Raw genomic sequence first — 72089 nt, 5'->3', positions numbered from 1 at the left:
CTTACAATATTGACCGACTAGACTTACATAGAAAACAGTGTAGAACAACGCTCAACTACCTACTAACCTTCAATCCTCTGTACTTTCACACATAAAACATCCATATAAACCAATTATCCAATCATTCCCGTGACTTTATGAGCTATATTTCAAGAGTGCGACTAAATCCTTCAATGGTACGTAGTCAAATGTTAGAAAATTCATTTCTAATCAATAATGCAATTAAGAAGTTCGATATCCTTGTTCCAATTATTCCTTTGATTGGATTATTAGCTAAAGCAAACTTTTGTACCGCCTTCCTACCAAGGGCCATGTCCTCGGTGAGCTCAAGTTGCGTCATGTCCTGCCTGATCATCTCTCCCTAATACTTCTTTGGTCATCCTCTACCTCTCTTCATACTCGTCAGAGCCAATTCCGCTCGCACCTCCTAACCGGGGTATCTAGGCTTCTCCTCTGCACGTGCCCGAACCATCTAAGCCTCACTTCCCGCATTTTGTCTTCCATGGGAGCCGCGCCCACCCTTGCTCGAATATCTTCATTCCTAATTTATCCAACCTCGTGTGCCCGCATATCCATCTCAACATTCTCATTTCTGATTGATATTGAGGATTTGGCAATACGATACAATATAATGTTTTGGAGATTCACATTTTGGCAATTAAATCTTGAAAATAATGTGCCATCCAATGTGATTTTCTACTGTTAATTAGTGAAAGCGCGTTTCGTGAATATGATGATTTCATTCTACTATTACGTTGCTGCTTAGAGTGCTAAAATTTTAGATAAGTGAAACAAATAATAATGGTAATGATTGAAAACCATAACGGTTTCAAGCTTCAAATTATTACATCTAGGAACTTCACCCTGAGTCCAGACTTATCTAATAATATCAAAGTCAAATTCATCATAATATCCAACCAAAATAATAAATTATTTTCTTGTGACGGTACATAGTGGAGTTTGCCGTCCAATGTTAGAAAAATCACGGAAAAGGATAATATTATTTTGTTTATAATTATTAAATATCACATCCAATAAGTGAAGAATTTAATAGTTCCTTAGTTCCACTAAAGAACAATATGGACGTCAATTTACCAGCTCCAACTTTTTATGGAAGTGTGAAATTCTTAGTGGACATCAACTTTTTAATGTAACTAATTTAAAAATATGCACTTCTTGTTTACTCGTTTTGATAACAACTACCACCTAGAATAAGTCATTTATGTAGAAAATTCTTTACTCCCATATGATGTTTACACTAAACGAATTGAATGTGTGACTAATTAATATGCATTTTTACCTCATTCACACTTGACCTTAGTAAATTAATAAGACTTAAAAGGGGTTGTTTGGTAGGGTGTATAAGAATAGTATTTGATATGGTGTATTTAATGTCAATATTAGTAAGTAGGATTAGTTATGATGAGATTATTTCTTATTGATTGTTTGATTTTGTGTATTAAAGGTTTCGAAAGGGCAATCCGATCCTTATACTTGCTTATCCATATAGAAATCATGGTAGTACTCAGTAGCGGAGCCAGAATTTTCATTAAGAGAGTCAAAATATAAAGAAATAAACTCTCCAAGAAGTCAAGGGGTGTCATTATATAGTATATATACATATTTTAAAATTACCTAGCTAAACAGTGTAATTTTCTGACGAAGGGGTATCAATTGACACCACTTGGATGCATGTGGCTTCGCCACTGGTAGTACTAATATCATGGTTTGCTATGTATAAAAATAGTACTGGATTATACATATATTAAAAAACATTTACAGTCAAACCTCTCTATAACATATTCGTTTGTTCCGAATATTTTTGAATGTTATAGCGAAGTGTTGTTATAGAGAACATATGTTATAACATAACATGAAATTTGGTTCTGGAAAAGCTTCTTTTATAGTAAAATATTGTTATATAGAGATGTTGTTATAAAAAAGTCTGACTGTATAAAGAATTAATAATACCAAAGCCAATTTGGATATATTATTTTTTCTAATATATTCTACCAAAGTGTAAATACTCGGTCTGCTTAAGTGCTTCCTATGGTATTGTGGTCGTGCCCATTATCTACATGGTGATGTATGTATAAAGTTGAATGATTTTTAAAATTAAGTATATTTATATTATCTTACATTTTTCACTGTTTCAAAATAATGTAGAATAAACAGTTGGTCATTATCAGTACCTAATAATCCCTCATCAAGTGATAAGCACGTAAAATGATGCACTCAAGCAATTAATAACGACCACTAATGAATTTAATCAGTGATAATCCTTCCTATTGACACCATTTTTTTTATAAAAGAAAATTAATTTGCCCCTAAGTGGATTTAATTAGAACTTCTAATTGCGTCCCTCTTGACATTGAACAGTTCTTTCACTCCCTCTTTGTTTTATAGTATTTTATTACATTTTTGAAGAAATTAATGTTAGTTGTCGTTACACAATCGAAAGTGGAACCCCACTGACTTTGGCCATAATGAAAAAGGAATTAGCAAATTATTATGGGAGTTGACTTCGGAATTAGCAAATTATTAAATCTCAAAGTCGTACTGATTATTCAAATCACTAAATTCTGACTAAAAAGAAAACTTCGTGTTTAAAAAGAAAAGAAAAAAAAAATCTATTACTTTGTCCTCAAAGATTTTGTGTTAAGAAAATAGACCTTAAGCCTAAGCCAAACTCAAAAATCAGCTTAGGAGACGAGTTGTCGTCTACGATCATATAATTAGGAGCCAATTACAACTTGTATATACTCAACCAATATAATGTGATACTTAACTGTACCTCTGCATGTCCAAAAAATTTAGAGCGTGGACATTATAAAATGGAAGCTCAACATCAGGTAAATCAAAAAGTAGGGATGAATCTGATTCTTATAGTATATTTTGAAAAATAAACGTTATTGAGTCTAACTCAAACTAAAAAGCGAACTTATGTTGTAAGAATTACCTAAAGAACTATGAGAAATAAAACTTGGAAAGGATTTTAGAGATATCAATTGATGAATAATTTGATAGAATGTATAAAGATTTCGAATAAGCTTTTTGTCTTCAATATTTGCCAAGTGAGAGTTATAGACCACATTATATTTTGGAACTTTTTATAAATATTTTCACCCAAAACTTCAAATAGAGTCCTTAGCTCCAAGGAAAAGGAAAAGGATAAAGGAGAAATTTACATCTTTGTTCTTCTGGTTTAGTGGTTCTCCACCAAGCCACCTCAGTGGCACAAAAAGCATATTTATATAAGGTATACAAACAGACACATAAGAATAAAATAAACTGAATGAACAGTCATGTTCTACTTTAATATTGCCAATACAAACAGACTGGAAGAATAAATAAAAGACAATAAAATTCACAAATAATAAAGGTGGTAGTAAAAGGATAAGTACTCTTTTGTTCGTATATACTCTCCGGTCTATTATAAGTGATCAGTTTGCTTTGGGCATACCTATTAAGGAAATATTAAATTCTAGACGAAAATAGTTAATGTGGCTAAATTACCCTTCATTAAATGTTGCATCATAGTTATAGTACCACTTACTTCTCTTCTCAAATGTGAGGAGTAAATGACTTTTTAGGAATACATACATAAGTGTAATTTTAAAAAAAAAAAATTGAATTTTTTCTTAATTATATAAATGGACACTTATTTTGGACCAAAATAAAAAAGCAAATTGGTCACTTATTGTGGACCAGAGGGAGTAACGTTTTGACATAAATTTGGTTGAAACTTGAAAAAAAAAAGATTTTGAAGTTGTGTTGAAAAATAAGTTTGAAAGTTAAAATTGTGTTTGGACATGTATCTTATTTGAAGAAAAGTTGAAGTTTTGTAAATGGAAGAAAAATATTTACCCGAAAACTGCCCTAAACCTGTTTTTCGAACTTATAATTTTTTTTCAAAACTTATCATATTTCATAAACAAATAATATTTTCAAACAAAAATTTAAACAAATATTGCCAAAATCTATGACTAAACGTGAGCTTAATTACAAGTCTCAATATCGAACTCTGAATAATTAGTCGCTTTTGTTAGGAATTAGAACATTTCACCCCTAATATAAAATTTTTCGGGGTGACTCTAAATTTAATCGGGACTCAATGCAAATAGGATGAAAGAAAAAAAAAATAATAAAATCCTCGTCACTATTACACGTAAACGTGGCAAAAATGCTTTCTAAGTCAAATGTTTACTACTTTCTTGATAATTTCTTCTACTATTATTTTATTGGTGGCTTCTTCAACTTCTATTTATAGCCTTTCAACTTCTTTCTTACCTATTCTATGTACAAGCATAATCCAAAACCTACTTTCAAGTCCTTTCATCTTCTTCTTTATTCCAACCTTTTACTTAATTTTGCTCTAATGGGAAAAATACATCCAGAAAATATATCTTCACCTTTTTCTTCTCCTTCTTCTTGTTCTTCTCCTTATGTTACATCTATAAGAGAAACTTTTACCATATGGATGAAATCACTAGTTTTTCATGGGAATGGTTGTACTGTTTATAATTCCAAAGGTGAACTTGTTTTTAGAGTTGATAATTATCAAGAAAAATGTAGTAGTGAAGTATTTCTTATGGATCTCAATGGACAAGTTCTCTTCTCCATTAAAAAAGAGGTAAATATTGAAAAAAAAAATCAGTTTGAACTTTTTTTTTTTAATTTATATTTCATGTTATGGAAGTTGAAATATGTTCTAATTTGTTTTTTTTATTGCAGAAATTAAGAGTTTTTGGGCGTTGGAATGGATATTTATGTGGTGGATTTAAAGGGAGGCCATGGTTTCAAGTAAGAAAGAATTGCACATTTTCAAGAGGAAATGTTATATGTAATGTGAATTTGGGATATGAAAAATCCATTGAGAGTTGCTACAAGATTCAAAAATTGGACAGAAAATCTTCATTTAAAGTTACAAATAGTGCTGGCGAAGTTGTTGCTGAGGTTGGTCCTTTGAAATCTTGGATTCAAATAACTTGTATAATTTTTTTTTTATTTCGTTTGAGTTTAAGTTATATATACTAACGGTAAAATATTATTATTTTATTGCAGTTAAAACAAAAGCAATCAACAAGAGGATTTGCATATGGAGATGATGTGCTAACTCTAGAAGTGGAACCCCATGTAGATCAGTCGCTAATTGTTGCATTAGTGACAGTTTGCGGATTAATTAGTCGCAAATTATGAAGAAATTAATTATGTGAAGAAATTTAAGAAATATATATGGGGCTCTTCCATATGAACCACCATTCTGATTTTAGAATGTGTTGTGTGTGTTTGTTTTGTATTTATAAATAGGAGATCATCAAATTTGTATAGAATTGATGCTCGGAAATGTAGGACAAAGAGAGGAAATAGTCTTGAGTTACATTTTGTTTTATGTTTCTTGATGTAGAAATCTTGAGATTTTGTAAAGAGTAATTTAAAAGGTACTAATCTGACCTTTTCTTAAGTATTTGCATTTGTTTACCTTTGGAATATTACTGAGTTTTTTGTACTTTACATATATTATCAGGCCACAAGTTATGTGAAAGTCTTCTACTTCTTTGAATTATTTTTCTTAATTTATTTTATTCTACTTCTGTCAAAACTGCTACGATAATTGTTTAGAGCGTAAAATAGTCTAAGAAATTGTCATCTGAAGTTATCGAACCAAATAAAAGCGAACACCAACTCTATTGTGTAGATATGCATTAAGACTTGAGACCAATGTCATATATATATCTCGATGAACAATGTTTTACTGATTAAGCGGGAAATAATTAATGCTCACCCACCTCCCCCAAAAAATAATACTAATATAAATAGGCCGCTTAGCTTTCATCTTTTTTACTTTTTTATTTTTGAGTATAATACTTGCACGCTGAAATCCTTAATTAGTCGTTATTGCTTGATGAGCAACGTCATATCCTAATGTACTTACTTATCATTAATTAAATCTCCAGTCTTTTTAGTGTTCTAACAAAAAGACAGGAATGTGAATTACAGTGGTATGCTACTTCTGATAAATTAACAAATATTGCATACTTCCCATGGTATTTCCTACTTAGTTTTTCCCATAAAATAATACTTTTCTATAGTTAGCAATAATTTAATTTTAAACTTCTCATTTTGTCCTTTATAAGATAATTTATAACCACACAATATATATATATATATATATATATATATATATATATATATATATATATATATATATATATATATATATATATATCACTTATTTTAGATAATTAGATCAAAAATTTCAAAAGTATTTATTATTTTCTTACGATATGTGCCCAATCAAATACCATTATGTTTATTTCCTCGTCCCATTATATGTGAAGGTATTACTGTTCAGGGAATCAAACAATTTTTTCTTTGATTACGATTTTCTCAAATTTCTTTTAAAAAGTATTTAATATCTAAAATTAAGTATTTTAACCCCGTATTCCAAACCCTTCACGAAAATTACGACAGAGGGAGTACATAATTACAAGAAAACAAAATGATAAAAAAAAATTATAGAGAGAGCTCGTTTTCATTAGAGTTTCAACTCGAGTGCGACTCTCATGTCATACTAGAGACAAGAAGAAGACATTGATTAACAAATGCTAGCACACCATGTACTATTTCTGGAAAGACGTCAAATTCATTAGGCATAACACACATGGGCGGATATTCTGCTCAACCAATGCCCCTCAAGGATTTTAGTGAGAGACAAAGCTAGAATTTAAACCTTATGGGTTCGGGATTATAATTCTTTTAAGTTACTTCTAAATGAATATTTTGTACAAATTCATTCAGTTTCTTAATACAAATATAGGATTTGAACAAAAGTTTCTGAGTTCAGCTGAACCCTCAACTAATATTGTGGCTCGGCCCCCTTTTTTAGTATTTATGGTATCAAGTGATTTAAATTAGTTATTTTTAAAGTATATGTATATACATAGATAAGATTTTTGTCGAAGTTTACGAGGTCCGGTAACAGGTTACAGATAGGTTCGCCTTTGATAATAAGCATGTGAAGAGACGACAAGTTTTGGCTGGCAACATTTCCTTGTTCTTTAGGCTTCTTATATTTGTCCCTACAAATTGCCACCATGTTTTAGATATTCATGTGATAATAATTTTGATCCACATACTCACCCACTCCTCATTTAATTTGTTGTTTTTTATTTCCATCATAATCTACTAGCTGGAGTTTTTTCAATTTGTACAAACAAAAAGGTATTATTGCAGTTGAATGTTTCACTTATTATAGTGTGATGTGATGTGAAAATAAAGAGGAAATCAAAATATGGTGTGAATTATTCTAATGATGTTCCAAAAATAGGAAGAAAAATATACCTATAATGTAAAGATCTTTTACATTATTAATAATATGTTACAACAAGTTATTTTACTCTATTTTTCAGGAATATCAGTCATATTATAATAGTAGTACAGTCAAGCCTCTTTATAACAACCTAGTTTGTTCCGATATTGTTTGGTCGCTATAGTAAAGTGTTGTTATAAAGGACATACATTATAACATACTATAAAACTCGGTTGCGAAAAAACTTAGCTTTTATAGTAAATTGATATTATATAGAGATATTGTTATAAAGAGGTCTGACTGTAGTACTTATTATTGGTGGCAGAGGATTTAATTAAGCTATATATACTTGAGTGTATATGAATTTTTACAACAACGGTATACTTTAATATGTTATAATATTACTTATTATTTATGCTAGCTTACCAATCAATTTATTACATTGTGCACTAAAAATATACAGATTTTTTAATATTATTAGTGTAGTGTAACTTATTATAGAAAATTATCACTCTATCGTATTTCCATTATTTTAACAAAGCTTTCTGAAACGAAGGAAGTCACCTAGCTAGCTACAAGTTTCGTATTAGAGCACTCAAAATTGAATTTCATTTTTCCTCGAGAAGATAATATCAGAATTTTTTTGTACACAATCATTGACTGATAACAGGAACTCTCTCGTTTGGTCACTCATTCAAAGACTAACATTAAAAATGTTGATAATAATTGGTAAGACCATTATTGTATATTTGAGGAATTCTTTTACCCTCTCCTTTTTTTTTTTGGGTTCCTTTTATGACCAATCACATGTCTCTCAATCTACACTAGCTTATATTAAAAGATACTGATAATTTAAAAAAATTTATTGTAACTCATTCCAGACCACCAATTTCTTTCAAGAAAACCAAAACTTTGAAAGGAAAATCTAAATAATAAAGATATAATGCATGTGATTGACCCCCTTGAAATTTTGTTTGAGTATTTAGAAATAGAAAATAAACTAATATCTTTTAAAACAATCTCTAGGTGTAGAGGCGGATTCAGGATTTAAATCCTATGGGTTCAACTTTTAAAGTTTTTAGCATTGAACTCATTATATTTTTAAAGTTATGGGTTCATATCTACTATTATTGTAATTTTAATAAATTTTCATATATAAATTTTTACTCCGCATAAAAAATTATGGGTTCAATTAAACCCGTCGACAATGCTCTACATCTGCCCCTGTCTAGGTGATACCACAAAAATTGGAATCGACAACTAACATATCATGTGTTTAATATGTTTCCTTTTTTAAATAAATATAAGGCCCATGTATTTAATATTGGGGTTATATATGGGGACCCCAAATCATAGCTATATTCGAATAGGAAAAAGCATGAAGAAATGGACATTTGACCTTCAAATATTTTTGATAGTGAGTGAAGATACCCTTTTTAACAAAGAGTATCTAATACATGTGAACCAAATTAAAGCGCTACGAATATTACATTTTATTTAGTGGACATAAAGAAAAATGTTCCACTATTGCTATCTGAGTATTTTTTGCAAAAATTATCGACATTTAGTTCATATTTCCGAGAATAAGTTACTCAAAAAAAAAGGAAAAAAAAAAGAGACAGAGATAAGAGGAAATTAGTATAATTTATATTTAATACCCAAAACGTTTAACAATGTAGTGCTATATAAATAAGAATTTTTTTAAGTATGCTGAGGACAAGAATACTGAATACGGCATCATATATTATGTAGCTTTATACGTATATAAGATATGGTTCCAAGTATCAATCATAAAATTATGACTAAGTGGATTGGAAAACTTCCTTTGAAAGATTAGACTCAATTCTTAACAATCACATGTGATAATTCATCTACAAAAATAGAAGGAAATTTGCTTGAGATAATATTTATTTGCCGCGAACTAGTATTACTGCTTTAAAAAATGCTTCTGGCTTTAATTGGATCCAAAATCTAAGGGTTTGTTTGGTAGGAAAATTTTGGGAAAACATTTTCTTCATAAACCTATTTTCCTTTAATTGGAGGAAAATATTTTCCCTATCAAGAGAAAGGAAAAACATTTTCCTTCATAACAAACACACCCTAAGTTTTGACTACAGAAGGTCTAAAAGTATGTAGACACTAATAGCTTATTTTTGCCAAACTTCTGAAAAATTAGAAGTATTGTTTATTGATGTTTTATACTTCAATACCATATAAGAGGGGGGTGATTTGTGTGGTGATCAATTTTTTTACTTAAATTGATTATGGAAAGACCTGGTTCTTCTATGTGTTCCTTATACTACTGTTGCGGAATAATAAATGCAGAAAGTAAAGAACACAAGTATTTTTACGTGGAAAACACCCGACTCAAAAGGTAAAAAAATTACGACCTACTACTCAATAGGATTTTTCCCAACACTTCATTAAATCACTGAGCCAAAACAGCATTTACAAAACTCTTTGTAAACCTAAGGATTATCTCTAATCCCGTTGTAGCAACCAACCTCTAACTGTTGCGACAACTTCAAGTTAACTCTAACTTGAATACTCAAAGTACCTATTACAATTGCTTCTAGATAAAGCTGAAAGGTACAATATGAAAACACCTACTATAATTGAACTAGAAATAAAGAAAAACACATAAAACTCTTTATGGAGCTGGTTCTTCAATCTGGTTCATGTAGCTTCAGGTTTGCACACTTGAATCACACACGAACTGCTTGCAAAATGCCTTCCTATTTTGCTCTCAATTCACGTTTAACTTCTGCGTTTTTGTGCAAAACTTATAATGTGAGAACATCCTGTAATTTATAGAGTTAGTAGATGAAGAAATAGCTAGAATTCTGATACAACTCTTCCTTGGTGGAAGAGTTCTAGTTGATTTCAACTATTAACTCCTTCCCTATCTTGGAAAATGTTCTCTTTGATTAAGGAGTCTTCCTCCTTATCAATTATGCAACCTTTTTTATTAGGAGATACTAAATACACCAATTTAAATTTATCTCCTTCACGTGCATCCTACATGCTCGAATCTACCCGTTTCTATGCACACAAAGAATGGACCTTGTTCATGCCTGAGTTCCTTTGTCGGTCTTCAAAACTAACCTTTACTTAGGCCAACAAATTCTCCCTTTTTGATGATGACAAACTCTGTGCTTTTCATAAGCTTAGGCCATGTTTCAACTCAGCTCAACATCAACACAATGTTAGAAACATTTTTCCTTTTTATCACTTATCATCAAGGACCAGGTACATTAGGTTATAAACATCACTATTCAAAGTGTAAACATCACTTGTTTAAAGCACATCCTTTTTTCCTCTTTTGCCATCATCGAAAAGTTGCATAAAAAATGTGAGATAACCAGATTTTAAAGCTTACTCATGGCCACTGGGGCTACTTCAAATGCAATCATGGACTAATCATTATAGATCAAGCTAAGAATTTTAACCATCAACGAAATATAAACAAACATTTAGAACAAAAACAGTAAATTTCATTGATGATTGATAAGATTCTACCACAAAGCATAAGAAGAAATAAAAATACTGAAAACATGAGCAAAAGAAATAAAAAGTCCCGAATTGGGTCACTGGTTGATCTACACTAGGCTAGGATTTAAGGTTTGGAGGAGGTAGGGGCTGGGTTATTTGCTTGGAGAAGTTTCAGCATGTCTTGAAGAATTCTATCATTCTTCTCCTTTTCCCTTGCAAGTTCAGTTCTAAGAACACCTCTCTCAGATCCTACCTCAACGAATCGTATCTTCAGTCTTGCTATCTCAGCATCCTTTGCCTCACTCTTATGTACTAAGACTATGACTTTGCTATTGATTGGTGCCTGTTTGGACGAACTGGGTTCTTTAGGAGTGATATTGACTTCATAATCGCAAGCAAGCAGAGTACTAACCCAATAATGATCCATGCTTGTACTAACCCCCCACTTTTTCATAGGTACATTGAAATGTGCAAGTACAATTATGAGAATGAAGCCATAGGGAATGGTATGAGGTTTGGTGCCATTGATAACTCTATCAAGAAGCTGGATTATAGCTTTCAATCACTTTTTTTAGCAGGTCTGCGAGGGTTTCCTCTACAGATGAACCAGGTTCATCTCCCCAACCAACCATTGCACCCGCGTCTTTGGTTAAACTCACAGGAGTCGATGAAGAATCAGCCACTCTTGTCCTCTTTCCCCTCACAGTACTCCTAGCACCCTTGATCTCCTTTTTTTCTTTTTCATTTTTACCACCAGCTTCTCCAGATTCTGTAGTTTCAACACTTGTTATAGATCCTATAAATATATTCTCCAAATTTGCAGCAACTTTAGAAATTGTCTCAGGAGAAACTTTAGAATCAGAAGATACTTGTTCAGTTTCGGAAGAACCACTTTCTTCCCCCTGAGTAGCAGACTTAAAAGAATCTAGGTGGTTTAATACGGTCAGGAGTCTTGAACGTAACTGGTTCACTTGTAACGGATAAGTTCAAAAGAACTTTGGTATTTGGTAGGACTCTGCTCATGATCCAAATATAGTTATTTCAAATTATGCAGAGTGTAGAAAACATACCGTGTTATCTTGATGAACCAGGTTCTTCACTGATAATTCTCTTGTGTAAGTCTAAATTTGCCAAAATAGAAAAAATATCATTAGAGATTAATGAGTCAATTTAACACATGGTACAAGAGTATACTATGGAAAGTATGAGACTGAGCAAGATTTAATCTAATTATACATAATTTACAGACTTTCTAACCAAATCTTTTCATTTTTTTTTCCATTTAACCTTGAACTAGTCCTTTTAGGTGATCTTAATCATCCCTAATTCCAATTTGTTCCTCTCAAGGTGATCTCTAATTAAGGCTTTTGTGAAGATGTCAGTAATTTGCTTGTCAGTAGCATAAAACTCCACAGTGATCAAGCCTTTCTCATAGTTGTCCCTCAAAAAATGGTGCCTAACATCTATGTGTTTAGTTATCTTATGATGAACCGGATTCTTTGTCATACTAATAGCACTAGTGTTATAAAAAAATAGGGATGCAACCAACATCAATTCCAAAGTTCAATAATTGCTGTTTGATCAGCAACAATTGAGCACAACATGAAGCAGCAGCAACATATTCTGCTTTAGCAATAGATAAGACCACTGAATTCCATGACACAGGACATGAACCAAGGAAGTGTTCCATACCTGAGGTGCTCTTCCTATCCACAAGGAACCCTGCATAATCAGCATAAACATATCCTACTAGGTTAAAATTACTACATTTTGGATACCAAATGCAAAGGTCAGTGGTGCCTTTCAAGTATATCAATATTCTCTTGACATCAGTCAAGTGGGGTTCCTTTGGATTTGCTTGAAATTGAGCAAAAAGCCTTTTTTTCCTCAAGAATAGAGTGCTATCAATTTTACCTCTCTTGTAGCTATGTTGAAGCAGGAATTTGGATAGTCGTTCATACCATGCTCTAGGAGCCTTCTTGAGTCCATAGAGTGACTTGTCTAGTTTATATACATGATCCGGACACTCCTTGCTTTCAAACCCTGGAGGTTGTTTGACAAAGACTTCTTCCTTTAATTAGCCATATATGAAGGCACTCTTGACGTCCATCTGGTGAAGAGTAAATTCCATTTATGCAGCAAAGGCTATCATGAGTCTTATTGCTTCCAACCTGGCAACTGGAGCAAAGGTCTCATCATAGTTTATGCCCTTCTCTTGGCTGTAACCTTGAACCACTAACCGTGCCTTGTTCCTTGTAACAGTTCTATCTTCATCAAGTTTGTTTCTGAAGACCATTTAGTGTCAATTACTGATCTGTCCTTGGGTCTTGAAACTAGATGCCAAACTTGACTCCTTTCAAACTGATTGAGTTCATCTTGCATTGCATTTACCCAGTCTGAATCCTGGAAAGCCTCAGCAATATTTTTAGGTTCAATAAGAGATATGAAAGCATCAAAAGCACAAAGATTCTTTAATTGAGATCTAGTTTTAATTCCAGAAGTTGGATCTGTTAATTGTGTTCTCAATGGAATGAGAGCTTTGATACTTGTAAGGTTTCACAACCAACTGGTTTTTGTTTGATGTTCCCATGTTTTGTTGCTGAGGAACAGGCTCATGAACAGGTTCCATTTGGGAATTAAATTCAATTCTTCTTTGTTCAGTTCCCCCTTGTTAGGTTACTCTGGATGGAAGAACCTATTCCTTCACCTGTTCCTTATTTTGGTGCAGCTTCAACTTGGGCTGTGACTTTATTTAAACCTTTTACCAGCCCAATAACTTTATCTTCATGTTCCTGTCTCTCATAAAAAATGTTAGTTTCATCAAAAACTACATGTACACTTTCTTCTACACACATAGTTCTTTTGTTATACACTTTATAAGCTTTGCTATATGAAAAATATCCCAAGAATACTCCCTCATCACATTTTTTGATCAAACTTACCTAGGGAGTCCTTTCCATTGTTGTGCACAAAGCACTTACATCCAAATGCTCTAAGATGGGATATATTTGGTTTTCTCCCTTTAAGTAAATCATAGGGAGTCTTCTCTACAAGAGGTCTAGTTATGAACCTATTAATGATGTAACATGCAGTGTTTACAGCTTCTGCCCAGAAGCTATGTGGCAGTTTACTAGAAAGAAGCATAGTCCTAGCCATATCTTCAAGTGTCCTATTCTTTCTTTCAACTACTCCATTTTGTTGTGGAGTCCTAGGGGCAGAAAAATCATGATCTATGCCATGCTCATCACAAAATTCAGCAAACTTAACATTTTCAAATTCAGTTCCATGATCAGACCTAATTGATGCAAGTTGATTACCTAGTTGTTTCTGAGTTTTTCTAACAAAAGAAGTAAACATGTCAAATGCTTCATCCTTAGATGTTAAAAATAATGTCGAAGTAAACCTAGAGTAATCATCAACAAGCACCATCACATATTTTTTTACAACCTCTGCTCAGAGTTCTAATTGGTCCACAAAGATCCATATGGACTAGTTCCATCATTCTGGTGGTACTTACCATTTTCTTGCTTTTGAAAGAGGATCTTACCTGCTTCCCCTTGCACAAGCCTCACAAACTTTGTCTTCCTTGAACTTAATGTTAGGCAGTCCTATCACCAAGTCCTTGGAGACTAGTTTGTTGAGTTGACTTAGACTGGCATGTCCAAGTCTTTTGTACCAAAGGAGGGGATCATTATCCAACACACTTAAACAAGTGATTTCATTTTCTGAAAGTGTGGACAGATCTATAATATAAATATTGTTTACTCTTTTTCCCTGCGAAACAATCTTGTCAGTGGTAAGATTTATTACAAAACATTTGGTAGAGATGAATGCGACCAAGTTACCTCTATCACACAATTGTGATACAATGATTAGGCTGTATATTAGGCCATCTATCAAGTAGACATTCTCAATAGTCTTACCTACCTTTCCAACACCAATGATCTGACTTTTCTTCCCATTTCCAAAGGAGACATTACCTCCTTTGAGGTTCTCAAGTGAAAGGAACTGGTTCTTGCTTTCTGTCATATGCTTTGAGCAGCCACTATCCATGTACCATATTTGGTTGCTCCCCTTTACTTGGACCCGCAAAAGGAAATCAGTGGTTAGTCTTAGGAATCCAAACTAGTTTGGGTCCCTTTCTATAGGCAAATGGGTGAATTTTAGCCCAACATGGCAACATATTTTTCCCTTGAACAAATTCTTTATTTTTTTGACTAGCCTTTTCTTTTGCAATATATTCACTTTTATAGTGACCAGTTTTACTACAATGTGTGCAAAATTTTATTCTCAGGAAGTGTGAGGTACTTGCTTTTGGGATCCCACTTAGGTGCAGGGGTCCCATAACCAAGTCCTCTCTTGTTGCTACTATGGTGTTCGTGTAGCCATAAAAGTGCATCGGAGGACCTATTCCATTTACAGGTTCTATCTAGCTCATGCTTGACCTTGCTCAAATCCTCCTTTAGGACTATTTTCTGTTCATCTCTTTTGTACAACTCATATTTTATTTTTCCTACATCTTCTTCTAAAGTGAGTTGTGTGTGATCAACTTTCTTTTTACCAGTTCCTCATTTTAATTTTAATTTTCAGATCTAAGCTCTAGGACAATGGTGTCAAGTTCATGAACCTGGTTCTTTAACTCAACATTTTTACTTTTACTTTCACTAGCCCTAAGTTCCAGCTTTTTGCACTTAGCTTTTAAAATCATACACTCCTTAGAAAGCTGTTCCTTTTCATTATTTAGATCCTCAGATTCATCAATGAAACCCAGGAGTAACTCAGATAGCCTTTCTTTAGACAAAAGTTTAATCTTGTATTTAAGACGAATTATACTTATCTCAGATTCCTCATCGGATTCTCTAATTGCCATAAGTGCTTGTTCATCTCCATCTTCATCCTCTGAATCCTCATCTGAGCTTTCTCCCCAGGCAGCAACCATAGCCTTTATTGATGCTTTGTTCTTCTTTGGTTGAACCTGTTCCTTCTTCTTGTTCCTTCGTTCAGCTCTTTCCTTCTTCCATTCAATTTCCCATTGAGGGCAGTTTTTGATGTGGTGATAAGTCTTCCCACACTTGTAACACTCCTCATTGGTTTGTTTTTCAGGAACCCTTGGTTTGCTATAACTTTCACTTCTTGAAGGACCCTTTCCTCTCATTAGGTACTTCTTGAAGTCCTTTGTGATCATGACCATTTTATCCTCCTCTAGATCAACACCTTCAGTGATTCTGAGTGACAGGCTCCTTTCCTTCTTGGGTGCATCCATCTTCATGGTTTGCCTTCTAAGTTCATAGGCAGTAAAATTTCCAATTAGCTCATCCAACTTAAGAGTGGCAATATTCTTTGATTCCTAAATAGTAGTGATTTTGCTTTCCTAAGGGACTGGCAGAACCTTTGTCATAATTCTCTCAATTTTGTCTTCTTCAAGAATAACCCTTCCAAGAGACTTAAGTTCATTTGTTAGTGTGATGAACCTTGTATACATCTCTTGGATGGTTTCTCTTTCCTTCATGGTAAAATTCTCATATTGAAAATACAACAGTGTTCCTCTGGACCTCTTCACTTGAGGTGTTCCTTCATGAGCCACTTGCAAAGTGTCCCAGATTTCCGTAGCAGTTGTACAAATTTGAATTCTATTGTACTTGTATGGACCAAGTCCACACACAAGTTATTTCTTTGCCTTAGCATTCTTTTTCCATTTCCTCAAGTCCTCAACATTGCAGTCAGCTCTTGTTTTTGGCACATCTACTTCTTCAGCATTCTTCTTCATGGTAGCCAGGGGACCATCAGTGACAATGTCCTATAGCTGATAGTCTTCTTCGATGATGTGATCTCTCATCCTATTTTTCCACCAAGAGTAGTACTGGCCATTAAAGAATGGAGGCTTATCAGTGGATTGCCCTTCCCAGTTTTCAGGTGGTGCGCTTATCTTGATCTGTTCCTAAGGTGTTAGCCTCTTCAAGGATAACCCACTCTGATACCAATTGATATTTTATACTTCAATACCACACAAAAGGGGGGGGGTGATTTGTGTGGTGACCAATCTTTTGCTTAAACTGATTATGAAAGGACCTGGTTCTTCTATGTGTTCCTTATTCTACTGTTGCGGAATAATAAATGCAGAAAGTAAAGAACACAAGTATTTTACGTGAAAAATACCCGGCTCAAAAGTTGAAAAAACCACGACCTACTACTCAGTAGGATTTTCCCCAACACTTCACTAAATTACTGAGCCAAAACAGCATTTACAAAACTCTTTGTAAACCTAAGGATTACCTCTAATCCCATTGTAGCAACCAGTTTCTAACTGTTGCGACAACTTCAAGTTAACTCTAACTTGAATACTCAAAGTACCTATTACAATTGCTTCTAGATAAAGCTGAAAGGTACAATGTGAAAACACATACTACAATTGAACTAAAAATAAAGAAAAATACATAAAACCCTTTATGGAGTTGGTTCTTCAATCTGGTTCATGTAGCTTCAGGTTTGCACACTTGAATCACACACGAACTGCTTGCAAAAAGCCTTCCTATTTTGCTCTCAATTCACATTTAACTTCTGCGTTTTTGTGCAAAACTTGTAATGTGAGAACATCCTGTAATTTATAGAGTTAGTAGATGAAGAAATAGCTAGAGTTCGGATGCAACTCTTCCTTGATGGAAGAGTTCTAGTTGATTTCAGCTTCTAACTCTTTCCCTATTTTGGATAGTGTTATCTTTGATTAAAGAGACCTTCTCCTTATCAATTATGCAACCTTTTCGATCAGGAGATACTAAATACACCAATTTAAACTTATCTCTTTCGCGTGTATCCCACGTGCTCGAATCTGCCCGTTTCTATGCACACAAGGGATGGACCTAATTCATGCCTGAGTTCCTTTGTCAGTCTTCAAAACTAACCTTTACTTAGCCTAACACTTATATTTTAGGGAAAAGTACTAAAGGTAATTTTTTCAGCTGTGAACGAAGATTATATAGTTAATTGAGTAATAAGACATTTGACATGACATGATAAGGACTATAGTTCTATTATGAATAGTTTTGATTTGGGGAAGTACAAACTGGCAAGTCGGTTAAAATTAATTGTATTCACTAGCCGAAAAATAAAAATATTTATTTTTCATATATATATATATATATATATTTGTGTTTTGATTTTGGATTATTGGACAGGTTCGTATACGTAGTTGTATTATGAATGATTTTGGACTATTGAACAGGTTCGCTTCTTTTAAGCCCAGTAGGTTAGAGGCCCAAGTATGGCCTTACTACATTACAATGGTATATAGAAAGGAGATTAATTTTTTCTTTTGGCTTATAATTTTTTTTTTTATTGAAGTCATCCTTGTCATCTATTGGTCTTATTATACTAAAAATGCAGAAGTAAATTAAAACCTTGTCATATAATCCTTTGACTATTCTTTTACTGAGCCGAGGAGCTACCAAAAACAACCTCTTTATCTTCACAAGATAAGAGTAAAGTCTGCATATGCACTACCCTGTCTAGACTCTACTTGTAAAATTATACTAGATTTGTTGTTGTTGTTGTTGGATAATATAATATTGAAAAGAGTTAATAGCCTAAAATTCGGCTAAACTATACCACCTTTGTTAGTTACCTACCTAAAGTATCGCATGTCCCCAAAAATTTTCTGAACTATATCCCCCTTTATAATAAAGGAATTTTTACCTCCTATAGCAAAGGTTAACACCTTATTTATTTTAAATAAATACCATTTAAAAAAATTATATTCTATAGATACCTTTTAATGTATATAGTAAAATATCTAATTTTAGTTACCTCCTACTCCTAAGCCACTAAATACGCTATTCAGTTACACTATTTTCTTTTTATCTCTACTTTGATACATGCCATTCTCTTCCCCATTCTCTGAAAATACGATGTTCAATCTCAAAATTCCTCTCACCCACATCACCTACCATTAGTCACAAACGGATTTAGAAGAGAAAATACAGCGACAGAGATATGCGTACGAAGAAGAAAATGACGTCGGAGATGGCCGCCGGCGACCGATGAAAGTGGACTGAGCAAGTGAACAATGGGAGGCTTTGAGAAGTACCCTAAGTCAAGCCGTTATGGATTGTTAGATGGAGTTTTGAATAATTGTTTGCGTGAAAAGACTGCGAGTATATGGATGTTTGAGATTCGGCCCAATTTTTAGGGCTTAATAATTAGCCAAATTTTAGGGTTTGTTCTTGAACAAAGACAACAGAGTTTGGGGCTGAGCAACTTGATTTTCTGTTCATATTTTTCATTGTAATTTAATTTATCTCGATGTATTCCATGTATTTCATTGTATTCACTATCTTTTTTTCCATTGTATTTCAATGTATTACGCTGTATTCTATGTATTTTATTGTATTCATTGTCACGCCATATGCCATGAATGTATTCATATATTTTTTTTAATTAATATAATTTATGTATTCAGATGTATTATATAATTTCTCGGAAGATTGCTATGTTTTTGGGTATTTATTGGTTGAGAATCTTTTTAATAACTGGAAATACAAATTTTGTATGTTGTAATTGACTTTGTTGAGTTATATTAGGAGTCTATTATGTTAATTGATTCACTTTTCATTTAAAAACAGAGTAGTCCCCAGTTTTATGCTGTGAATACAGTCGAATACAATAATCTATCCAGCTGTAATCCCATGTTTCACGCCATGAATACAGTCGAATACACTCAAATACAACAACTGATTAGCTGGACTTCCCTGATTCACGCCTATATTTGCTACTGTATTCATGAATACAGTAGCTTAAATACATCTAATACATCTTATAACAACAAAAAACGTATGTACAATCTGTAATATAGCAAATGGTATCTAAAGATAGCTAATTACCACTAAAAGATAGTGTTTTATGAAAATTTCTCAATAATAAAACCCCCTCATCACTTATGTGGCATATTGTGTGTAATAAATCGCCATAGAGCACGTGAATACTGAAAATAACCATTAAAATGACCCACCTCACAATGTCTAGCAGGTAATTAGCCCTTCTTTTTTAAAATTTACTCTTTTTTTATTTTCTCCACTTTTTCTTTATATTTCACCTTCCTTCCTCATTTTTTTTAACTCTCTTCTCCATTTTTTTACATTTCTTCTCCATTTCTTCGTGTGAATCCATATGAAATTCTCTCTCTTTTGTTATTATTGAGTTTATTTCTTATCTTTCTCGTTTTATCTATTCTTCATTTCTTACCTAAGTTTATTTTTAGTTCTCTTTTCTATTTTTACTGTATAATTTTAAAGAATATTAAAATCTTAATTAAATTTAATTTTTAGATTAAGCTAAATAAATATCCACGTAGATTGTCACATGACAGACTTTAAAAATAATTTGGAGTGTGTATTATACTCATTAGTAAGAATGCGACGATGGAGTTTTATTATAAAGGGGATATAGTTCAGAGGGTTTTTGGGAACATGCGATAATTTAAGTAGGTAACTGCCAAATGTCTATAGTTTAGGTGAGTTTTAGGATATTAGCTCTGTTGAAAAGGACCTTATAATTATTGTTCTCTAAATTTCATTAGCTAATAGCAAACATAATAAGTGTAAGAGATTAAGTGATTTCTTACAAATGATGACAAGGTGACAAAGCAACACATGCATAAGTACCATGAATAAATGCATATATGTCTCTTTTCTTAAGACATGAACTTTCAGAAGTCAAAAAACTACGCAGAAATGGTTAAAAGGATGTTGTTTCTCACAAATTTCTGGTGAACAAAAAGCAGCAACTTAATATTTAAAAGTAAAGTAAAAATATCAGGCTGTCTAAATGTTTTTTGAAATGGGGTCAGGCTGTCTAAATGTTAGTTTAATGTTCAGTACAAGAAAAAAGTGTCTCCTAACACAGGGCCAAATATTAATGACAAAACAGACATTTCCCCAGTTATATTGATGCTTTTAAGTGGGCGTTTGGACATAAGAATTGTAAAATTTCGAAAAAAATAAAATTTTCTTCAAGTGAAAATAATATTTGAAAATTAGAGTTATTTTTGGACATGAATATCATTTTGGACTGTTTTAAATTTTTGTGAGTGATCTGAACTCTAAAGTGAAAATTTTGAAAAACAACTTTTTGGAGTTTTTAAAATTTTTGAAAAGTTCCGTAATTCATTTTTAGTTGAAAATTGAAAATTTTATGGCAAACATTGATTTTGGAAACAATACATATATTTTTTTAAAAAGGTAAAAAAAATTGTATGGCCAAACGGACTCTTGATGATTATTACTTTCTTTTTATTCAATTTAGGCCACTCTTTTGAGAACCCAAAAATTACACTAGTTAGGAGAGACGACATATTCTTGAAATCAATGGTTGGTGACCTCTAAATAAATAAGAAACAAAACGTGAAGAGATTTGTTTCAAATTGGACTGTATGTATCTAGAAAGTAGAAATTAATATCAATTCTTTTTCCCTTTTATAACAACACACTGCACTATTTTCCTATAATTTATCTAGTAGTGTCGAAAACTTGGGGAATTTTTTTTAGAAATAGCCTCATTTATAATTGGTAATTGAAAAATAGTCACAGTTTTAAAAGTAATAGAAATTTAGCTATTTTTTCATGTAAAGATAAAATCCGAACAAAAGCACCCTCAAAATTTCAGCTTAATATACTGGAGTTTGAATTTTTTACATATGAGATTCCAACATAATGTGTTGGAATTACATAATATGTTGGAGTTTCAACATAATATGTTAGAAGTTTATACACATGAGCTCTATAATCTAGTATATTATGCTGGAACTTTTCGTGTTTCAGCTAGGGTATTTTTGTCCAAATTTTATCTCTACATAAATTAGTGGCTATTTTTAATGACATGCAAATGCTGGCTATTTTCAATTACTATCCGAAAACTGGTTGTCCCATGCTATTTTCACCTAAAACTTAGACATGATGGTTGCTAGAATCACATGTTCACATGTCATAAATTATACATTTCTTATACATCCTCCGACTATTTTTAGTTCAATTAGTTGAGTGGAAGGCTATTTAATTTAATTAAAAAAAAACATATGTATAAATGCGTGATACCATATTTGGTAACTACGACTATTCATGGGCCTTACTATCAGGTTTATGTGAGGCTAGCGTGTGTCATTTGTATCTATACCCGCTTTTTGTGTCACATTTTAACTTGTGTTTGCTTTGCAAAAAAAATTACAAGCGTACCCGCTATTTCGCATAACTTCAGCACACAGGGCTGAAGTAGCAAAGACAATTACGCAAAACTTCAGCATTCTAGTAGCCGGACCTGAAGTTCAGCTCTAGAGCTAAATTTTTTGTGTTGTAACTGGGAAACTTCAGCTCTAGAGCTGAAGTTTAATATTTTTAAGCTAGCTTCAAATTGATATTTCGTTAGATAGTGACCATTAGAATCTGTCTCATGAGTCTTATTCTGACCATTAGAATCTGCCTCATGAATCTTATTCTCCAAATTACCAGCATCTCGGTTTCGCTTCTGTTGTGCAAGATCAAGAAAACAAGGAGTCAACATAGTTTCATATTTAGACACTTTAGCATAACTAGAGAAGTAATTAATATCAATAATAAGATATCGATTTTCAACTCTATTATCTCTTATCATATCATAGTTAAAAAGATGCAGTTTCATAGCATTTCTTAGTTGATTAGAAACTTCATTTATGAATCCCATAGTAGGCATCTCAGCCGCTTCCATCATTTTTGCAAGACTCTTATCACTCTGTTCTTGATCAGCAAAATAAGATATCATAGAAAACAGTATCAAGCTCTCTGAATTTTTTATTTTTTCATCTAGTTCCCCTTTAGTATTTATGCAGATAAAGAACTGCATTTTCTCTTCACTTTGTTGATACTACTATTCCATTGTTATTTATAAATGTTAAAACACAACCTTGCTTTCTTCTGGTGAGGTACTGAAGGGGAGGAGAAATGGAGCTGAAGTTGTTTAAAAAATGGGTACAAGTTAAAAGTTTTTTAAAAAATGAGTATAAATTAAAGGAATTTTTACCTCCTATAGCAAAGGTTGATACCTAATTTATTTTAAATAAATACCCTTTTAAAAAAATATATTCTATAGATACCTTTTGATTTTTATAGCCAAATATCTATTTATGGTTACCTCCTACTCTTAAGCCATAAAATACTCTTTGTATTATATTTCTCTCTCATTCTTTTAGATTTTTCTCCATCCTCTCTCTCTCTCAATGCCAGTATTTCTCCATGGTTATCTCCTCTCTCTCTCCGCCTCTTTCTCCATGTTTGAATGTCTAAAATGGCGAGTTATCTAGGTTGGTAAGCATCCGTACAAGGAGATTGTATTGGTGGTGATCAATGTTCCAAGCACTTGGGTATAAAGAAGTATGGATCTATGGTATGTTCAATTCTTAGAATATCTTGAAGGATCTGAGACCCCACCTTGATTTCCAATTTGAATGTCAGTTCCAGGTTTGGAACTGTCCATAGGACTGATTCAGTTATCACTACTGCCGGTCCCCATGACTATCTATTCATTTAATTTATGCGAAGAGACCACACACATGGGTATACGTACAAAAAGCTATGCAAAAGCCATGAAAGAAGGGTTTTGATTCGCGTATCGACGGTTTCTTCTGCTCAGGAAGTGACCTCGGCTCCGGCACCATTGCCGGACCAAGACGACGCGTTTTCACTACCGGCTTTCGGTGAACGGCGGATTCGCCAGAAATTAGGGTTTGTTCTTGAACAAAGACGACGGAGTTTGGGGCTGAGCAACTTGATTTTCTGTTAATATATTTCAATGTATTTTCATGTATTTCATTGTATTCATTGTCTTTTTTTTTCATTGTAATCCAATGTATCTCGTTGTATTCCATGTTTTTCATTGTATTCACTGTCTTTTTTTTCATTGTATTTCAATGTATCCCTTTGTATTATATGTATTTCATTGTATCCACTGTCTTTTTTTTTCATTGTATTTCAATGTATCCCTTTGTATTATATGTATTTCATTGTATCCACTGTCTCGCTATATGCCATGGATGTATTCATATGTTTTTTTAATTAATATAATTTATGTATTCAGATGTATTATATAATTTCTCTGAAGATTGCTATATTTTTTGGGTATTTTTCGGTTGAGAATCTTTTTTATAACTGAAAATACAAAATTTGCGTGTTATAATTGAGTTTGTTGAGTTATATTAGGAGTCTATTATGTTAATTGATTCACTTTCCGTTTTAAAAACAGTATAATCCCTTATTTCACACCGTGAATACAATTGAATACAATAATCTGTCCAGCTGTAATCCCATGTTTCGCTCCATGAATATAGTCGAATACACTCGAATACAACAACTGATTAGCTGGACTTCCCTGATTCACGCCTATTTTTGCTACTGTATTCATGAATACAATAGCTTAAATACATTAAATACATCTTATAGCCACACAAAAGGTATCTATAATACGTAATATAACAAATGATATCTATAGATGGTTAATTACTACTAAAAGATAGTGTTTTATGAAAATTTCCCTAAATTAAATGGGGCGACCTGGCACCCTTTGCAATTTTTACGGCTAGCGTCCATGCTTGATTAGGCCCATATCTGGTTAGGCCTGTTATGGGCTTGATTTTATGTCCAAAACTTGGCTCCAGTCCAGTAAGGGATAGATTCCACAAAATGCTCTTATCAATTTCTTTACTCCAATCTTTAATACTAACTAGAGTATGATATGATTAAGAACGAAATAAATAAATATAATCCTATACATTACAATTTTGTCCACATAAAATTTCTCAAGTATCCAAAATAGGAAATAGTCGCATTTACTACTATGAGCTACATGTTTTATATTTATTATGAAATTCACAAAATAACTACAAATATTTAATACTTTGTATATTAACTAGTGAGACCGTAATAGAAATTGATAAACTTTAAATTCTGAATTCGTCATTGACCCATCAATATAACTCTTTTTGATTTGTATGTAAATATGCATCTCAAGACATCAATACAGTATTTTCGGCCAAAGTCAGATCAGTATAAGTGTTATACTTATTCCTTTAGTTTTACTTTCAGCCATGTGGTTGGAGCTTTCTCTTCATGTGCAATAACATTGTAGGAATAAATATGAACATAATCTTGCCTTAATGGAGATTCTCATACTCTTTTATGTAAGCATTGTAAAGATAAAGAAAACACAATAAAGAAAAAAAATATTGGAATAATTTGATATTCTTCGACACTCGTAGATTTTATTTGGATACGTATAAGAGAAAGTTCCCTTTTAATTGAGAGAAAACTGTACAGTATAATCGCTCTAAAAAATAATAGCAAGTAATATATATATATATATTAAACATAATCAATATTTTTTTGTATATTTAGCTAGCGGATATAATTATTTTTTGCTGTAACGCCCTTTATTTTTTCATTCTTTGTAAAATGCTTTCTTTCTCGTTTTTCATTTCCTTCTAAAAAATAATTTTAAAAGGTAATCCCAATCTAGCAGTTATAAAAAAGGATTAGCATCTTTTGAGTTCTTTTTAAGTTTTCTGTTGCTTTCCTTTTGGTTTTATATTGGAATTTGGCACATTGATTCTACGATTAACAAATCACAAACCATGCATATGCAAGAAAAAAAGTGTAAAATAAATCAAATATTCCTATTCACAATAAGCATGCCTCTTCCACTCTTTTGTTGACTAAATATATTTAACAAATTCTCTCTTTTTTTGGGTCAATTAAAGAACTGGATATATAGTATTTATGCAAAATTATATTTAGTGCAAACTGAACCTTTAAAATTCACACCCTACTTAATTAGGGAGACCACCAACATATAAATTTGATAAAAACTCATATTTGAACATATTTGACTTGTCAACTACTATATCAAAGGTGCTTTGGCATCATTGCCTCGTTGAATATTAGGGATCAGATTGTTTATAAGTGATTTTTCTAGAAAATTTAATATATCATATTAACTTTGATTTTCTGGTTAGATATGAGCGTTATTGAGTAAGTGTGTCAACAAGAACGACATATTGTAATATCATAAGTGGAGTTTCGGAAGGTAGAAAAATCCAATAAATCCAGATAGAGCTAGGTTGTTTCTAATAGATTTTCGGCTTAATGAGTAGGTGTTTTAAAATAATCACTAATTTGGTAATTAAATTGAATTTTGTACATATAGAAATATTTTAAAATTTTCTAATTATATATATATAACTTGAGCAAAAGACTGTAACACTCGCTGTCTCTCCAGAGTACATGCTGTCCTTGATCGGAATAGTTTGACTCAATATCAAGATTCTGATATAACGCTTATTAATTAGAACTCCAATGTTAAAAGTATAAGGCATCTAAAAAATTAAATTCTTAGCGGTTTGCATAATTAGCCAAAAAGAAACCACCAACTCAAGTGCAATACAGCAATAGCACTTGTGTATGCTTTAAGTATGAACCGTCAATCCTCATATATATCGTCTAGCTGTTTCATAAATTGACTTCTGCATATATTCCCCTCTTTCTTTTGCTTATTTCATTTTCAACTTTTCATAGGGAACTAAAAGGGTTAATATTAGCACTTGTGATATGACCTAATGATCAATGAAATAGCCGTAAATTTTGGATATATCAGGTTTAATTAAATCATATTTGAGATAAAAAAAATACTTGGTGATTTGTTTCCATCTATTTAACTATGTTGGTTGGATTGGATATAGCAAGTATCCTATGAAATAGTCGAGGTGCACACAAATTGCTTAACTGATTATATTGAATGTAACAAGCAGAGGCGAACCCAAGATTTTAACGCGGCGGAGGCACCAGTATTCTGGTCAACCAGTGCCCCCAGAGACGGATCCTGGATTTAAATCCTATTGGTTCAATTTTAAGGTTTTTAACATTGAACCCATTATATTTTGAAAGTTATGGGTTCATATCTATTATTTTTGCAATTTTAATAAATTTTTACATACAAATTTTTACTTCGCGTCGAAAGTTATGGGTTCAGTTGAACCCGTAAGTTGTACACTACATCCGTCTCTGAGTACCCCCTAAAGGCTTTTTAGTGTCCAGGGTACAAAGTGATTGAAATTAGCCATTTTTAAGGTGTACACATATACATATCTAAAAAATTGTCGAAGTATATGAAGTCCGATGACACTTCAAGATTACACATAGGTCCGTCTTTAGTAGCAAGTATTCGATGAAATAATTCAGATACACGCAAGTCAACCCGAACATCTATCGAAAGAAAAGGTAAATTCATATTTGTACGTTTCTTTAGCATTTAAGCCTTTCTTTATTGTGCATGGTTCTGTTCACTTAGTTGATCCATCTCTTTTTTATTCTTTTTTGCAAGTATATATACCCCTTTTCCAATGTCTTCTTCCTCAAATTAAATATTTCCAACTTCCTCTCTATAAGTCCATTTCAATGGCTAAAATTTACTCTAACAAGTCAAACCTAAGTACTATTTCTTCTTCTTCTTCAATTTCTTCAAACTCTTATATGAGCCCAAGAAGAGAAATATTTACTTTGTGGATGAAATCTCTAGTCTACCATGGAAATGGCTGCACTGTTTATGATTCAAAAGGCCAAATTGTTTACCGAATTGACAACTACAACATAAAACGTAGCAAGGAAGTCCATCTCATGGATTCCAATGGCAGAGTTCTCTTTTCTATTCGAAATAGGGTAAGCATAAGTTGGCCGCTCACGTGCTGGTTTGATTCTTTTTTATGAGCCAAACACGTAAAAGTTCCTTCAAATAATTGAGTGATAGTGAGATTTGAGTTCACGACTTTATCTATTCTAATACCATGTTGAATTATATGATCATTTTATTTAAAAATTTAAACTGCTAGAGAATTATATTATTTATTTAGTTAATTATATCTCTAACAATACTCAAATATTTTCTTGTTTTTTTTTTTCTCCTCAGAAAGTTCCAGTGTTTGGACATTGGGATGGCTATAAATGGAATTATGAAGGAGCGACTAGTAAGGAGATACCATGGTTTCAAGTGAAGAAAATTCACAATGTCCTTAGAGGAGATAATATGAATTACTATAATGTTATATTGGGATGTAATCAAGCTGAAGCAAACTGCTATAACATTATCCTTGGCACAACATCAATTAAGATTGTAACCCAAGCAGGCAGACTTGTTGCAGAGGTTAGTCACTACCCTTAATTTTGAGATAACAACATATAACCATCCGTAAAAATTGGAATAATAATCCGGAAAACAATATATGTTACCTGCTACAATAAGTTACCATATACTGATCGTGTAAAATTCTTTTTGGCTTTGTGTTTATTAGGTAAAACAAAAACAAGCAACTTCAGGAGTACTATTTGGAAGTGATGTATTAACATTGGTTGTGGAACCACATGTTGATCACTCATTGGTTATGGCTCTTGTTACTGTTTGTGGTCTCATCCATCACAAAATTTGATAATAAATTCAACTTATTTGGCACTGAATCGGCGTCACTATTGTTGTAATATCTCCTTCCTCTCTTTTTTTCTTCTTCCTATTTTGTTGGGAATTCCTTGTTTGTTCTTGCAAACATTTGTACCTTTAAGAATGAGTTGTTTGGATGTAATCATGTAATGAATATTGAAGTATGCACAAGTAATGATATGACTAAATAAAAAATTATCGTATGCATGCTCATGGCAAAATCCAAGATCTTATGTTAGTTGGCAGAAGTACCATAACAACCTTTTTGACCAATGTGTACGAAAGTAATATAAATATACATATTCAACTGCATAAGGATTTCTCAAGTTGAGATCCTTCTGCTTGGACAAATATTGTAGACTCTGATGATCTGTGAATACCTCACACGATATGCTGTAAAGATAGTGCCTCCAAATCTTCAGCGCATGAACAATGGCTGCCAACTCTAGGTCATGAATAGGGTCATTCTTCTCATGAACCTTCAACTGTCGCGACGCGTATGCAATCACCCTACCATCTTGCATCAATACTGTATCGAACCAAATACGAGATGCATCACAATACACCGTGTAGGATCCTGAACCTGTGGGAAACACCAACACTGCTGTCGTAGTCAAAACAGTCTTGAGCTTCTGAAATCTCAACTCACACTCATCTGACTATTTGAATGGGGAATCCTTCTCGGTCAATCTAGTCAATGAGACTCCTATAGATGAAAACCCCTCCACGAATCATCGATAATAACCCGCCAAACCTAGGAAATTCCGGATCTCTGCAACTGAACTAGGTCTAGGCCAGTTCTGAACTGCCTCAATCTTCTTAGGATCCATCTTTATGCCCTCTGCCGATACAACATGTCCCAAAAAGGCGACTGAGTCTAACCAAAACTCGCACTTTAAAAACTTGGCATATAACTGGCTATCTCTCAGAGTCTGAAGTACTATTTGAAGATGCTGCTCATGCTCCTCTTGACTACGGGAATAGATCAAGATATCATCAATGAATACAATCACGAAATAATCCAAGTAGGGCTTGAACACCCGGTTCATCAAATCCATAAATGTTGTTGGGGCATTTGCCAACCCAAATGACATCACTAGGAACTCATAATGCCCATACTGAGTCCGAAAAGCCGTCTTAGGACATAAGATGCTCTAATCTTCAATTGATGGTGGCCAGACCTCAAATCAATCTTCGAAAATACTTTGGCACCCTAAAGCTGATCAAATAAGTCATCAATCCTCGACAACGGATATTTGTTCTTGATAGTGACCTTGTTCAACTACTGATAGTCTATATACATCCTCCTCGACCCATGTTTCTTCTTCACGAACAATACGGGTGCACCCCAGGGCAAGACACTAGGTCTAATGAATCCCTTATCTAGAAACTTGCAACTGCTCCTTCAATTCCTTCAACTCTGGCTGAGCCATACGGTTTGGCAGAATAGAAATGGGCTGAGTCCCTAGAGCCAAATCAATACAGAAGTCAATATCTCTGTCGGGTGGCATCCCCGACAGATCAGCAGAAAACACCTCTGGAAACTCATGAACAGGAGTTACTGAATTCATGGAAGGAACCTCCGCACTCGAATTACGAACATATGCCAAATAAGCTAGACATCCCTTCTTGACCATACGTCGAGCTTTCACATAAGAAATAACTCTGCTGGTAGAGTGGCCAAGAGTCCATCTTCACGCTAATAGAGGCAACCTCGGCATGGCTAAGGTCACCGTCTTGACGTGACAGTCCAATATAGCATGATAAGGTGACAACTAATCCATACCCAAGATAACATCAAAATCTACCATATCAAGAAGTAGAAGATCTACGCTAGTCTTAAGACTCCCAATATTAAGCACACACGATTGATAGAAGCGATCTACAATAATAAAATCTCCCACAAGTGTGGACACATAAATAGAAGCACTCAAAGAATCACGTGGCACAACCAGATATGAAGCAAAATAGGATGACACATAGGAATAAGTAGATCCTGGATCAAATAGAACTGAAGCATCTCTATGGAAAACTAGAACAATACATGTGATAACGACGTTAGATGACTCAGCCTCAGGCCTAGCTGGGAAAGCATAACATCAGGGCTGGGCCCCACCACTCTAAACCACGTCTCTGAGATGACCTCTAGCTGGTTGGCCTCCACCTCTAATAGCTTAACCTCCACCTCTAACGGCCTGACCCATGCCTCTAGATGGCTGAGTGAGCGATGGAGAAACCGGTGCTGGAACCATGGCATGAGAACGCTACTGCGGCATTCAACCCAATAATCTCAGACAGAACCTCTTGATGTGGCCAATACCACCACATTCAAAATACCCATCCCGTTGTTGTGGATAATGAAGTAGAAACTGACTGAATGGGCCGAATAACTACGGTGATAGCTCTGAATCCGAGGTGCACTAATAGGAGCTGATGATGCACTGTAGGCTGGCTGCCTAGAATGAGGCACATAAGGACCACGACTCCCTAAAGCACTGTGCGATGCCTGAAGCACTAAATGAAATGGCTGGGAGGATGGCCTCTACCAAAAGTACCCCTGCCTCCAGATGAGGCGCCACTGAAACTACCGAAATGATGAGGCCTCTTATCTAACACCGTCCCTCTATCATGAGCACGAACTAACTCGATCTGTCCAGCAATATCTACAGCCTTCTGGAAAGAAATATCACTCCGGGTCTCCTTGGCCATCTGTAGCCTGAGAGTGAATAAATCTCCTCACTCTCTCCCTCTTAGTAAGAAGCAAGATACTGGCATGCATGCTAGGTCCACAAATCGAGTCTCGTACTGGGTGACAGTCATACCACCTTGCTGAAGATGCTCAAACTGCCTGCGATACTCCTCTCTCAGAGTGATAGAAATGAACTTCTCTAGAAATAGCTGTGAGAACTGATCCCAAGTAAGTGTAGGAGAACCAGCTGGTCTAGTCAACGTATAATCTCTGCACTATCTCCGGGCAAAACTAATCATCTGAAATGCTGCAAAATTGACTATATTGGTCTCAACTATACCCATGTTGCGCAACACCTCGTGGAAACGGTCAAGAAAATCCCATGGGTCCTCAAAAGATGCACCACTGAAATGAGCATGAAAGAGCTTGGTAAACTTATCCAACCTCAACATAGCCTCAGAAGACAAAGCGGGCCTATCACTGGCCTATGCTACAACAATCAGCTAAACTACCCCAACTAGCGGGGAATCTGATACTAGGGAGCCACCAACTCTAGGGTGTAAGTAGCGGGAGTATGTGCTCCTCTCCCAGCCCGAGAGATGGGTGGTGCTACCGAGAAAGTACCGGTCTGGGCCGCACTCTTCATAAGTCCCACCAAACGGACTAGAGCATCCTGAAGCACTAGAGTAGCTATGAACCCCTCCGGAACCTGAGCTGGTCCGACGGGTACAGTCTGAGCTAGAACCTTCTCCTTAAAATCCACCCGAGGCTCCACTGCGGGTGCTGTTGTTCAAGCTCTAGGCTGAGCTCTGCCTCTGCCTCTACCTCGTCCTTTGGCGTGGCCTCGACCTCTGCCCCTAGTCATAGCTGCCACAGGGGGCTTAGGCTCTTGTCCGACTGTAGATGCAGTGCTTGTTCTCTCCATCTGCAAGAGAACAAGAACAAAATGGTTCAATCATCAATGATAGAATAAAATCACACGATAGAGAAAGAATGAAGTGAAATTTTTCCTAAACTCCATAGCCTCTGGAAGATAAGTACAGATATCTCCGTACCGATCCTCCAGACTCTACTAAGCTTGCTCGTGACTTGTGAGACCTAGGCAACCTAGTGCTCTGATACCAACTTGTCACGATATAATACCCTATTTTTTTTATAGGCATGTATTGGTCATTAGCAAAATAATAATAATAAGAAACTAACTTAAAAAAAAAGATAAGTAAAGAAAAGGGCCGAAGCCCTTTCTCTGGCCAAATCAAAAGAAAGAAAGGAAAAGCACTATTCGCGTAACCATACCAGAAGCAAAAGAAAAAGCGCTTGAAAAAAAGAGAAGAGAAACCCCTAGACAACGCCAAACATCACGACAGAAGCATCAACAGAGAAAAATGAAAAGGGGGAAGGTTTCTGGTGTTACCTCAGTGCCAAATACCATTTCCATTTAAACATTGGTATATATTCTGTAGTCTCAGTGATAAGCCTAGGTAATTGCATATATTTTTCCTTCTTTTGAAACAATAGTAGTTTTTATACATGATTCCTCGCTAGACTAAGCAAATATAATGTGGGATTTGATTCTGAATTAGAAGAGGAGGATAGGAACTAAGAGAAATCCATAAACCTTTTCATGAATTAAGCGGGTATATTATATGAATATGTTGGAGTTGATAAATTAGTAATTACTCATCCCATGGGTGAATATAATTCGGTGAATTAAGAGTCAAATATGGAACTTTGAGGGTTGGGTATTCTAAATTTGCTATGAATTAGCCTAAACATAGAAATTAACATAACACCGATATTATGTAATTGTAGATTGAATTGGAGGAAGTTTTATGAATTGCTCGAGGTGAAGCATTTGAAATTTCGGCACGAGTACTATGAGTAGTAATCTTACTGCAATTTATATTTTCATAACTTGCATGATTTACACATGATTTTTAATATGAATATGTTACCGATTATTTTGAGTTGCATGTGGGACAAGTCTTTTACTCGATATGATACCGACATAGTTATTTGACATGATTACCATTGTTTTAAATATTCTTGTTGTCACTAGATATGTTTTACTGTTACTTGAATTTACTATTATCGAAATAAAATTACATGATTTTATAAGAACCGAAATGCCCTATATTATTTTAAAATATTTTCCTATGAGTATATACAGAAAGAGAGACAAGTATAAATGGCAGTAGACTTTGAAGGATCCTGTAGCTAACGGCGGGTTCGTTAGGCCTGATGCACCTTGTATTTACTGATTACAGAGTACAGTTATAGCCCTCGCTTGGGGAAAGGTAGAACTAGCATACCGTTATCGATTTTCCTTGAGTAGGGACTACCGTTATATTTGCCTTCTTGCGAAGAAGTCCACAGTTATACTGATTATATGATCCGTTTATTAAAACCTCCCAACATGTGAATATTGATATTATACAGTGGTTACCGAGCTTATTACTGAATTGTTAATTGTATTATACTACAAGAAAAGCATGATGAGGCTGAAAATTATTCATTGTTTCTGAAAGGGCATTTTTATGTTATTTTTTGTTTGAGCTACTAGCATGTTTTCTGACTTGTCCCCAATAAAAACGGTTGTGGTTAAGTATTATTACTCACTGAACTAGCGACTCATTCCCCGCTAAATTTTTTTACAGAGACATCAGTTGACGCGGGCGAGGATTTCGTTAATTAGAGCGCACATGTTGATTGTTCTTGGTGAGCCTCGCACTTGTTCACGTGGGCAGAGATTCTATTTATTGTTATAGTCTTTTTTTGAACTCTTAGAGTCACTCCATAGTCAATATTTTAGTGTCATGAGTATTCTTTTGTTATTGTAGTCTTATGTTGAGTATCATTCTTTATTATCAAAGTTGGAGATAAATTAGTATTTCTGATTGTTAGTGGGTTGATTAGTAATGGTGGAGACTTGTTTTGGTTAATTGATAAGTTGTCAATTGTTTGGTATGATATTAAGATGTTTGGTTGTTGATTTGAGACAAGAAATTTTTTGGGATAATCCAAAACCAGGGGAAACTCTGTCCGATTTTCTATAAAATACCAATGAGGCTTACATGGGAGCACTTGCTCCTAAGCGCCGTTCACGATCCTAAATTGGTGTAACAACCTGACCGGTCGTTTTGAGCTTTTGCACTTTTCTCGCCAGTTCTCAAGCATGACTTGCTCCGTGTGATGTATCATGACTTATGTAAATCATTGGTTTTAGTTTTCTGGGTAATCGGAATGAAATTGGAAGAACAGTTCTCAGTTTGAAGCTTGAAATTTGAAAAAGTTTGACCAAGATTTGACTTGTTGGTATATGATCTCGGATCAAAGTTTTTATAATTTGGTTAGCTCTGTTAGATGATTTGGACTTAGGATCTATATAGGAATACATTTTGGAAGCCCGTGGAAGGTTTAGGCTTGAATTGGCGAAATTGAGATTTTGGCATTTTCCGGTTGATATGTGAGATTTTGATATAGGGGTCAGAATGGAATTACGGAAGTTGAAGTAGCTCCGTTGTGTCATTTGTGACGTGTGTACAAAATTTCAGGATATTCGGACGTGGTTTGGTTGAGATTTTGATCAAAAGAGTAATTTGGAAGTTCTTAGAATTCTTAGGCTTGAATCCGATACGATTTTGGTGTTTTGATGTTGTTTTGAGTGTTTCGAAGGTTGGAACAAGTTCGAATAAAGATATGGGATATGTTGGAATGTTTGGTTGTGGTCCCGAGGGGCTCGGGCACATTTTCGGATTGATTCCAGGCTATTTTTCCTTCATGTTTCACTGTCGTGTTCTGCTGATATCTGGTGCCTCAGTTCTTCATCGCGTTCGCGAGGCATGTGTCGCAAACGCCTAGTGTATGCGCATGGCAGCAGCAAATTGCTCTTCGCGATCGCGAAGTGTGTCCCACGTTCACATAGTGTTAGGGGAGGACTCCTTCATGTTCGCGTATGGCATATCGCGTTCGCATAGAGTCGGGCTAGGAGCTAGGCTGGAGGACCTTTCTTCATCGCATTCGCGAGTCTTGGGACGTGTTTGCATAGCTCTGTATCCAATGTGTATCGCGTTCGCGAGGCTGGTGCCGCGAACGCATAGAGCATTTTTGATGGTTGGTGTTTTTGTTCATCGCGAACGCGATGGTTATCCGCGTACGCGAAGAAGGTTTTGATGCCTGGGCAGAATGTTTAAATAGCCATTGTCCGCGATTTTGGGGCCATCTTTCACCCTTTTTGAGAAATTTTGGAGCTTTTTAAGAGGATTTGAAGAGGGATTCAAGATATAACACCTGGAGGTAAGATTTGTGAACTCAATACTCGATCCTATGTTGATTCTTAATTGTTTAATCATGAAATATGTGGAAATTAAAGCCTAAAATTAGGAAATCAGGGCTTGACTTTGGAGAGTGTAAATTGAGAAATTGAAGGGGCAATTGAGGTCTGATTTTGATGTTCTTGGTATGTATAGACTCGTGAGAGGATGGGGATTTTATTGATGTAACTTTTATCGGATTCTGAGACGTGGGCCCGTGGGCCGAGTTTAAGCAATTTCGTGATTTTTTATGCAAATTGGATATTTTTGAGTGGGCTTTGTTCCCTTAGCATATTTTAATAGTTATGTACTGATTGTGGCTAGATTTGGAGCATCCGAAGGTCGATTCGTGAGGGAAAAGGCATCGCGAGCTAGAGTTTGGACCGGATCGAGGTAAGTAATGATTGTAAATGTTGTCGTGAGGGTTTGAAACCCCGAATTTCATATCATTGTGCTACTTTGAGTTGACACACACGCTAGATAACGAGCGTGGAGTCGTGCACCATTGGGGATTGAGATTGGATTCGTCCTGTACGACTATTAAGTCGCGTATATGATTTGAAATCTTATGATATTCCATATTTTGGAGATTGATATTATATTTTGGGATGCATGCTATGTTTGGGGCCTTGTCTCGACCTGTTGAGACCCTTAGAGACACTTTCACTATTTTTCCTCACTCTATTTATTTTGAAATCATATCCTCAGTCATGTTTTACTTGTTTATTGTTTAAATCTGGTTTTATCAATTTACTTCATAAAATGTGAAAACTGTTTGGGCTGAGTTCCCTATTTTATTGATGGTCCGAGTGATTGTGAGGTTGATGACTAAAATAGATCGAGGGTCTGACTGTGAGGTTGACGACTAAGATAGATCGAGGGTCTGATTGTGAGGTTAATGACTGAGAGAGGTCGACGACCTGGTTGTGAAGATTATATATTTATAGATTGGGCTGCACGCCGCAGCGATATGTTGGATCGGGCTGCACGCCGCAACGATATAGTGCTTAGGCTGTAGGAGCCCCTACGGAGTCTACACACCCTAAGTGAGCGCAGTCGACTCTATATATGGATCGGGCTGCACGCCGCAACAATATATGGATCGGGCTATGCGCCGCAACGGTTACTATATGGTACTTATTGAGTGTGAGTGCTGAGTGTAAGCGCTGACTGATGAGAGTTGAGTCTCGAGTGACTGAGAGGCTTGCCTGAGGGGCTGTATACATATATGAGTGATGCTTTGCCCGAGGAGCTTGTTTTTATGTAATTGTTGTTTTCAATCCTCTTTATACTAAGCCTCTGTTGAAAATATTGAACAAATGTTTTTAAACAACTTTCATTCAAACTGAAGTTTTTAAGTTATGAAATGGGTATAAATTTCTGTTTTGCCCGAGGGGCTGTATACGAACTATGGTTTGCCCGAGGGGCCTATTATGGTTTTCATCTCTTTTATTATAAATGGTATTGAACCCCTATTGAAACTGTTGGAAAGCGTTGTCAAATGATTTTTACCAAAAGTTAGATTTTTAAATAAGATGATTGACTCGTATTCTGATTTGAAAGATTGTTGTGCTTATTGAGTTTATCATAAATGTGGATTCACTGTTTCTTACTGCTCAGTCTTTATTTACTCTTATTACTTATTGGGTTGGAGTACTCACATTACTCCTTGCACTTCGTGTGCTGATTCAGGTATTTCGGAACCCGATAGCGGGTGTTGATTGCTTAGAGGCGGAGTCATTAGAGTTAGCAAGGTGGCTTCACGACGTTTGCAGCACTGCTTCCTTTCTCATTTTTCATTACTATATTTAGTACATTTTTAGACTCTTGTTGTATTCAAACCTTGGTAAGTGCTCATGACTAGTGACACCCCAATGTCGGGCTTGTGTAATTATTTCGCACTTTTCTTTTAAATTTTCATTATGGATTATTGGTTTATAAATGGTATAAAAACAACTTTTATTGGAAAATGATTAATTCGGGAGTTGTGTTAGCTGGACTAGTTCATGATAGGTGCCATCACGATCGGGTTAGTTTTTGGGTCGTGATAAGTTGGTATCAGAGCCTAGGTTACATAGGTCTCACGAGTTATGAGCAGGTTTAGTAGAGTCTCGCGGATCGGTACGGAGACGTTTGTATTTATCCTCGGGAGGCTGCAGAACCTTTAGGAAAAACTTCACGTTCTTGAATTCTTATCGTGCATCCTTGATTCAGCTTGAAAAGTAACTATTTGAATTCCTTCCACACGTTCGTATGCGCACATGAGCGCTCAGTATCCGATGTGCATTGATTGCTTATGATTCCCCAATCAAGGGGCGAGATGTGATCTCTATGTGTTGATGTTGGGCCAGTCTGGAAGACTTGAGGCCGTATTTTTGCCTATAGCTTGAGCTCTGAGCTGATGATTGCGTGAGAGCGTGCTTCTGGACCTACATGTTCTGTTGTGTCCCTATTGAGGGGAGTAATGACTGGATAGCTACGTGATGAGTATGTTATGACTGCGAGATGTGTTCATATGAACCAAATGAGGCGAGAAGGGTCTGCTTTGGGGCAGCAAGGACTATTTGGTGTTTGATTTTCATCTTGATTCGAAGTATAGCCCCGAGTTATGGGCGTGTGAAGAATCTTTTCATGTTTCCTAGTTGGGAGTGAAGTAAATTCATATTGCGATATGAGTTCAGACTCAGGAGGACTAAGTGACTGCGTAATGTTTATGATAGTGGAAGGTATACAAGAATGTTAGTTGGAGGTAAAGCAGGTGGGTTATCTGCTGCAGAGTGTTCTGAGGTTGTGTGATAAGAGGTTACAAGTGAAATATAAGTGTTGAAAATTTGAATTTGGGCCGCTTAAGAAAGTGGGCTTGCCTATTGCGAGGATGAATGCGAGATTTGCATAAGGTTTAAAGTACCAGGTGGTATGTGTTTCACGAGAGTATGAAGGGTTGAGTTTAATATCACTATGGTATTATGGCAGCAATAGAGTATATGTGTTATGAGTTATTGAGTGTGTTTTGATCTATGGCTTCGAGCCAAGTGGGAGAGTCTGTTATTGATTAGTTGATTGCACGACTATGTGCTATATTGGTTCCAGTTTGAGGCGTACTGGTGAATCAGTTATGGCCTATAGAGATTAAGACCGAGGATGGCTCGAGTAAAGGAAATTTTTTGACAAAGGTTGCAGTATGCTTCATAAGTGTGTGAGAATCACGGAATGTCTTGAGTTGTTGTTGGTAAAGGATGCTCGGTGCATAGATCAGGAAGTTGCTTGGTTGTATTGGGATAAGGTTGCATTCTGTAGTGTTTGAAGTGTTAATAAGGCACAAGTTGTTTCGGTTCTTTTGATCGGGCTAATTGCGGTTTGAGTAGAGTGGATGACTCTCGAGAATGGTTCTAATGTGTTCAAGATTTTACATGTAACAATTGGGTATTTTGAATTTGTATGTGTGGCTAGAAACTGAGTTTTCATTGGATAATGTCAAGATTTGTAGCATTTTTATATCAATTATGGGATTCTATGTATCAGTATCACGAAGGTAAAGGTAACAGATTCAGATTCGCAGGAAGCCTCTTCGGAGTAAAGTATTTTGAATGTGGTACTTTTGGGAATATTTAAGAGAGTATTTACCAGCTTATGAGTCTTAGACGGTGTGGTTTTGTGCTTGGGTTTCGTGTGGTGAGTTTGGGTTAAGGAATTGTGGTGTTGTAGCAAGAAGAAGTGACAAGCTGCGGTATATCAGAAGGAAACTCAGATAGATGGGATAGCTTGATAGTAGGCCGGATCGGTGTGGTAAGGCTATGATTAGTTCTTTGGATGCTTATGAGGTAATGAGTTTATACGGGTGTTTCGCGACAATGCTCTTGGGTTTTAGTGGCCTGCGTAGCTTGGTTGAGTTAGAAGGATTCAGTCCTGACGGTTAGTTTTGTGCAAATGAAATTCAGAGAGTTCTTGATGGCTTTCTACCATGGTTTGGAGGTGTACGTTTTCTACTTGCATAAGGAGCGTGAGAGGTGTAGTGATTTTCTTCTAGATAGGTTTAACGGAAAGTTCTTGGCTAATTGAGTACGTAGCTTCTTGTGGCCCGGAAGGGATATGAAGTTCTCGTAGTTATCCTAGGATGGTACGATTTATGCAGTATGTTGTGTAGGATTGAGATTTGCATGTGTAAGGACACGGTTCTGATTTGAAAGGAAGGTCACAAATTCTTAGATATCATGGGCAGCTTCAGGTGACTAGATAAATGAGATCACTGATTGGTGTGTCTTGATGATAGTATAACATTTCAGAAAGGGCGATGTGTTTGAGTTACAGATGCTTTATTGGTATTGTGGCACTATCTTATGTGATCGACGGATGATATTCGAATTTGCTTGGTGGCTCAGAAGAATTATAGGTGTACCTCTCATGAGATGATTGAGTACTAGAGGTGTGTTATATATGCGAGCGGCGAAATTGGAATGAGATATGGTAATTCGTGTGCTTTATGGACTTGGAAACTAGAAGTTCTCATATACAGGTTAGCGTGGTTGTAGATGGCAAAAATGTGGGTAAGTTAGTCAGATGATAGTGTGTGTTATGATTTCGTCATTGTGAACCTTTGGAGGATTATTTATCTGTTGTGTGTGACTAGAGTTGATGTGTGGTTGACCTATATGGATGTGTGTTTTGCATCGAGACGGCTTTGTTGACTTCGAGTTACCATTGGTGAGGGATATGTTGATTCGGTTGTTATTGAGCTACTAGTAATCAGGGGGTTCTATGAGTTACCTTTCCGTGTTGCGAGCCGTTAGGATTTGTTGATTATAGGCACATGTGGTGCGGTGTTATTAGGGCCTCTCAGCGGAATTCGAGCAGGAAGAGCACTGGGTATTGCTCGTTGGATGGCGTATCGGTTATGTCCTTTCGAGTTGTGTGGTGTTATGTAATTGCCTCGCGGTGGTTATGATGATTTCTTTGGTTTTAGACATCATATTGCACACGGTTGCTGATTTTGAGTATAGTCACTTAAGGTGTCTCATGTGGACCAGTGTTTGGATGAGGTCGCGCATTGGAGCGAAGCATGTGGAAGTATGATCCTACGGGTTAGATTCGTGTGTTCTGTTTCTACAATGTGTGGAGGGTTCTCAGCCTTATGTTGTGGTGGTACTAGTGAATTTGCGGTACAACTCTTTCATTTGAGTCATTTTCATGATTTGAGTAAGTTCGGATTGTGGCTTATTGGTGCACGGATTGTACAAGTCATGGCTTTAGTTTGTGTTGATGTGTCAATGTCACCAGAGTAGTTGTGTTGGATTAGATGAGATCATCGGGATCTTTAATAACTGCAAACGGATTTGATTTCAGCATGTTGGAAGGATAACATCGAGGTTCGGCGCAGAAATTTGCTATGGTCTTTGCCAAAGGAGAAGTGGCATCATGAATGGTTGACCTGAGAAAACGGTTATGGCTTATTGTGTGTTTCATTTATCATTGGCAGTATATGAAAGTGTTGGAATGAGACTCTAGTTGATAAGAGGTTTCCTATCGATATTCGGTTGTTATGTGCAGCTGCTGTGATTAGAAGTTATCGCTGCAAGCGTTTGAGTTATGTGGTGTATCATGTAATTCCACCGAGGTTGCTGGTATGGGTTATTACAGCTTGTTCTGGCTTTGTCAGAGTATAGACATGAGATTTTGATCTTGTGGATGATTTCGGAAGTAGAAATGTGGTTCTAAGGTTTATGGGATAGGTTGGATAGTGAAATTTCAGTTATAGTGTGTTATCGGACCTATATGAGATAGGGTGACGTGGGATCACCCCCGGGTATGTTCATGGTAAGGTTGTTCAGTGATTGGTTGGCTTTTGGAACAACTCTAGGCACGTTCAAGGACGAACATATGTTTAAGTGGGGGAGGATGTAACGACCCAACTGGTCATTTTGAGCTTTTGCACTTTGCTCGCCAGTTCTCGGGCATGACTTGCTCCGTGTGATGTATCATGACTTATGTAAATCGTTGATTTTGGTTTTCAGGGTAATCGGAATGAAATTAGAATAACAGTTCTTAGTTTGAAGCTTGAAATTTGAAAAAGTTTGACCAAGATTTGACTTGTCGGTATATGATCTCGGATCGGAGTTTTAATGATTTGGATAGCTCTGTTAGGTGATTTGGGACTTAGGAGCGTGATCGGAATGCATTTTGGAAGTCCGTGGAAGGTTTAGGTTTGAATTGGCGAAATTAAGATTTTGGTGTTTTCCAGTTAATATGTGAGATTCTGATATAGGGGATGGAATGGAATTCTGGAAGTTGCAGTAGCTCCGATGTGACATTTGCGATGTGTGTGAAACATTTCAGGTCATTCGGACGTGGTTTGGTTGGATTTTGATCAAAAGCGTAATTTGAAAGTTTTTGGAATTCTTAGGCTTGAATCTGATGCGATTTTGGTATTTTGATGTTGTTTTGAGTGTTCCGAAGGTTGGAAGAAGTTTGAATGAAGTTATAGGATATGTTGGCATGTTTGGTTTTGGTCCCGAGGGGCTCGGGCACATTTTCGGATTGATTCCAGGTTATTTTTCCTTCATGTTTCACTGTTGTGTTCTGCTGATATCTAGTGCCTCAGTTCTTCATCGCGTTCATGAGGCACGTGTCGCGAACGCGTAGTGTATTCGCATGGTAGAAGAAAATTGATCTTCGCGATCGCGAAGTGTGTCCCGCGTTCGCATAGTGTTAGGGGAGGACTCATTCGAGTTCGCGTATGGCATATCACATTCGCATAGAGTCGGGCTAGGAGCTAGGCTGGAGGACCTTTCTTCATAGCATTCGCGAGTCTTGGGACACGTTTGCATAGCTCTGTATCCAATGTGTATCGCGTTCGCGAGGCTGGTGCCGCGAACGCATAGAGCATTTTTGATGGCTGGTGTTTTTGTTCATCGCGAACGCGATGGTTATCCGCGTACGCGAAGAAGGTTTTGATGCCTGGGAAGAATGTTTAAATAGCCATTGTCCGCGATTTTGGGGCTATCTTTCATCCTTTTTGAGAAATTTTGGAGCTTTTTGAGAGGCTTTGAAGAGGGATTCAGGATATAACACCTGGAGGTAAGATTTGTGAACTCAATACTCGATCCTATGTTGATTCTTACTTGTTTAATCATGAAATATGTGGAAATTAAAGCCTAAAATTAGGAAATTAGGGCTTGATTTTGGAGAGTGTAAATTGAGAAATTGAAGGGGCAATTGAGGTCCGATTTTGATGTTCTTGGTTTGTATAGACTCGTGAGAGGACGAGGATTCTATAGATGTAACTTTATCGGATTCCGAGACGTGGGGTCGGGGGCAAGTTTGAGCAATTTTGCGATTTTTATGCAAATTGGATATTTTCAAGTGGGCTTTGTTCCATTAGCATATTTTAATAGTTATGTACTGATTGTGGCTAGATTTGGAGCATCTAGAGGATGATTCGTGAGGGCAAAGGCATCGTGGACTAGAGTTTGGACCGGATCGAGGTAAGTAATGATTGTAAATGTTGTCCTGAGGGTTTGAAACCCCAGATTTTATATCGTTGTGCTACTTTGAGGTGACACACATGCTAGATGACGAGCATGAAGTCGTGCACCGTTGGGGATTTATACTTGGTCCGTCCCGTACGACTGTTAAGTCGCGTATTTGATTTGAAATCTTATGATATTCCATATTTTAGAGATTGATATTATATTTTGGGTTGTATGCCATGTTTGGGGCCTTGTGCCGACCTGTTGAGACCCTTAGGGACACTTTCACTATTTTTCCTCACTCTATTTGTTTTGAAAGCATATCCTCAGTCATGTTTTACCTGTTTATTGTTTAAATCTGGTTTAATCACATTACTTCTTAAAATGTGAAAATTGTTTGGGCTGAGTTCTCTGTTTTACTGATGGTCCGAGTGATTGTGAGGTTGATGACTGAGATAGACCGAGGGTCTGATTGTAGGGTTGACGACTGAAATAGACCGAGGGTCTGATTGTAAGGTTAATGACTGAGAGAGGCCGATGGCCTGATTGTGAGGATTATATATTTATGGATTGGGTTGCACGCCGCAACAATATATATATATATATGGATCGGGTTGCACACCGCAGCAATATAGTGCTTGGGCTGTAGGAGCCCCTCCGGAGTCTGCACACCCTAAGTGAGTGCAGTCGACTATATATATGGATCGGGTTGTGATAACTAGGGATTTTGACGCATTTTATACTCCTTCTTGCTTATGCTTTGATTAGAAATTCACACAAAATAGTCTCGAAAGGCTCACAAGTTGTGCTTGATTGCAGGTTTGCTCAAGAAAGTGACAAAATGTCAAAGATCAGCTCAAAAGGAGTGAAACTTGCACAACCGCCAAAGACAAGACAAGCTCAGGCAAAACAGGTCCAGTGCGACTGCACACCACTTTGTGCGGTCCGCACTAGGAGATTCAGAGAGCATGATTTCCAGGCTAAAAGTCAGTACAACCTCACTAGGTTTTGTGCGGTTCGCACTGAAGGCAATGCGGCCGCACTACCATTTTGTGCGGTCTGCAGAGCTGAGAATCAGAGAAGTGTCAAGTTGGAGCTTTCAAGCCAATGCAGTCCGCAATCCATTTTGTGTGGACCGCACTAGAAGCCTACGCGGCCGTTGTCTATTCTGTGCGATCCGCGGAGCCCGAGTTCAGAGAACCAGATCTTCAAGTTCAGAGCCCTAGTGCGGCCGCAAACCATTTCGTGCGGACCGCACTAACCCTGCAGGGGCATTTTGTCCAATTTTTCAGCTTAGTATAAATAGATTCCTTTTCCATTTTTAGGGCATTAGATAGTTTTTGGAAGCAGCTGCACTCGTGGGAACGACTCTTGTAGCCATTTTGGGCAATTTTTTCTACTTTGCAACATTGAATCTTTATTTTTATCTTAGTAATTAATTAATATGAGTTTATCTTCATCTATTTCTTGTTTTACTTCTTTGAATATGAGTAGATAGACCCCATAGCTAGGGTTGTGGCTCAACCCTAGTGTGGGTAATTGATGGGTCTTGTATTTTAGGGCTAAATTGACTATGTGTGTTTGATATTTGGGTCAATTTCATGGTTAATTGTTGAATTAGTGGTTGCAAACACTAGTTTGTGTTTAGTTGACTAGGGCTCTTCTTGAGAAAGAGAGCCTAAGTCTCTGAAATTGATTCAACAAGGAATTGGGGCGTACTCAAGAGATTGATAGCCCCAATTAAAGGGTTAAACCTCGAGAGAGTAATACCCGACTTGAACCCTAAGTTGCTTGTCTAAATTTGCATACCCAGTTGGCCTTCAGAAAGTCAATTAGGCAAAATCACTTGAACCATCGAGAGGTGTAGAGTGGGTAAAATAGTGCAACGGTTATATGATACTCCCCAATCATGTCAATTGTGCACTAGACTCAAGTACCCATCAATTGACCACCTAGGCGGATGTCACTACCCTAGTTTCCTTTAAACCATTTGAATTACCCTTTTAGCTTATCTCTTAGCTTAATCTAGTTGCAATATAATTTGTAGTTTAATAAAAGTAGAATTATAAAGAAAATCCCCAAAAATGATTAGAAGTGTAATTTGGAACACTTGCGCAATCCTAAGCTAAATAGACACTCAATTCCAATTCTAGCTCTCTGTGGATATCGATCCCGACCCAAAATTGGGTAAAAGCTGCTCTAACCCTCTCTCGCTACATAATTAGTAGTGCGGAGTAGGCTGTGATCACTTTTTGGCGCCGTTATTGGGGAGTTAACGATTTTGGCTATCTATTTAGTTAGTTTTGTGTATTTTTCTTCTTTCCTTCTTTGTTACTTACTTGTTTGTGTCACTACTCAGATACTAAAATGGCAGCGAACAATGCTAATGACCCTCTTGGAAACGTGATTGCGGGGGAAGAGGTAGATGATGTTGGGGAATATGTGGTACCTCTTGTACCTCAAGGACAACGTAGAGGCCGCAATTCCAATGCTAATCCGAATGGTGATATTCCAGACCCTCCTCCACCACGTCCAAAAGTGGCTCCCAGAGTGCTTCCAAACCAGGGTTATGCGAGTGCTATTGTCCCACCCCAAATCCGGGCGGGCAATTTTCAAATAACCAACGTGATGTTGACCTTACTTGAGCAGCGTGGGTATTTCACGGGTGCTACGGATCAAAATGCTTACAAATATCTCAAGGGGTTCGTGGATACATGTTGGGGGAGCAAGCATACGAATGTGTCCGAGGATGCTCTTAGGTTGAGGCTTTTCCCATTCTCACTTCGGGGGAAGGCATTGGATTGGCTAGAGAGACTCCCCAACCATTCCATCACAACCTGGGATGAGTTGGCGGATAAGTTCATTGCTAAATTTTTCTCGCCGGGGCATATGGCAGCATTGCATGATGAGATATTGGCTTTCAAGCAAGAGCCGACAGAACCTTTGCATGAGATTTGGGAGCGGTATAGAACGATGGTAAAAGAATGCCCCAACAATGATATGCCCGGGGCTATGATCCAACAAACTTTCTACCGGGGCATCAATACAACAAATCAATGCATAGTGAACCAACTTGTCGGGGGCAACTTTATGAAGCTGTCGTATGATGAGGCATGTGATGTACTTGATAAGATGGCTGACACTTCTTCCGCATGGCAAAGTAGAGCCAATGTGCCTCAAGGTGACCCTACGGTTATTCATTTGCACAAGGAATTACCTGACCATGGGCAAGATATAGCGGAGTTGACAACTAATATGAATCAATTGGCTAAGGCACAGTTGCAAAAAGTTCAAAATCCTCGCCAAGTGAATTCCCTGAAGGGTATTAATATGCTTGTCAACAAGAGAAGGCAAAGAAGGCAACAAAATCAAGGGAATCCTAAGCAAATTGATGATGGATGTGATGGGTTTCAAAATGATGGTTATGATGACCAAAGTGACGAGGTTTAATATGTAAACAACTATCAAGGCCAACGGGGCAACTCTTCCAACCAACAACAATGGAGACCTCAAGGCAATTGGGGCAATCAATAACAAAACAATGGCAGTTGGGGCAATCAACAACAAAACAGTGGTAATTGGGGGAATAACAACCAAAACAACAATTGGGGCAATCAGAAAAACAATCAAGGCAACCAAGGGAATTAGAATGGTAATAACAACAATTGGGGTGGCAATAATAATCAAGGAGGATGGAACAATGGAAACCAAGGAAAGTGGGGGCAAGGCTTTCAAAGGCCCTCAATGTACCAACAACCGAACAATCCACCCCCATTTCCATCTCAAGGTCCTAATTCTTCGGGTAATAATATGGGTAGAATTGAAATGATGTTCGAGTACATGATGAAGAAGAATGCAAATTCTAATGCACGGCTAGCTTCTCACAATACCTCTATCCGAAACTTGGAGGTGCAATTACGCCAAATCTCTCAGTCATTGAATACTCGCCCGAAGGGTGATCTACCAAGTGATAGAGTAGTGAACCTGAAAGGTGGGAACAATCATGTTATAGCGGTTACAACAAGAAGTGGGAGAGGTGGTGATGTGAATGCCTCTAAATAAAAGCAAGTCATGGATGATGATGTTGAGTTGCAAGATGACGAAGTCCCTTTGGTAGTTGAAGATGTGGTTGATGAAAATGTGAACAATAAAGTGAGGATTGATATTCAAGAAGTCGAGGTGGAAACTCAAAATGATGTGAACCCGTCTAGGGAACACATAATTGACATGCCGGAGCCGGTTGTGCCAAAAGCCAAGGCTCCTTTGCCACGGCCACCTCTAACTTATCCTCAAAGGCTCGCAAAGCAAAAGAATGACAAGTAGTTTAAAAAGTTCATTGACATGATGAATAGCTTATCTATTAATGTGCCTTTGGTGGAGGCACTTGAACAAATGCTGGGCTATGCAAAATTCATAAAAGACTTGGTCACAAAGAAGCGTTCTATGGATTGTGAAACTATAAAGATGACTCTCCAAGTTAGTGCTATAGTGCATTCAATGGCCCCGAAGCTTGAAAATCCCAGTGCTTTCACCATTCCTTGCACCATTGGGAATGCGAATTTTGCCAAGGCTTTATGTGATTTGGGAGCTAGTGTCAATTTGATGCCCTACTCAGTTTTCAAAACTTTGGGTATTGGGAAACCTAGGCCAACTTCCATGAGGTTACAAATGACGGATAGATCGATGAAGAGACCCTTGGGTATTATTGATGATGTGCTTGTCCAAGTGGACAAATTTGTCTTGCCAGCTGATTTTGTGATCTTGGACTGCGAGGTGGACTACAAAGTTCCTATCATACTGGGCAGACCTTTCCTAGCTACGGAAAAGGCATTGGTAGATGTGGAAGCATGGGAACTCACCTTCCGGATGGGTGATGAAAAGGTGGTCTTTCATGTGTGCAAATCTATGAAGCAGCCCAATAGTACCGAGGTGTGCTCTTTTGTTGACCTCGTCACAACAGTGATAATTGATGACACCAGTGCAATGATCAATGTGGAGGACCCATTAGAGGCCGTATTATTGAATCTATATGTCAAAGAGGATGCAAGCCGAGTGGAGTGCGTGAATACTTTACATGGAATGGACTCTTATTCTTATGAGCTTAGGAAATTGTCTTTGGATCTCGAGAATAGAAAAACTCCACCAACTAAACCTTCAATTGAGGAGCCACCGGTATTGGAGTTGAAGCCACTTCCTCCATACCTCAGGTATGAGTTCTTAGGCTCAAATTCTACTTTGCCAGTTATTCTTTCTTCTTGCCTTACTAATATGCAGGTTGATACCACATTGGCGATGCTTCAAAATGGATAAAGGCATTTGGATGGACTATAGCTGATATTCGGGGAATAAGCCCCGCAATCTGTATGCACAAGATTATTCTGGAAGATGATGCAAAGCCGTCCTTGGAGCACCAAAGGAGGCTAAACGAGGCAATGCAAGGGTTGTGAAAAAAGAGGTGATCAAGTGGTTGGATGTCGGGGTTGTGTATCTTATCTCTAATAGCTCTTGGACTTCACCGGTGCAATGTGTGCCGAAGAAGGGTGGCATGACTGTGGTTACAAAATTCTCAAAATGACTTGATTCCTACAAGAACAGTCACTGGCTGGAGGGTATGCATGGACTACCGCAAGTTGAATAAAGTTACCCGCAATGATCACTTCCCTTTGCCTTTCCTTGACCAGATGTTAGGCCGACTTGCTGGGAGTGCCTTCTATTGCTTCTTAGATGGGTATTCTGGGTACAAACAAATCTTGATTACTCCGGAAGATCAGGAGAAGACCACATTTACTTGTCCATATGACATTTTTGCCTTCTCTAGGATGCCTTATAGGTTGTGTAATGCACCAGCTACATTTTAGCGATGTATGATGGCCATTTTCACTGATATGGTAGAAGACATTTTGGAGGTTTTTATGGACGATTTTAGTTTTGTGGGGGACTCATTTGATGAATTCTTGAAGAATCTTGATAGGGTGTTGGCCCGTTGTGAAGAAATCAATCTTGTTCTCAATTGGAAGAAATGCCACTTTATGGTGGAAGAAAGAATTATTCTTGGGCATAAAATTTCGAAGCATGGTATTGAGGTAGATAGAGCAAAGATCGATGTGATTTCAAGGCTCCCTCCCCCTACATCCGTCAAGGGAGTTCGAAGTTTTCTTGGGCATGCGGGGTTCTACCGGAGATTTATCAAAGACTTTTCGAAGGTAGTGAACCCCTTGTGCAAGTTGTTGGAAAAAGATGCTAAGTTCGTGTTTGATGACAAGTGTATGCAAGCCTTTGAACTTCTCAAGCATAAGTTGACCACCACTCCTATCATTACCGCGCCTAATTGGAGCTTGCCCTTTGAGCTCATGTGTGATGCTAGCGATCGTAGTTTTGGGTCAACGAGTGAACAAAATATTTCATCCGGTATACTATGCGAGCAAGACAATGAATGATGCTCAAGTGAATTACACGGTGACTGAGAAGGAACTTTTGGCTATTGTGTTTGCTATGGAAAAATTCCGGTCGTATCTTATGGGTGCTAAGGTTATTGTTCATACCGACCATGCCGCTCTCTGGTACTTGATGATGAAGAATGACTCCAAAGCTAGACCGATGCGATGGGTCTTGTTACTTCAAGAGTTGATTTAGAGATTGTGGACCAGAAGGGTAGTGAGAACCAGGTGGCGGACCACTTATACCGCTTGGAGGAGGAGGGGAGTCCTCGTGATGGCCTAGAGATCAATGATTCATTTCCCGACAAACAACTCCTTTCGGTGTCGATGAATGATATGCCATGGTTTGCCGATGTTGCTAATTTCCTTGTAACTGGTATAATCCCGCGTGAGCTCTTTTCTAAATAAAGGAAGAAGCTCAAGTGGGATAGTTTGGATTTCTATTGGGATGAGCCGTACTTGTTCAAGATTTGCACGGATGGTGTGATCCGAAGGTGTGTCCCGGAGGAGGAGCAATTGAGTATCTTGGAGGCTTTTCATTCCTCTCCCTATGGTGGCCATCATGGCGGGGTGAGGACGGCTTCTAAAGTTCTTAGTTATGGGTTTTATTGCCCAACTTTGTTCAAAGATGCGGGTGACTTTGTGAAGAGATGCGACGAATGCCAAGGAGCGGGTGGAATTTCGAAGAAAGATGAGATGACTCACAATACCATCATTGAGGTTGATATTTTTTATGTATGGGGCATTTATTTCATAGGCCCATTTGTTAGCTCTTGTGGGAACACTTACATCCTTGTGGCGGTGGACTATGTTTCAAAGTGGGTTGAAGCCGTGGCTTTGCCCAACAATAAGGCCCGGAGTGTTGTTGCATTTCTCAAGAAAAGCATTTTTACAAGGTTTGGTACTCCTTGTGCAATCATAAGTGATGGGGAGTCTCATTTTTGCAATAGAGCTTTCGACATGTTGCTTTCTAAGTACGGTGTCAATCACAAAGTTTCTACCCTCTGTCATCCTCAAGCAAGTGGTCAAGTGGAAGTTTTCAACAGTGAAATCAAAAGTATATTGTCAAAGACGGTCAATGCTAATAGGACCGATTGGTCAAAGAAGTTGGATGACGTTCTGTGGGCTTATAGGACGGCTTTCAAAACGCCGATTGGTATGTCTCCGTATCAGTTGGTGTTTGGGAAAGCTTGCCATCTACCGGTCGAGTTAGAGAACATGGCCATGTGGGCTTTGAGGAAGCTAAATCTTGAGTGGGATGTTGCAGCCAATCTTCGTATGGAGCAGCTCAATGAACTTGATGAATTCAGATTCCATGCCTACGCCAGTTCGTCCTTATAAAAGGACAAGATTAAGTACCTTCATGACAAATATGCTCGCGGAAAGGAGTTCAAAGTAGGTAATTTGGTTCTCTTGTTCAACTCCTGATTACGTCTGTTTCCGAGAAAGCACAAATCAAAATGGAGTGGACCTTTTGAAGTGGTGTGTGTGACCCCGTTTGGTGCTGTTGATTTAAAGAACAAAAATGGTAAAGTTTTCAGAGTTAATGGGCACCGGGTCAAGCATTATCTTAGGAAAATTGATGACAGCCACGTGGTGGAACTTCTTTATTTCAAATGATGTGATGGTAACCTGCGTCGTGCCGTGACGTTAAATCAGGCGTTTCTTGGGAGGCAACCCATATGTTCTTCTTCTTGTTTCTTTGATTTTCTTCGTAGTATAGGATTGATTTTTGAGTTGACTGGTTGTGAGATGTTACAAGTTTGTGTTGATGCAGTGCAAAACATAGTGGAAAAATGCACAGGTCTCTGAAGTTATCACTGCAGCCACACTACATTCTGTGCGGACCGTACTGGTGAAGGGTAAAATGACCACCTCTCTGAAGTTGCCACTTCGGACGCACTACATTTTGTGCGGTCCGCGGTGGATCACTGCGGCCGCAGTACATTTTGTGCGGACCGCAGTGGGGTGCCTGAGCAAACTTGAACAAAATAATGTAATGGGATGTTGCAACCAATCTTCGTGTCGAGTTAGAGAACATGGCCATGTGGGCTTTGAGGAAGCTAAATCTTGAGTGGGATGTTGCAGCCAATCTTCGTGTGGAGCAGCTCAATGAACTTGATGAATTCAGATTCCATGCCTACGCCAGTTCGTCCTTATAAAAGGACAAGATTAAGTACCTTCATGACAAATATGCTCGCGGAAAGGAGTTCAAAGTAGGTAATTTGGTTCTCTTGTTCAACTCCCGATTACGTCTGTTTCCGAGAAAGCACAAATCAAAATGAAGTGGACCTTTTGAAGTGGTGTGTGTGACCCCGTTTGGTGCTGTTGATTTAAAGAACAAAAATGGTAAAGTTTTCAGAGTTAATGGGCACCGGGTCAAGCATTATCTTAGGAAAATTGATGACAGCCACGTGGTGGAACTTCTTTATTTCAAATGATGTGATGGTAACCTGCGTCGTGCCGTGACGTTAAATCAGGCGTTTCTTGGGAGGCAACCCATATGTTCTTCTTCTTGTTTCTTTGATTTTCTTCGTAGTATAGGATTGATTTTTGAGTTGACTGGTTGTGAGATGTTACAAGTTTGTGTTGATGCAGTGCAAAACATAGTGGAAAAATGCACAGGTCTCTGAAGTTATCACTGCAGCCACACTACATTCTGTGCGGACCGTACTGGTGAAGGGTAAAATGACCACCTCTCTGAAGTTGCCACTTCGGACGCACTACATTTTGTGCGGTCCGCGGTGGACCACTGCGGCCGCAGTACATTTTGTGCGGACCGCAGTGGGGTGCCTGAGCAAACTTGAACAAAATAATGTAATGCGTCCCGCAATCAATTTTGTGTGGTCCGCAATGGTTGGTGAGAATGGGCCTTAGGGCCTTTCTATAAATAGACCCTGAGGCCCTCATTTTCAAACTTTTCGATCCTCTAATTCTCAAACATCTAAAAAAGCGATGTTCATCATAATTTCTGCTCGTAAATAGCTGCTAAAGTTCGCTTATCATTTGTAAATCTCACCACGGGTAACTCTTCCTCTTTGAATTGCTTTAATTTTGTTATGTCCATTTACTTTTATTTTCTTTGTTTTTACTTTTTTGTTCTTCCTGTAATTTCTTCAAATTGTTGAGGTTAGAGTAGTTAATCTTTTGATTAAAGTAAAATCAGTTAGTTGAATACTCTAGGTAAACTCGTAGGAGCATGACTTAGGTGTAGATTAGACTTAATTTCAAAGTTTTTGGAACCCTAAGTGAGTGATGCTTCTAGGCACTCAGTGCGGACCGCAGTCGATTTGTGCGGACTACACTGGCCCCTGTGCGGCTGCACTACCATTTTGTGATGTCCGCACTACCTAGATACAGAGGATGGGTAGTCTGATCCCTATCCCTGTGCGACCGCATGGCCATTTTGTGTGGTCCGCACTGACCCCTGTGCGGCCGTACTACATTTTGTGCGGCCCGCACTGGGCTATTTTCTGCAACATGTCTGCAACATTTTGATGTTGTTCTGCAACAATGTTTTTAATTGAGGCTACTAATACTAACAAGTTCACTTGATTATGTTTGCAGATAATGGTACAACAACGAGACAAATGATCTAAACAACCTAGCAGAGGTAAATCTTCCCGGGGAAGGAAGCAGGAAATGATAAGACTCACTCCCCAAGCTAGGCAAAACATCAAGAATATGAGGAAAGCGATAAAAGCCGCTGACAAAGCCATTGACATGTCGGGGAGTGAGTACGAGCCCTCCCGGGAAATTTATTCGGACTCTGTGCCTGAATACATCCCTGACTGGATGGAGAGACATAGATTGAGAGACACTCCTCCACTATCACCCACTGCCCAAGTTCCAACACATGTGAATTCTGAGTCGTCTGAGGGCTCAGTAGCAGGTAGTGGGAAATACTCCACCTCTCCCACAGCTTCATTATCCAGAGAGGATATAGTAGGAGGTGAGGAGGAAGTAGAGGGAGATGAGGTAGTAGCAAAATGAGGTGAGCCTCAGGTGGGAGGCGTTGCTAGAACTAGAAAGCCTGAGGCTTGGGAGGACAGATTTGTAAGTGAGGTGGCGTACCTAAATTTTGGGAGTTGTGGCCGGTGAGAAAGTTGATCCCGGAGATGAGCTTCATAGATAGAGGCTTTCTACCTCACAACCCCAACGTGAGGAGGCAGTTTAGGACGAGAGTTGGATGGGAACATTTTCTGGATGACTGTGTGGACGCCAACGAACACTTGGTCAAAGAATTCTACTGCAACGTAGCCCACATCAAAAAGGGCTCCAAAGTAACCAAGGTTCGGAATTTGAAAGTGTTATTCGATGGAAAGTCGATAAATGAATACCTTGAATTCAATGAGGAGGATGAGACCTTGTACATGGCGAAGATGGAAATAGGCTATGAAGACCGTCAATGGTTGGCACAATACCTGGCAATCCCAGGTACCACTCCGGGCTGGTTGACTGCTGGAGTTAAGATCTTAAGAAAAAGTTTGAACTTTGAGGCACGGGGGTGGGAGACCATTGTATGTAGTTGGTTGGATCCCACGACACATGATAACTCTCTTCCTCTCCATCGGGCTGTGTTAGTGGCTTCTATCATGGCGGGGTACCCCATTAACGTGAGAATGTGATGTCACGGATTATTACCATTGTGGGTGCAGAGCATGACAGAAACTATCCATTCCCCAGTTTCCTCACGATGTACTTCCAGGACTTAAAAGTGGACAAGAGGCCCTTCGACATAAAAGTCAAGGCGAAAGCCCCGTTTTCTTGGTACATCATGCAGGGAGATGACAACCCTAAGAGAAAGAACTTCAATGGTAAAGCTACTGCTCCAACTGGCCAGTCTGAAGAGCCAGTTGTGGTAGTGGCTCCTGCTGAGCCTACCTCCACTTTCACAGACATCCCTCCTAATATTTCCACATCCACAGCCATTCTTGTCGGTCCATCCACCTCAGCAGGCCCGGAGATTCCATCTTCCTGGGCCCATCATATTACTGCTCACCGCCTGAGCCAGGCACTTTAAAGTATAAACAACTGGATGCAGACTGCCTCATCCAAGTTGTCCACACTCACTACCGTGGTTGAGGCTTAGTCAGCACCTCCATCCCCATAGGTTCCCCAGTCAATCGAGGATGCTCTTAGAGAGATTTTAGACAAGTAGAAGAAAATCCTCAACACTCAGGCAGTGCTCTCAAAGGCAGTTGATTCACATAGCAAGGCTCTCAAGGATCTTGCTCGGGAGCACAAAAAGCTGAGGAAGACACGGGACTACAAAGAGTCCATGAAGGAGCTGAGAGTAGATGTAGACAAATTGAAGGTGGATCACCTGCCTTTAGATTTATTACTCCAAGACCCAACACCAGCAGTTCATCCAGAGCCGAAGCAATCACAGAGGCCTCCCAAGAGGAAGAGGATGATCCCTCGAGCTGATGATGCAGTCATCAAGCTGGCTGACCCATAGGAGACCTCTTCCAGTCAGCCACAAGGTGCACTACCTATAGAGCTTGTCCAGGCCCAGGTCCCAGTAATAGATCAGCAGGCCACAGGGGACCGATCTGAGGTCCCCATACACAGAGAGGACCCAGGGACCACACATGACCCTATGCAGACAGACAGGCCATATGGAGTTTCTTATATCCTTTTTCCTCTTATCTTTTTGGTGTTTTGTTTAGACTAGTTGGCATTGGGGACAATGCCAGCTTTCATTTGAGGGGGTAGGCCCTACCTGTTATTCATTCGAATGATTGTATATATATTTGATACACTTTTATGCTTTCTTGATTTTTCATCTTTGGTCTGTATATAATTTTGACATTTTGTTCCATTTATCGTACTTTTATTTTACTTTGGGTATGTATATAAAGTTATGTTTCATTGTACATATTCATCCCACCTATTGTATGTTCAAATACCCTCTTGTATATATTTATTATATTTTCCGCAAATTTTTCGTTCTTAGCTTCTTATTTGTGATTCGTAGCTTCCTGTTTTCAAAGTTTGCAATAAGCCTTTGGTTTTCTTAATACCACGGTTCTTTCCAAAGGTGGAGTGTTGTGTGAACCAGGTGGCTCTTCCCAATGATGGATGGCGTGACAACCTTCTTAAGGGTTTGAGTCCGTTTTTCTTTTTGTTTTTAGTAGTTGGTAGTTAAGGGTACCTCAAGCAAAGCTTCACTTGGGCTTAGCATATTTGCCTTTGATCTCATGGTCAAAAATAAATTATTGTGTTTAGGATGGTAAAAGTCGTGACCTTGAGACTCTTGTGTTGACCGATAATCATCAAGTGATTTTTCGGGACCATTGTGTGCTCAAATCGTATCTAAGGTCGTTGTGGGCCCCCGAATCTATGTCTTTAGCAATCCCTTAGCTTGTGCGGTGAGTAATTGAATTTCAAGTCCAAGTCCCGAGCCATTGGTCTAGAACTTTTCCTGAATGTTTGTTGAGGCAAAATCCTAAGTGAATTTTGACTTGAGACATGATTATAGGCTCTCCTTGATCTAAATGATAGTTTGAACAATTCCATAGCCTACCAATGATAAGATCCCTAGTCAACCCTCTTGAGCCTTGGACCTTTTTTATTTCAAGAACCATGATACAAGCCTATACCCGTTCTAAAAGATACCCTCTCTTGGCACCCGATCTTTCCTTTAGCACATGGCAAAAGTATAAGCTTGGGGGGGAGAGACGAGGATTGCAACAAAATGGTAAAAAGGCACAAAAATGAAGAAAAGGAAAGGCAATGAAAAAAAGAAGAAAGAAAAGCAAAAATACAAAAAGAATATCCAATGTGAAAAAGAATAAAAAGGGATTCAAGAAAAGCAAAGAATGAAAGGTGTGGAAAGTTGAAAAAGAAGAGAAGGTTTGAAATGCATAAGAAAGAGTGACAGTGTGTCTCTCTAACCCCTTAGAAAGAAGTGAAATGACTCAAGGAGTCAAGTGAATGTGTGCCAAATAAATCATAAGAAGTGCTTAAGGGATGATGAAACCTACTTAGACCAAAACTATCCCTACCTTGAACCAAAAGCCTTCACAATGTTTCCACAAAAACCCTATATGATCTTGAGTTGAATGAAGCTTACATTAATGGATACTCACATAAGGGGCAAGCATATGGTACTTAGAGCCGGACTTGTGACTTTTTCTTGAGAGAGATGAGTGAATTTCCATTAACCTCATTTTGCGTGACACTATTCTAAAGGTGAGGTTTGCTTAGAGAGAGTTGAGGATGTGTGAGTTTGGGTTCCACAATGACTAAAGTAATTGAAAGAGTTCTTTGATGTGTTGAGTCAACCCTTGATGCTCTTGTGTTGCACTTAACCCATGGTGTTTCAATGAGTAAATATTGTTAATGATTCATTTGTATTGAGGGCAATCGTTAGTCCCAATTGATGCTAGTTGAGGTTGCTTTAGGACAGCTGAAAACTTCTTGGATTTTCCCTTAAGGGGTAGGTCTTATTTTGTTTGCTTGAGGACAAGCAAAAGTTTAAGTTTGGGGGAGTTGATAACTAGGGATTTTGACACATTTTATACTCCTTCTTGCTTATGCTTTGATTAGAAATTCACACAAAATAGTCCCGAAAGGCTCACAAGTTGTGCTTGATTGCAGGTTTGCTCAAGAAAGTGATAAAATATCAAAGATCAGCTCAAAAGGAGTGAAACTTGCACAAGTGCCAAAGACAAGACAAGCTCAGGCAAAACAGGTCCAGTGCGGCCGCACACCACTTTGTGCGGTCCGCACTAGGAGATTCAGAGAGCATGATTTCCAGGCTAAAAGGCAATGCGGCCGCACTACCATTTAGTGCAGTTCGCAGAGCTGAGAATCAGAGAAGTGTCAAGTTGAAGCTTTCAAGCCAATGCGGTCCGCAGTCCATTTTGTACGGGCCGCACTAGAAGCCTCCGCGGCCATAGTCCATTCTGTGCAGCCCGTTGAGCCCTTGTTCAGAGAACTAGATCTTCAAGTTCAGAACCCTAGTGCGGCCGCACACCATTTTGTGCGGTCCGCACTAACCCCGCAGGGGCATTTTTGTCCAAATTTTTCAGTTTAGTATAAATAGATTCTTTTTCCATTTTTAGAGCTTCAGATAGTTTTTGGAAGCAGTTGCGCTCGTGAGAACGACTCTTGTAGCCATTTTGGGCAATTTTATCTACTTTACAACATTGAATCTTTATTTTTATCTTAGTAATTAATTAATATGAGTTTATCTTCATCTATTTCTTGTTTATCTATCTTTCACCCTTTTTGAGAGATTTTGGAGCTTTTTGAGAGGATTTGAAGAGGGATTCAAGATATAACACCTGGAAGTAAGATTTGTGAACTCAATACTCGATCCTATGTTGATTCTTAATTGTTTAATCATGAAATATGTGGAAATTAAAGCCTAAAATTGGGAAATTAGGGCTTAACTTTGGAGAGTGTAAATTGGGAAATTGAAGGGGCAATTGAGGTCTGATTTTGATGTTCTTGGTATGTATAGACTCGTAAGAGGATGGGGATTCTATTGATGTAACCTTTATCGGATTCTGAGACGTGGGCCTGTAGGCCGAGTTTAAGCAATTTCGTGATTTTTGATGCAAATTGGATATTTTCGAGTGGGCTTTGTTCCCTTAGCATATTTTAATAGTTATGTACTGATTGTGGCTAGATTTGGAGAATTCGGAGGTCGATTCGTGAGGGCAAAGGCATCGCGAGCTTGAGTTTGGACCGGATCGAGTTAAGTAATGATTGTAAATGTTGTCCTAAGGGTTTGAAACCCCGGATTTCATATCGTTGTGCTACTTTGAGGTGACACACATGCTAGATGACGAGCGTGGAGTCGTGCACCATTGGGGATTGAGACTTGATTCGTCCCGTACGACTGTTAAGTCGCGTATTTGATTTGAAATCTTATGATATTCCATATTTTGGAGATTGATATTATATTTTGGGATGTATACTATGTTTGGGGCCTTGTGTCGACCTGTTGAGACCCTTAGGGGCACTTTCACTATTTTTCCTCACTCTATTTATTTTGAAATCATATCTTCAGTCATGTTTTACCTATTTATTGTTTAAATCTGGTTTTATCACTTTACTTCATAAAATGTGAAAACGGTTTGGGCTGAGTTCCCTATTTTATTGATGGTCCGAGTGATTATGAGGTTGATGACTAAAATAGACCGAGGGTCTGATTGTGAGGTTGACGACTGAGATAGACCGAGGGTCTGATTGTGAGGTTAATGACTGAGAGAGGTTGATGGCCTGGTTGTGAGGATTATATATTTATAGATCGGGCTGCACGCCGCAGCGATATGTTGGATCGGGCTGCACGCCGCAACGATATAGCGCTTGGGCTGTAGGAGCCCCTACGGAGTCTGCACACCCTAAGTGAGCGCAGTCAACTATATATATGGATCAGGCTGCACGTCGCAGCGATATATGGATCGGGCTACGCGCCGCAGCGGTTATTATATGGTACTTATTGAGTGTGAGTGCTGAGTGTGAGCATTGACTGATGAGAGTTGAGTCTCGAGTGACTGAGAGGCTTGCCTGAGGGGATGTATACATATATGAGTGATGCTTTGCCCAAGGGGCTTGTTTTTATGTAATTGTTGTTTTCAATCCTCTTTATACTGAGCCTCTGTTGAAAATATTGAACAAATGTGTTTAAACAACTTTCATTCAAACTAAAGTTTTTAAGTTATGAAATGGGTATAAATTTCTGTTTTGCCTGAGGGGCTGTATACGAACTATGTTTTGCCCGAGGGGCCTATTATGGTTTTCATCCTTTTTATTATAAATGGTATTGAACCCCTACTAAAACTATTGGAAAGCGTTTTCAAATGATTTTTACCAAAAGCTGGATTTTTAAATAAGATGATTGACTCATATTCTGATTTGAAAGCCTGTTGTGCTTATTGAGTTTATCATAAATGTGGATTCACCATTTCCTACTGCTCAGTCTTTATTTACTCTATTACTTACTGAGTTGGAGTACTCACATTACTCTCTGCACCTCGTGTGTAGATTCAGGTATTTCGAAACCCGATAGCGGGTGTTGATTGCTCAGAGGCGGAATCATCAGAGTTAGCAAGGTTGTTGCACGACGTTCGCAGCATTGCTTTCCTTCCTCATTTTTCATTACTATATTTAGTACATTTTTAGACTCTTGTTGTATTCAGACCTTAGTAGATGCTCATGACTAGTGACACCCCGATATCGGGCTTGTGTAATTATTCCGCACCTTTTTTTTAAATTTACATTATGAGATTATTGGTTTATAAATGGTATAAAAATAACTTTTATTGGAAAATGGTTGATTCGGGAGTTGTGTCGGCTGGCCTAGTTTCATGATAGGTGCCATCACGACCGAGTCGGTTTTTGTGTCGTGACAAAGTTGGTATTAAAGCTTAGGCTTTAAGTCCCGAGTGATGGAGCAATATTTAGTAGAGTCTTGTTCATGGGTATGTAGGCGCCCATACTTATGATATTGAGGCTACTGAACATCTAGGAATGTTTTCCCTTCTTTCATTCTTTGATCGTGCGTTGAGATAACTTGAGATTACCTTTGTAGTATTTCTTTCACATATGGCTAGGACACAAACACCCTCATCTGCTGGACGTGGTGCTGGACGTGGTACTACCCGGGGTGGCGGTCAAGTTGGGGTTCATCAAACTATAAGATACACTGCTCATCAACCTGAAGTTGGGAACATGGGTCAATCCCAAGCTACTATGCCAGATCAAGTGCAAAGGCAGGGAGTTCAGGACGCTCCACCACTAGTGCCAACTATTGTACCTATTGCTGCCTTACCTGCAGACGCAGTGGCAAGGTTATTGAATGTGTTAAAGGCATTGGTGCCTACTCAGGGTGAAAGTTCAGCTCCTCGGGTTACTTTACAGACACAAGCACCTACACAGACTCAAACTTTCGGAAATAAGGAAGTATCCCTACAAGAGTTCCTGAAATTGAAATCACCAAAATTCACAGGTTCTGATAATTCAGCAGATCCTCAAAGTTTCTTGGATGTAACACTCAAGGTATTACGTGCTCTTGGATGTTCTAGTGAGAGAGCCGTGGAGCTCGCATCATACAAACTAGAGGATATGGCCAACACATGGTATGAAACTGTATTGCTAGGAATGCCAGTAGAAGCAGCACCACTGATATGGGACGAGTTCACTATGTTGTTCAAGAATCATTCTTCCAGACAGTCTGATGCAAAAATATGCTAGAGACTTTAAGAGATTGGTTCAGACTCCAGATATGGATGTGTCAACATATAAAACTAAGTTTTGTAAGCTGGCTATATATGCTCCTTACTTAGTGCCTACCGAAGAAGCTCGAGTTCAGAGGTTTGTTGATGGATTGGTTGGTCGTCTATACACTGCGGTAGCCCCTCAGATGAAAACTTTATCCTACTCTGATGTAGTCAACCTTGCTAGAAAGATTGAAAACAAGGGACGTGATGAGCGTGCAGCTAGTGATTTACGTAAGAAGGCCAAGACAGGAGGGTCCTTCAGTTGCAGTTTTAGTGAAAATCGAAGAGCAGGAAATCAGGGACAACAACAATAGGGTTCTCAGACAGGGACACATTTGTCTTGACAGTCCACATATAAGCCACATTATAGACAGGGTATTAGGGGACCGTCAGCATCTGGACATCGTAATTCTGGGCAGATATATGCTGATATGCCCCTAAGCCCAAAATCACCCAACGGAGTTAACGGAATCGACAGAATTCCATTCCGGAGTCTCTTCACACTATTCTGACTACGGTCCAAATTCTAAGACCTAAGCTCTCATTTAGGGACTAAGTACCCCAAAATACTTCGAAACTCAAAATGAATCTTTCCGGCAAGTCACAATAGCAAAAAAAGATACGGGAAAAGCAGTTAATGGGGGATCGGGCTCTAACTCTCAAAACGACCGGCCGGGTCATTACAACGACGGCTCGAGAATTCTTCCTTTAATAATATCTTATCTTAGATATTCTAAGGCAAATTTTGACTCATACAAATATAAGGCTAAAAAAATGTCAATTCCTCTTATGTATTGTTACCTGATGTCATTTACCTAATCAAAATAAGGGATAGATTCCATCTAAAAATGTGGTACCACAAAATGCTCTTACCAATTTCTTTACCCCAATCTTTAATACTAACTAGAATATGATATGATAAGGAAAGAAATAAATATAATTTATCCATTATAATTTTGTCCATATAAAGGTTGCCTATGCAAAGGAGGAAATAGTTGCATTTACTACTATGAGCTACTGATTTTAGAGGGTGTTTGGCTAAGCTTATAAGCTGGTTAAATTGGCTTATAAGTACCTTTTGGTTTATCTACGTATTTGGTAAATACCCAAAGTGCTTATAAGCCAAGTGCTTATAAGCTAAAATTAGCCATAAGTCATAAGTTGGTGAGCCTCAACTTATGACTTTTTAGCTTATAAGCACTTTTAGTTTGACCAAAGTTTTTATTAGTTTATCCTTAATAATATTTTTTAATTCACAAAATAAATTTTCCAACTTTTTTTTCATTCCATATTCGTTGTTCGTCTTTTTCTTGACAACAAAACCTTTTAATTTGTAATCTTTTGTAAAGTTTTAAAGGATATTTTAGTCATTTTAATAAAAGAACAATTTATCAGCACTTTTCTACCAAACACATTAACTGTTTATTATCAATTTTAGCACGTCTATTCAAATACGTAAATGCTTATTTAAAAATATTTTTCAGCACTTCAAGCTTGTCAGCTATTTACAATTAGCTAATTCAAACAGGCTCTTATATGTATTAAGAAGTTCACTAAACAACTATAAATATTTGAGTCCATATACTATTTTATACTTCATATATTAACTATTCAGACCGCAATAAAAACCATAGACTTTCAAATCCTTAATCCGCCGCTCACCTATATAGCTCTCGTTGACTTGGATATATGAATATGCATCCCAAGACATAAATACACTATTTTAAGCCAAAATCCGATCAGTATAAGTATTATACTTATTCCTTTAGTTTTTACTTTCAGCCATGTGGTTGGATCATGTGCAATAACATTGTAGGAATAAATATGAACATAATCCTACCTTAATGGAGATTCTCATACTCTTTTACGTAGACATTGTAAAGATAAAGAAAACACAATAAAGAAAAAAATTTGGAATAATATGATATCCTACCAGTTTATGTGAAGGTGAAAGTCTTCATCAAAATATTCTTCTACACTCGTAGATTTTATTTGGATACGTATAAGAGAAAGCTTCCTCTTAATTTAAGGAAAATTATAACAGTATAGGCACTTTAAATATATATATATATATATATATATATATATATATATATATATATATATATATATATATATATATTAGATAAGAGGTGTAAATGGGAAATGGAGGGAAACGAAAAGTTTGAAATAGTTTCCTTTGCTAATGCACTTTGTCCCTCATCGAAAAAAGGAAAAAAAAATTTGTGCTTATATAGAGAAGCACGTCTTCTAGTTCTTAAAGAGTTAAGAAGAAGTGGTGCCTCGCGCCGTTGTCGCTCGCTCGGCTTTGGCTTTGTGACTAGACTTCTGCTGAAATGGTACCTCATATAAACGGGTACCTTCGCACCTATTCAACCTAGACTGTTTGGCTATAAATTCAGAAATTTGCCTTGGGCAACAGTTAAGGAATTAAATTCCTCAAGGAAACACAATTTTCTGTTGGGCTTGGAACGTTATTCATCTGATTCTATTTCTGTCTTTTGTTTCTGGTTTCGTTTTATTTTGCAAAAATTATATTTTTGAATACAGATACTAACAATACATATATTGTATATTAATGTATACTATACTAATATACATATATTATATATAATTAATATAATTTTTGTATATTTAGCTAGCAGATGTAATTCTTTTTTACTGTATTTCATTTCTTTTTTTCTCGTTTTTCATTTCCTTCTAAAAGATAATTTTAAAAAGTAATCCCATATGTAGTATAGTAGTTATAAAAAAGGATTGACATCTTTTGAGTTATTTTTAAGTTTTCTGTTGCTTTCTTTTTCGTTTTATATTGGAATTTGGCAATATAAAATTCATCAGGTTTGACACATTGATTCTACGATTAACTAATTACAAACCATGCATATGCAAGGAAAAAAGGGTGTTAAATAAATCAAATATTCCTATTCGCAATACGCATGCCTCTTCCACTCTTCTGTTGACTAAATATATTTGAAAAAAATCTCTCTTTTACTTTCGGTCAAAGCACTGGATATATAATATTTATGCAAAATTATATTTAGTGCAAACTGAACCTCTAATAATTCACATCATATTTAGGGAGACCACCAACATATAAATTTGATAACTCATATTTGAACATAATTTGACTTGTCAACAGAATATTAGGGATCAGATTGTTTACAAGTGATTTATCTAGAAAATTTAATATGGGGAAAAATTAAAAAATAGCCAGATTTACAACTGGTCGTTCAAATATAGCCCAGTTTCAAAAATAATCGAAATTTAACCACTTTTCATGTAAAGATAAATCTAAACGAAAATACTGTTCAAAATCCAGAAAATACGCCAGTATATTATGCTGGAGTTCCAGCATAAGTATACTTGAACTCCAGCATAATATGATGAAGTTCCAGCATAAGTACACTAGAACTCCAGCATAATATACTGGAGTCCCAGCAAGTATACCGGTCCAGCATAATATATTGGAGTTTGGAGCACCGGTGCTCCAATCTCTAGTATATTATACTGGAGCCAGCAAAGTATTCCGGTCCAGCATAATATGCTGGAGTTCATACACAGGTGCACCGAACTCCAATATATTATGCTGGACCGGTCTCTGTTGTAGCAAAATAGTGGCTATTTTTCATTGACTTGGTAAACGCTGGCTATTTTTGAATGACCAGTCCGAAAACTGGCTATACTGTGCTATTTTTACTTTAATATATCAAATTAACTTTAATTTTCTGGTTAGACATAAGCGTTGTAGGTAGGGGTGGTAAACAGGCGGGTCGGGTCGGATATGGGATGGGTCGAAAATAGTTAATAAAAAAGGATAAATTATCTGACCCGACCCATATTTATTACGGATAAAAAACGGGTTAACCGGCGAATAATATGTGTAACCATATTATTCATGGCTTCTTGAATATGATCACTTTTAGGAGAATTCCTATTCTCCAATACTTGAGGAACTCCCAATTTGAGATTTTATAAGAGTAAAAGTTAAACCCAATAGTTATTTATTGGTTATCCATTTTCTAAATGGATAATATGTTCTTATCCATATTTGACCCGTTTTTAAAAATTCATTAATTATCCAACCCATCTTTTAGTGGATAATATGGGTGGTTAACTGTTTTTTTTAACCATTTTACCACCACTAGTTGTAGGTGTTTCACCAACAATATACTCGGTGTAACACTGTAACCCTACATGTGGGGCTTGGGGAGGGTAATGATTACCCAGACCTTACTCCTACTTTGTTTCCGATAGACCCTCGGCTCAATGAGCAAGTGTTTTAAAAATCACGAAATCATATACGGATCTAGGTTTAAATTAGTAAGAATAAAGTACCACTTTATTCACTACTACTTTTTGATAATAAGATTGAATTTTGTACATATACAAATATTTAACAAAATTAATTAGATATAAATAACTTGAGCAAAAGACAGTGTGCTTACACTCGCTGTATCTCCAGAGTACATCCATCCTTCGATTGGAATAGTTTGACTCTATATCAAGAACTGTGTATACATACAGCTAGAGATGCTGATATAATGATTATTAATTTGAAGTCCAATGCTAAAAGTATAAGGCATCTAAAGAATTAAATTCTTAGCGGTTTGCATAATTAGCCAAAAAGAAACCACCAACTCAAGTGCAATACAGCAATAGCACTTGTGTATGCTTTAAGTATGAACCGTCAATCCTCATATATATCGTCTAGCTGTTTCATAAATTGAATATCAAGTTTAAGTAAATCCTAATTGAGATAAAAAAAAAACATATTAGGTAATTTATTTCCATAAATTTAACTACGCTGGTTGGATATAGCAGGTATCCTATATAGTAGTCGAGGTGCACGTAAGTTGCTTAATTGGTTGTAGCAAGCAGCAATGATTTTAACGCGACAGGGGCACCAGTATTTTGCTCAACCAATGCTCTCTAAAAGCTTTTAGTGTCCCGGATGGCAAGTGATATAATAAAACATTTTCAAGGTATACACATATAAATATATAAGATTTCTACCGAAGTTTATGGAGTCCGGTAACCCCTCAAGGTTACATATAGATTCCCTTTGACAGTTCGGGAAAATAATCGAGATACACGCAGGTCGACTCGAACACCTATTTAAAAAAAAGTAAGTTAATATTTGCACGTTTCTTTAGCATTTAAGCCATTAGCCAGAAAGAAGTGACCAAGAAAGTGGAAAACTTTATTTTGCATGGTTCTGTCCACTTGGTTAATCCATCTCTTTTATATTCTTTTTGCAAGTATATATACCCCTTTTCATTAGCAAAATATATACCCTTGTCCATTGTCTTCTTCCTCAAATTAATTTCCAACTTCCTCTCTAATAAGTCCATTTCAATGGCTAAAGTTTACTCTAACAAGTCAAACCTAAGTACTATTTCTTCTTCTTCTTCAATTTCTTCAAACTCTTATATGAGCCCAAGAAGAGAAATATTTACTTTGTGGATGAAATCTCTAGTCTACCATGGAAATGGCTGCACTGTTTATGATTCAAAAGGCCAAATTGTTTACCGAATTGACAACTACAACATTAAACGTAGCAAGGAAGTCCATCTCATGGATTCCAACGGCAGGGTTCTCTTTTCTATTCGAAATAGGGTAAGCATAAGTTGGCCGTTAACGCGCTGGATTGATTCTTTTTTATGAGCCAAACACCTAAAAGTTCTTTCAAATAATCAAGTGACAATGAGATTTGAGTGCACTATTTTATCTGCTCTAATATAGAGGCGTATCCAGAATTTAATGTTTATGGGTTTCTGTAACGACTTCGAGTAAATTTTAAATAGTAACTGGGTTCACATTTTAACATTTTTAGATATTTAGTAAATTTTTCGAACATTCTACACTGTTTGGTCAAAAGTTATTTGGTTCATGTGAAGTGGTGAACCCTTAGGTCGCAAGGTGGATCCGCCTGTGCTCTAATACCAAACTGAATTACAATCATTTTATTTAAAAATTTAAACGGTTAGAGAATAACATTTTTTATTTAGTTAATTATATTTTCAAATGCTTACATATTTTCTTGTTTTTTTCTTTTTTTCTCAGAAAGTTCCAGTTTTTGGACATTGGGATGGCTATAAATGGAATTATGAAGGTGTGACTAGTAAGGAGATACCATGGTTTCAAGTGAAGAAAATTCACAATGTCCTTAGAGGAGATAATATGAATTACTATAATGTTATATTGGGATGTAATCAAGCTGAAGCAAATTGCTATAACATTATCCTTGGCACAACATCAATTAAGATTGTGACCCAAGCAGGCAGACTTGTTGCAGAGGTTAATCACTACCCTTAATTTTGAGATAACAACATATAATCGTCCGTAAAATAATGCAGGTTACCTGCTACAACAAATTAAAGTATACTGATGGTGTAAAAAAAAATTTGGCTTTGTGTTTCTCAGGTAAAACAAAAACAAGCAACTTCAGGAGTACTATTTGGAAGTGATGTATTAACATTGGTTGTGGAACCTCATGTTGATCATTCATTGGTTATGGCTCTTGTTACTGTTTGTGGTCTCATCCATCACAAAATTTGATTATAGACCCTAACTTGTTTGGGACTGAATCATCTTTGTTGTTGTAATATCTCTTTCCTCCCTTTTTTTCTTCTTCCTATTTTGTTGGGAATTCTTTGTTTGTTCTTGCAAACAGGGAAAGATACATCTGAAAAGAGAAATTAATTAGTTTGTAACTTAAGTAATGAGTTGTTTATACGTAATCCTGTAATGAATATTGAAATGTACAATTTATTATCAGAGTGTTCTATCTTATATGCACCAGTAATAGGATTGAATTGAAAATAATTGTAGTTCATGCTCAAGGCAAAATCCAAGATTATTTTAAGTTAGTTGGTACAGACTAAAGACTGCCATTAACAACTTTTTTGACCAATGGATACTAAATTAATTACAGACTACTATCAATACATAATGATTCACCTGCAGAATTACTGAATGATTACGAGCTGTGGCTAATACCTGAAGCATTAGATAGAGTTCAATATCTAATAATTTAACCATTTTATGGGCATTCTCTAGGCATTATCCCAATTTATGAAAATCACAAACTTTTAGCATAGTGAATCCTATTTAACTAAACCACTACAGTTTAGTGCCTTTCAAAATAATAGTAATATTTTATTTTTTACAGTCGTAATCGTATATCACATCAAGGAAAATAGTTACACAATTTCACATTTTATAGAATCATAACAATTTGCCCAAAGGCTGTGTGATAGTTTATGAGGAGGAGCCTTCGCGTAGCTGGTAAAGTTGTTGTCATGTGACCATGAGGTACGGGTTCAAGACGTGAAAACAACCTCTTACAGAAATGCTGAATAAGACTGCATAAAATAGACTCTTGTGGTCCGGTCTTTTCCCGGACTCTCCCGGACCCCGACGCATAGCGGGATCTTAGTGCGGCCGGCTGCTGTGTGATAGTTTATGTATGTTGAACTCTAATAGTATAAGTCTAAACTCAAACTGATGACAAAATAAATTCACTGGAAAAGATATCTTACTCTCATTGATCAAATAGCTAGAACAAATTTTCTTCTTTTACATACCAAAGAACGAAATATTTGTCCATGCAAATATTAAATGATAAAAAGAAAAGAGTATTTTCATAAACAGAAGATATTACCAATAACTAATCACAACCTATTTAGCTAAACTATTTTACATTCTTGTATAATATCTAGGACTAAAAAGTCAAACATTATATGCAAGAAACAAAACTTTAAAATGATGAATTTTTCCTCACCAATTTACATTTATTTTGACAATTTTAGTAATCACTTCTTTGGAAGTTGGAACTGTCTTATGGTTTCTTTTTAGCGTTTTCGCAATTTCATTACTAGTTGTTGTCTTTCTCCTTCTACCTCAGCAAACTTGAGGCTTATTTCTGAATATCTCTCTTGCATTTCCTTCAGTTCTTCTTCCATTACATTGTTCCTCTCCCTCAGTAGTTCAATTTCGCTGGACAATTCCTCGAGATGTCTTGTATTAGACGCTGAGGCTTCATTTTCCTTGTCAAATGAACAGCCATTGCAGCTGCATGTACAAAAGTATTTACAAAGATGATAAAGGAAGAAAGACGTCCGAAAATACATTCAGATCTCTAGTAAGCGCTTGAGAAAAATGAGAACTCGTACCTCTTCCCTGTGAAGGAACTTTCATCTTTTGTGCATGTCGTAGAACCTGGACATAGAGCATCTGCAGCTACCTGTATCCAGTATGAACCAAAAATTTAGAATGCTCTATCACAAAAGTCAATACGAGCTAATATCATATCAGTGTCAATTCAAACTTGAACGAGTTAATTGTGCTTAGTACTTGAGCCGTAACCATGCAATAATACTCGTATGCTCAGTTTGCTTTCCTTGTGAACCGATTAATAAGTTCTCAAGAACAGAATAAACTGACTGTCTTGCTGCTGGCGTTTACTAAAGTAACTTAAGTTTTGTGACAAAAGCAGAATAAAGATGGCTTGCAGCTGACCTTTCGGGACTCTTGTTCAGACAGCCTTTCTGCATTCTGACTAAGATCTTCTAATCTTCTATCTAACTCCTCTATTTTGTCTTGAAGATCTCTCTCCTTCTCCAAAAATGAATTTGTTGAACTCTCAAGTGCACTTTCCTTCAGCTTGATCTGACCCTGCTGGTCGTGGAACAATTCGCACAAAATTAATAGCAGTTGCTATTTCATATACCAATTCACGTAAAAATTTGAACAACACTGGAAACACAAAGGTCCAGTAATAAAGGAAGTACAGACAGTTTATTTCCTAGTAAGATCATAAAGACAACCTATGCATATTGTAAAGTTTGAAAATATGTAAAAGACGACACAGACAGCAATTCGTATTGAAGTTGGAATACATTCAGAAACAGAAAATGCAAGTAAATTACCTCAAGCAACTTTATCTTCTCTTTAAGACTTGCAACCTCTCTTGAGCCTGCAGATGTGGGTATGGACTTGTTGTTCTTTGATGTTGCTTTCATTCCATTAGAAGCTATTATTCGACTATTGCCATCCTTGAGCTTTTTATCTAAGCTATTCAATGCATCCTCTTTCTTCTTCAGATCACCTTTTAATTGAGACACCTGCTTTTTCAATTTTTCTTTCTCCACCTCGTCCTCAAACAACATCCTTTTCATTTCATTGCATCTCGATTTAAGGTTATCCATTTCCAAATGCAGTTTCCCAGCTATTGCCTCCTTCTCAGCCTTAAGAGACCTCATATTGTTTAATTCCTTCAAAGACTCCTCAGCTTCTTTTCTTACTGATGCAAGCTTAGTCTCCAGTTCACTTCTTTCATTGCGACCTTGTTCGACAAGCAATTCCATATCCTTGATTGATGTCCTCATTTTATCTAATTCAGCCATCAAGCTATTCTTCTGTTCATCATGAGCAGAAGATATTTTCTTGTCTGCTAATAGATTTTCAATCTCAGCTTCAAGGATAATAACTTTCTGTGACTGATGCTGCTGAGTTTCCTTGACGAGCTCTTCTTGTCTCTCTAGTTGCACAGATTTTTCGGCTATTTCTCTCTGCAACTTGTCGATTTGACCTGTCATTTTACTCACCTGGCTGGAAAGCTCAAGAATCTTTACTTCATAATGGTCTCTGATAGATTGGAGCTCCTCGGACGATTTCTGGAGCATATCTTCAAGGTGCATTTTCTGTAGGCGGAATTCGTTAGCTTCGTTCAATGCTTTGCTAGCTAATTTTTCATTAGCCTCAAAAGTGGACGCCATTTGGACAGAGAGCCGTTTAAATTCCTCCTGAAGCCGCTCTGCTGTGCTAGCATTTTGCCATCTAGTCTTCCTCAATGCTTCTTCAGCTCGTATCGCTCTCTGCTCTTGTTCAACTTTATCACGAGTCAGCGCGCCCAAATCAGCTTCAAATCCCTGGGCTTGCTTTTCCAGTTCTTCCTCCAAGTTTCTGACTTGAGCTTCAAGATCACTAATTGTGACCAAAGAGTCAGAGAATTCTTCAGATTGCTTCTTCAGCTCGTTCTCCAAGCTCTCGATCTGGGCTTCCAGTTGACTTGCAGTGGCATACGAAGAGGAACATTCATACTGCATCTTTAATTGTTCCTGTATCTGGCTTTGCTCCAATTTGTATGACATGTCATGGTTTTCTTGCTTCAGTATCTCATAGTCAAGGGCAAGTTGCTCCATCTGCATCTCTAAATCGTCTCTGTCTCTTCTGTAGATCTCAATTTCACCATGCAGGTCCATGATTTTTTGCTCTAGCACGTATGTTTCCTTGGCATCGCTATGCTGTCTCACAAGCTGCTCAAGTGCTTTTTGCTCTTCATCATCTTCATCACTCATTTCATGCTTGGAGTTGGAGATAACATCTGGAAACTTCTCAGCATCATCGCACGTCGTTGATTTGTTGGACAGGTTAGCAATTTCTTGGTTTTTCTGTTCCAACATTTCATCTAGATCTTGGACAGCAAGAATTAGCTCAGAATTTGATTCTTGTGTCTTCTGAAGTTGTATCTGAAGATTTGCATTCATGTCCTTGTGATAATTCAACTCTTGCCTAAGCTCATCTACAAGAGCCTGAATATCCCCATTGTCGTAAAGCAACTTGTCTTTGGACTTTGTCTCGTCCATACGTTTCTGTGAGGCTTTAAGTTTATCGCATTCTTCCTTGAGAGCATCTCGTTCCTCTTTCAAACTAGCTACCTCTTTTGAGAGGTCCTGTCCCCTTTTGCTCTCCTTGACTATCTGTTTCCGAAGAGTCTGTAGTTCCAAATCCGACACGTCTGCTTGCCTAGCCATAGCTATGAGCTCAGTTTTGAGCTTTTCAACAACATCTGGACCCGCATCAAAAGCAGAAGCTTCCATCCACTCCCAGTGTGCATTCGGACTTTCTTCATGAACTGTTGTTGAGACATTGCTATTTTGCTTCCGGGGAACCAAAGCATTAGTCAGAGAGGACGGAAAGCTTATTTGCTCGTGATGAACCGTGTTGTTCTTCAATGGGATTTCACAAGGTGTATCAAGCCCTGAGCTGCTTCCAGAACTGGACAGGGTAATATCAGATTCGCTTGATGTCCGGCAGTTGCCATTCTTTCCACCATTTTGTGATGTAGGTTTGTTGGCCAGAGCTTCCTGTCAAATCCAAGGAAAAATAATGGCACAACAGCAAATAATCAGAAAACCAAGAACGAGGCATAATTTGATGGAAGATATTCAAATATACACATACATGTGTGCGTGTTTGTGTGTGAAATTTATCAGTCAAGAACCAATTGTATAGCAGGCTATGAGAAATTGCTCCCAAAATCGATTGATCAATAACAACGTGCAATGGCAAGCTTTAAAATATTGCTCCCAAAATCTATAGATCAATAACAAAGTGCAATGGCAAGCTTTAAAATATTGCTCCCCGACTATGATAAAGTCTGAGCATATGATCCTCAGATAACAATCGGACAAAGGTCTTAATTTGTTTACCTCAATAAAATCGTCTTTAACTATTGAATCAAAATCATCGTTGCTTAATTGTGATCTCAAACTTCTATCCAGAGAATTAAGTTTTGCAGTTTCGATTTCTTCGACAACACTGTAAAAAGTAAAAACACCAAAAAGTGGGAATTTTTGTTAACTTT

General features: G+C 37.2%; 5 protein-coding genes across 6 annotated transcripts in view; 3 read left to right on the top strand and 2 right to left on the bottom strand.

Moving 5' to 3' along the window:
* Positions 1-4301: 4301 nt before the first annotated feature.
* Positions 4302-5467, top strand: LOC104241262 (protein LURP-one-related 4-like). Its single transcript, XM_009796192.2, has 3 exons — positions 4302-4633; positions 4735-4956; positions 5065-5467. The coding sequence occupies exons 1-3, from the start codon at positions 4379-4381 to the stop codon at positions 5197-5199; spliced, it is 612 nt and encodes a 203-aa protein (XP_009794494.2). The 5' UTR covers positions 4302-4378; the 3' UTR covers positions 5200-5467.
* An 11599-nt stretch (positions 5468-17066) lies between these two features.
* LOC138876325 (inositol-tetrakisphosphate 1-kinase 5-like) lies at positions 17067-22666 on the bottom strand. The gene is made up of 2 exons (XM_070155237.1): positions 22106-22666; positions 17067-17180 (listed from the first exon to the last, which is right to left on the bottom strand). The coding sequence occupies exons 1-2, from the start codon at positions 22664-22666 to the stop codon at positions 17067-17069; spliced, it is 675 nt and encodes a 224-aa protein (XP_070011338.1).
* Positions 22667-27229: 4563 nt separating this feature from the next.
* Positions 27230-28312, top strand: LOC104241264 (protein LURP-one-related 11-like). Its single transcript, XM_009796193.2, has 3 exons — positions 27230-27525; positions 27773-28006; positions 28155-28312. The coding sequence occupies exons 1-3, from the start codon at positions 27265-27267 to the stop codon at positions 28287-28289; spliced, it is 630 nt and encodes a 209-aa protein (XP_009794495.1). The 5' UTR covers positions 27230-27264; the 3' UTR covers positions 28290-28312.
* A 37430-nt stretch (positions 28313-65742) lies between these two features.
* LOC104241676 (protein LURP-one-related 11-like) lies at positions 65743-67231 on the top strand. The gene is made up of 3 exons (XM_009796619.2): positions 65743-66055; positions 66503-66736; positions 66863-67231. The coding sequence occupies exons 1-3, from the start codon at positions 65795-65797 to the stop codon at positions 66995-66997; spliced, it is 630 nt and encodes a 209-aa protein (XP_009794921.2). The 5' UTR covers positions 65743-65794; the 3' UTR covers positions 66998-67231.
* An 829-nt stretch (positions 67232-68060) lies between these two features.
* The window catches only part of LOC104215276 (uncharacterized), a 5904-nt gene continuing 1875 nt past the window's right edge, over positions 68061-72089 (bottom strand). Inside the window, exons 5-9 of one of the 2 annotated variants that reach the window (XM_070152876.1) lie at positions 71935-72043; positions 69370-71589; positions 68960-69118; positions 68614-68684; positions 68061-68512 (exon numbers count right to left, since the gene is read on the bottom strand). In XM_070152876.1, the coding sequence (XP_070008977.1) occupies positions 68293-68512; positions 68614-68684; positions 68960-69118; positions 69370-71589; positions 71935-72043 (2779 nt within the window). In that variant the 3' untranslated portion in view covers positions 68061-68292. The remainder of the gene's footprint in view (positions 68513-68613; positions 68685-68959; positions 69119-69369; positions 71590-71934; positions 72044-72089) is intronic. The other variant, XM_070152877.1, reaches the window with a different exon arrangement.

This window comes from Nicotiana sylvestris, chromosome 8 (genome assembly GCF_000393655.2).
Source record: "Nicotiana sylvestris chromosome 8, ASM39365v2, whole genome shotgun sequence".
NCBI classification, from domain to species: Eukaryota; Viridiplantae; Streptophyta; class Magnoliopsida; order Solanales; family Solanaceae; genus Nicotiana; species Nicotiana sylvestris.
This window is presented reverse-complemented; position numbering and strand designations above follow the sequence as displayed.

Bases quoted from the DNA above. Each gene is read 5' to 3' on its own strand.
- LOC104241676 (XM_009796619.2), top strand. From the start codon at position 65,795: ATGGCTAAAGTTTACTCTAACAAGTCAAACCTAAGTACTATTTCTTCT. The intron at 66,056-66,502 runs GTAAGCATAAGT...TTTTTTTCTCAG, and splicing joins TCTTTTCTATTCGAAATAGG to AAAGTTCCAGTTTTTGGACA. The intron at 66,737-66,862 runs GTTAATCACTAC...TGTGTTTCTCAG, and splicing joins CAGGCAGACTTGTTGCAGAG to GTAAAACAAAAACAAGCAAC.
- LOC104241264 (XM_009796193.2), top strand. From the start codon at position 27,265: ATGGCTAAAATTTACTCTAACAAGTCAAACCTAAGTACTATTTCTTCT. The intron at 27,526-27,772 runs GTAAGCATAAGT...TTTTCTCCTCAG, and splicing joins TCTTTTCTATTCGAAATAGG to AAAGTTCCAGTGTTTGGACA. The intron at 28,007-28,154 runs GTTAGTCACTAC...TGTGTTTATTAG, and splicing joins CAGGCAGACTTGTTGCAGAG to GTAAAACAAAAACAAGCAAC.
- LOC104241262 (XM_009796192.2), top strand. From the start codon at position 4,379: ATGGGAAAAATACATCCAGAAAATATATCTTCACCTTTTTCTTCTCCT. The intron at 4,634-4,734 runs GTAAATATTGAA...TTTTTATTGCAG, and splicing joins TCTTCTCCATTAAAAAAGAG to AAATTAAGAGTTTTTGGGCG. The intron at 4,957-5,064 runs GTTGGTCCTTTG...ATTTTATTGCAG, and splicing joins CTGGCGAAGTTGTTGCTGAG to TTAAAACAAAAGCAATCAAC.
- LOC138876325 (XM_070155237.1), bottom strand. From the start codon at position 22,666: ATGCAGTTCTTTATCTGCATAAATACTAAAGGGGAACTAGATGAAAAA. The intron at 17,181-22,105 runs GTCCGGCTACTA...TGTACCTTTCAG, and splicing joins GCTCTAGAGCTGAACTTCAG to CTTTATCTAGAAGCAATTGT.